This window comes from Mytilus trossulus, chromosome 9 (assembly GCF_036588685.1).
Source record: "Mytilus trossulus isolate FHL-02 chromosome 9, PNRI_Mtr1.1.1.hap1, whole genome shotgun sequence".
NCBI classification, from domain to species: domain Eukaryota; kingdom Metazoa; phylum Mollusca; class Bivalvia; order Mytilida; family Mytilidae; genus Mytilus; species Mytilus trossulus.
The window spans coordinates 5,375,051-5,447,139 of record NC_086381.1 but is presented as its reverse complement, the minus strand read 5'-3'; the positions used below and the strand labels follow the sequence as shown (position 1 = coordinate 5,447,139).

The window sequence follows — 72,089 nt, the reverse complement described above, 5'->3', positions numbered from 1 at the left end:
AATAACAGAAACGATTAAAGTAAAGTGTAATACATGTACATGTTTCTGGTATAAACATATATACTAGCAGTATACCTGACACTCACTGATACCTTATAATGAAGTATTGATTTAACATTACATTTGAATTCGTTTAAAAAAGAACACAACTTCAAGGATAACTCCTGGTTTCTATCTTTACAACATGTTTACTAGCCAAAGGTTACGGTCCAGTCCCCTCATAGGAGGAGACAGCAACCTTCCGCTAGCGAGGATGGGCTATATAACTATATCATAACTTTCTACATAGAAATAGGAAGATGTGGTGTGAGTGCCAATGAGACAACTCTCCATCCGAAAAACAATTTAAAAAGTAAACCATTATAGGTTAAAGTACGGCCTTCAACACGGAGCCTTGGCTAACACCGAACAACAAGCTATAAAGGGCCCCAAAATTACTAGTGTAAAACCATTCAAACGGGAAAACCAACGGTCTAATCTATATAAACAAAACGAGAAACGAGAAACACGTATATATTACATAAACAAACGACAACTACTGTACATCAGATTCCTGACTTAGGACAGGTGCAAACATTTGCAGCGGGATTAAACGTTTTAATGGTTCCAAACCTTCTCCCTTTTTCTGAAACAATAGCATAACATCACAACATAGCAAAACATACGATAAAATATCGATTGGCAGACTTAACTCAATCAAAAAACGTATGATTACACAATGAACGAATAAATTTGATACATGTACAGAAACACAATAGTGATCGCTCGCTCCTAGGAAGGGATCGCAACCTTTGGCTAGCGAAGATTGGCTCTATAACTTTATCATACAGTTTAACATCGTAACTTTCTAAACAGAAACATAATAGTGATCGCTCCCTCCTATGAAGGGATCGCAACTTTTGGCTAGCGAAGATTGGCTCTACACAAAGAAGGCCGTTAGTTTTATCATTTGAATTGTTTTACATTGTCATTTCGGGGCCTTTTATAACCGACTATGTGGTATCCATGGCTTTGCTGATTGTTGAAGCCGGCCATACGGTGACCTATAGTTGTTAAGTTCTGCGTCATTTTGGTCTCTTGTGGAGAGTTGTCTCATTGGCAATCATACCACATCTTCTTGTTTTATATCTACAACTGTATCATTTAGTATAACATCGGAACTTACTTTCTACACAGAAACAAAATAGCGATCGCGCTACTCCATCAGATAGTTTAGAGAGTGCGAGTTCTAGCGAATAGTAGCAATCGTCCTTTTATTTTCATACCAAAGAAATTATTCTGCTTGGGTTGAAATCGCTTCATATTTTCGATTATGACTTTTTACAACATAAATACATGATATAAAATTGAGAATGAAAATGGGGAATGTGTCAAAGAGACAACAACCCGACCAAATAAAAAAAACAACAGCAGAAGGACACCTACAGGTCTTCTATGTAGCGAGACATTCCCGTACCCGGAGGCGTCCTTCAGCTGGTCCCTAAACAAATATATACTAGTTCAGTGATAATGAACGCCATACTAATTTCCAAATTGTATACAAGAAACTAAAATTAAAATAATACAAGACTAACAAAGGCCAGAGGCTCCAGACTTGGGACATGCGCAACAATGCGGTGGGGTTAAACATGTTTGTGAGATCTCAACCCTCCCCCTATAACTCTAACCAATGTAGAAAAGTAAACGCATAACAATACGCACATTGAAATTCAGTTCAAGAGAAGTCCGAGTCTGATGTCAGAAGATGTAACCAAAGAAAATAAACAAAATGACAATAGTACATAAATAACATCAGACTACTAGCAGTTAACTGACATGCCAGCTCCAGACTTCAATTAAACTGACTGAAAGATAATGATTTCATCATATGAACATCAGGCACAATCTTTCCCGTTAGGGGTTTAGTTTTATATCATCATAACATATATAAGAAGAAAATAACCCGTGTCATGCCAACAACTGTTTTTAGAATAAATGTGTTTAGTTCCGATGCAAAGACCTTATCAGTGACTCAATATTAACGCCAAAACATGCAATCTTTAATGACTTTATTTGACGCAATTATATCCCTTCTTAATTAATAAGTCTATTCAAATGTTTTGTTAGTTTCTGAGGTGAATACTGACACCTTTGTGCTTTATAAAGAATATTTCCATCAAAAATTGAATGTGAAATACCTGAACGTATAAGAAGTCTGCATGTTGAGCTATATTTACGAATGATGTCCTTATACCGATGACAACATTTAGTAAATGTTTTGACTAGTTTGTGATATCGAAAAAAAACCTGGTGTAATAATTTTTCAGTAATACATAAATTTCCCTAGTTAAAATCTAAAACATTGAGCGAATCGTACAAGCTGAGATATATAAACACCATAAGATGGTGACAAGGGAACGTAACCATCTAAAAATGGATAATTAACGATAGGAAATGAAACATCATCCCTTTTATCATAAATTTTAGTATTCAGCTTTCCGTTAGTGATATACATATCAAGATCGAGGAAAGGGCAGTGGTCATTGTTAGTATTAGCTTTATTTAAAGTAAGTTCAATATATATACAGGATAAATTTCATTAATATACATACTGAAGTCGTCATTATTGAGAGCCAAAATATCATCAAAATATCTAAAAGTATTATTAAATTTGTTTATCAGATGTTGTTTAGAAGGATCTTTGCTTATTTTTGTCATAAATTGTAACTCATAACAATACAAAAACAGGTCCGCAATAAGTGGTGCACAGTTAGTCCCCATTGGAATTCCGATAATCTGACGATATACGGAATCCTCAAAGCGAACAAAAATGTTTTAGTTTCTTCTGGTAAAATTAACATTTTGAATTCCATTATATCTGTAAGTTTAATGGTACTGGACTATCAATTTATGTTAATCTTTGGAATCTAAACAAATCAGTCAAAAAATGAAAAATGAGAAATATAATACAAATAAATTAAGTTTTCAAAACGCTTTTTCGGATAACATAATGTTTATTTTGGACACCTTTGATTTCAGCTTGTATGCAAACTTTAATTATTTGAAATAATGATTAACAAAAAAACAGCTATTTACATCAAAAGATCATCTCGTAGTTTATTTGAAATTCAATGAAACATACGGAACATTTTTATGAAATAACTTTGTATAATTTACTGTTCACCAGCTGATTCTAATTATCTAATTGTTTATAAATCATTATTTAACATTGTATACAGATTGTGTAACTTCCTCACACATAAGTGTTATCTATGAGACCGGATTTGTTTTTGTTACGTGATTATATATAAACAATGTACCTGTAATGTGTTATTACATACAGCAGATGCATCAATTTTACCTTTTTTACACTGCAGGTGATTAATGCACATGTTATACAAATAGGTTGAAAAGTTACATGTTTAATCTATGTGTCTCCCGTCATTAACATAGGATGCTACATCTATTAATTAAACAAATGTATACTACAAAGATCCTCCAACGGTAATGTTTATCACTTAATTTTTTAAATCATCAAGTGGATGGTTTGATGAAAATTGTACAGGACGGACATAAATCAGACTCAGATCGCAAATAGTTTAATAAAATTGAGAATAGAAATACAAAATGTGCAAAATAAACACAACCCGACCAAAGAGCCAGAAATGAAACAAATCTGAACCAATTGGGTTTCAACCCAGCGAGAAAATTTCGCAACCGAAAGGCTGGCTTCAGCTGGCCCCTAAACAAAAATACGTACCTACAATACATTCTTAAACCTGTTACTCAGTGTGTCGCTGGTCGTTGTCTGGCATATTTGTTCTTCGTTAATTGTTTTGTGCATACATGAGGACAGTTGTTTTGTCTTGTCCATGTCATTTATAGCTCACAATATGGTATGAGTTTGCCCATTGTATAGTTGCTTGCATATACCTCCTAGAATCTCTGGTTGCTGGTAGGGTATTTGGTCATCACACCACATATGTTATATTATATATATAAACATGTTCCTCCTCATAATTTCATCACTTCATTATTTGTAACGTATATATAGGCGGGTATTTAATTTTGACATAAGAAACGTCCTGGATTTTCTTTATGAAACCCATAACATTATATGTTAAGGTGGACTTGCTAATAGAACTGTTTATTGTAATGTGAATGAAACGTGTCTGGAATGTCATTCGTCCTCGTACAAACGAAAAGCAGGGAGAAGGAACGGTAGCCAGAAAAATTGCGATAGCCATTAACAAGTGTAAATTTATTTGTCTGTATATATATATACTCTGTGCGAAGCCCAGCAGACTTTCCTTAACAACTGACGGAAGAGGTTGATATTGATAAATATTATAACAAAATAACATTCACCTGTAATTCACATATGAAAAATCGGCGGAACAAAGAATCAAATCGGCGAAAATGAAAGATAAAATCTTTTATCAAATCTGCGCATATGTCATACGCCCAGTTAAAACATAATTATGTTCAAGAATATTTAGAATTTCATCTAAAGATCACAAACCTCAAAGCTGCAGCAGAATTGAGTTCTAAACTTTAACGTACAAATCTAAAATCATGGTAAAATTAAATTAAGTTCAAGAATTTCATGTCCAGAAAACAAACCTCAAAGTTGAAACAGGATAAAGGTCTTTGACCTCGATTTACAATGTTTGATGTCAAATGATTTATTTTTCTTTAAAGATTTATCAGTTTAATTACAAAATTCCACCCCTTTTTACAACCTATCAAAGTCATGTAACACTCTGTTTACGTTTGAAATCAATAATATTGTTTCTGTTAAAGTTACGTACTTTAGATGTACCTGTTTATTTTGATAGAAATCCTATACTGTTTATTTGTACAAATACTTTTAAGATTAAGACGTTACAAATGGGACATTTGTTTTGACATCAAACACAATTTGTCTAAAATTTAATTAAAATAGCGCGAATTTATTGGGTCACTTCGGTAAATAACCTCCACAAAACGTAAAAATATACGGATTTCAGACAGGTGTATATTTAAAAAGGATGTCAGACACAAAATGACTGTTACACATGCTATTTCAGTGGTTGTTTGAAGTTAGACGCCTGTCACGGCTCTGGTATTTTTGCAACGTTGAGAATTGATTGTTGGAACTTAAAACCTAAATGCAGTTATTGAGTATCTCTATACCATTGTAATTTGGTTTTTTGAGAAATAAATGAAGATATATGCTTGAAAGAGTAAATCGATTTTTACATGTGACAATCGATTTTTCGTCCCTAACGAAGATAAAACTTTTGATACATCTTGAACAAAGTTTGGGGAGAGTTGAAAACTCGAACCTTTAGTCTACAAATTGCACATTTATAATTGACAAAATCTGTTTGTATACTCTATTTTTTTAACAGTTTGATCCACTTCAACGCAGGTCCTAAATGTAATGGGGTCACTACAACCTACTTAATGAGATAAATATCTATCAGACCGGAAACTGACCTTGACCGTCAGGTGGTGAATTGACAAGCTGGTCATCAGCACACGACATTAATTCTCGTTACATAACCAGTTTAATGTGTTAATGTTTGTCAGTATATTACGTGAGCTTTTGACGTCCTCAAGGATAACAAAACTATAATCGTAAAGATAGCCAGTATTCACTAATTCTATCAAAATAGAGCTTTGTATTCAACTTGTTTTTCGTGTCTCTAATAGTTGAGTCATTTTAAAATTTCTTTAATTAACAGAAGATGTAAATTGTATTAGATAAACAACTAAATATACTTATTGGTTGTCCCCAAATATTCATGTATCTGTTTATATTTTTTTACAATTTATTAAATAATTATATAGGACCTATAATAGTCACATTCCGGCGTCCTCATAACGAAGATTTCTGGAATAGTTTACGTGCATTAGGTTTGACACCATACCCACAAGTTTTGAATAAATTTTTTTTTTTTTGGGGGGGGGCAGGGGGCACGGGTCCCCCCTTTTTGGGAAAAAAATTGGTTGCTTAGGGAACCACTGAAGCGTGACTGGAGCGGGGCCCCCTCTTAGGTCAGTCAGTGGGCCCCCACTTATGAAAATTTATGGATCTGCCACTGGACAGAACAAGAAAAAGGCAAACACAGAAGAACACAAAGCCCAACAAAAACAGGGAATTCAAAATAGTTCATGGTCAGCTTTGGCAAAAATATTTATAAGATATTTTACATCGTGTAGATCTGTTTCTTCTTTTCTCTTCGGAAATATCTAAATACCACGTTATGAGAGAATCCTGTATAATATATAAAGGGCAGTCATATCGTCTTCTTGTTGACGTTATGTAAATATTTGATGTCCGAATGATCAAGTACTTGTGAATTTACGTTCGATCTATAGTAAATATTTATTTTCAAATAAATAGCCTCAAATAGCTATGTATAATAAATTAGTACTTTCAAAACTTGTATAACATGCTTTAAGATATGCAATTCCGAGGTAAATGAGGTCATGAAATATTGTTCTATATTTGCTCACCTATTTATATCATTTTTTATTCCTTCTTTTAGCTATAGATCAGTTATTTACTTGTTAAAATTAAATAAGACGCTATCTTTTCTCTAACTCGATTTTGAAACCAGTGGATCCTAAACGGTCTTTATATCAGAAGGTGGAGCAGAATACGTTCAGACCCATGTACAGTATTTGTATTTACATCACATTGCTAAAATTTTGTTTATTTTGTTGATGCCCCACTTACGTTAGTAGAGGGGAGTTATGTTTTCTGGTCTGTGCGTCCGTTTGTTCGTTCATCCATACGTCTGTCCTGCTCCAGGTTCAAGTTTTTGGTCATGGTATTTTTTTCATGAAATTGAAGTCCTTAACAACTTGAAACTTAGATACACATGTTCCCTTTGATATTGAACTTTTTAATCATTTTAAATGCTAAATAAGAGTTTGCATGTATTCGATTTTTATGGTCCTTTGTAAATAGAAAATGATGAGTTGGGCATCCGTGTATTACGGACACATTCTTGTTTCTTTAAATTTCTTTTACCATAATGTTGTCAAACTTTTTTCCTGACCCCCAACCCTTGATATATTTTTTAGAATATATATATAGTTGGTGTGGTATGTGTGCTAAAGATACATAGACATAGGCCTTGTTTCTATAACAAGATTACTTATATTGAATATGTCAAAGCTATACAAAAAAAAGTCAAATAACGATGATATGGGCTAAATAGGCATCTCTCATAGGCCTTGTTTCTATAACAAGATTACTTATATTGAATATGACAAAGCTATACAACAAAAGCCAAATAACAAGAAAGTCAGCATCTATCGTTACCGTTGTCTACACAATGTTAATGTTTGGTAAGACGTCCATCCGTGGTCAGTTTGTGGTGTTTTAATGTTTGTACAGACGACCATCAGTGGTCATTTCGTGTTGTACATTAGCCCACTTGATGTCAAAGTCATAAGTGAAGAGTCAACAAAGAAACCAATAGATTAACTAATCCATGAATAACAAATGGTCAAACTTCAATAAAGATGCGCTGGACAGTACATATTAAGTAGCCGGTAAATGTTGACCAGTAAATACACAATAACATCAAAATCAACAGGAATTAGTAACGGTCAAACTTTCACACAACTTTAACAAATATTTAAATTGGAGGACATTTATCTTTAAACTGGTCAGCATATCTGACAGATTAAAGTAGTTTATTAACTTTGTGAAGGTTGTGTTGATAATTGTAAGATCACATTCCAATCTAAAGAAGTTCAGCTAGGATTTTCTTTTGAACTAATGAATGCTGTATTTTAGCATTATGACAACAGGATACTGACAAACACTTTCATTTTCCCAAAAGGGCATTGCATTAGGTGACTTAAGGTGAATTAAGCGATTGCGGTCCCACAAGTTAACGAATATTACAAGTAACTGTTTTTTTTAATAAAAAATTATAGGGTTTACCAGCAACTCTTCAGATGAAGGTTAGCAACATTCACTGTAAGATTATTACTGTCAATAAATATTATAATGTTTATAATTTTTCATATGATTCAGAATATGGATTACTGAGTGGTAACAGAGTCTCCGGTGGTACACATGGACAAATAATAAAGCTTATGCATAACTCCAGGAACCGTTCAATTAACAAGGGTTTTGAAGAAAACAAACCAGAGACATAATTGGTTAAAGAGTATAAGGCAGTTACAAATGTTCGGGAAGTACTGTCTACGAATGTGAAGTCACGTTTAATAAACTTTGGTTGACATTTACCTCAAACATAAGAAGTTAAGGAAAAAAGGAACATTCCTACATCATTTTATTGGGTATCGTAAAAATACGACACATGTCGCAATGTCCTTAGATCTCAGACATTCGACGTGACCTATATATCAATAAATCAATTCATCTTTTCCACATACCACATTAAAGAAGTAACGGGTTAGATTTGTGGTATAGATGTTGACAAACCAGCTGGGTTATTAAAATCATGAGGATACCCGCTGTACAAATCCAATTTGTTAGCACATCAAGTCCTAAAGTTAACATACATGCCGATAAAAACGTGATTTCTGGTATTCGTGGGTAGGCATTCCTCTTTTTGAATTATAATTAAGTTTTCCAAAAGGATAATTTATAATTTCAAATATTTCAATCATTGTGAAAGGTTAATTTTTCTATAGATTTATTGACCAAATGGTGTTTATCCTACGATGGCCGAAGTAAGCCGACAAAACTACAATTAAAACTTTGTATAGTACTGTACAGAAAGTTTGTACATAGTACTTTCTTGTTGTTTTACTTCCGGGTAAAAAGATAGTAGTACTCTGTACAGAAATTTGGTACAGTGTACTATCTTTTTATGGGATCAGACAGTACAAGAGCAGAGTTTGTGGAGACTAGCTATTTGATTTATCGACCTATTTTTATCTGGTTCTTTCATCATGTTCATTGACTTTCATGATAAATTGAAAGGGAATGCTTGATATAAATTATAATTAAATGCGATTCCTTCAACCAACATACCGTCGCTGTTATGCAAAAACCTCGTATCTAAGGTTTTGATAATTTTACACCAGGCAGTAAAAACTGAAATCTTTTAATCGATTTTTTAGAATTAAATATGTATGTTCCACTGTATGCGACAATAACTGATCTTCTAACCAATCAATTACCAAGAGGAGCAAATATTTCTGCACCTATGTTGTTTTTTCAAAGCTTTTCATTATTTCAAAGCTATATTAGCTTTGAGAACCTAAAATTGTACCTGTTATAATGTCAGCTGCCGTGCCATGTGTTTTTCTTTTGAGATACGATATTTTCGCACAAGAAAATGTCTCACCAATCCGACTTCACTTTTTCGTCACATGTCAGAACTCAAGTTAATGATTGGTTAGAAGATCAGATATTTTCGCATACAGTGGATCATACATATTTAATCCTAAATAATCGATAAAAAGATTTCCGTAAAAAATTGAGATACGAGGTTTTTGCATAACAGCGACGATACGTAATAAATCTCAAGACTTTACACCGTTTTTTTTTAATTTCATTTAATGAAAGTTTGTTGCATATAATTAAAATTATAACTAACAGTGTTTCGGGATTTTTTGCTTATACAATTAAAGCATGGGTCCCTTTTCAAAAGTCTCCCAACTATTTCCTTGATTTAGCAAGGTATTCTTTGATATTTTTGTTACGTTTATGCGCTATGATAGGCACCTGGGTGAAGATTTCACTACATTGTTAGTCTTTTTGCAGATTGCTCCAATGTTTTCTTATAACCATACTAAGGTTTTTTACCATTGGATTATATTTAGTAATGAGAGTGAGTGGGACATTCTTTGTCCTATCGGGCTACAAAAAAGGTTGTTTTTTCTGCTTGTTGTATTTTTAACGTTTCTTATAACATTCTCTGTTTTATTTTACAGTATTCTCTTTAAACTAACTTATCTTGTTAGTTAGTTAAATTTCTGTCTAACTCATTGATGTCACTATTATTTCTAATATGACATATAGATTCACACACTGTAATACTTGTGAATGTGTGTTTCGGATGTCACTAGTGATTGGTAAATATTGATACGTTTCACTTTTTAACCGGATTTTTGGGACAAAAATGTCGGTTATTGATTTGGGGATGTACGGCGGGCGACCGGGTGGCAATCAAATGTTGTCCGTGCATTAATTCATGAACCGTTCAACCAAAGCTTCCCAAATTTTAATATGTTGTTACTGATGACAAAATGGAGATCAAGTTCAATAATGACGATTTTGACTTTTACCGTTCAGGAGTTATGGTTCTTGAACTATTTGACCATCTCGAAATGCCTCATTTACTATTTCTAGATTGATTTTATGTATTTTTGGTGTTTAAAAAATGTATAACACTTTTTATCAGAGTGTTTTCTGTTTTATGCAGCTTATCCAGAAACAAATAGCATATGTATGAATGTTATTTATCACTTTTCGAAGAAAAAACATTGACTTTTTTCAATTTATACATATTTAGTCCAATTACACATATCATTTCTTTTTTTTTGTTAATAATAAATCAATGATTTGTGTTTCATTCATAAAAAAAACCAATGATAACTAGGAACACAAACTTTCTGTAAAGTTCAAGACATTTGTAAAAGGAAGTTCAACAAATGTAAAAATGGTGGTTATGTACTTCTTGATTCCATAAAAAGATAGTACACTGTACAAACTTGTCTGTACAGAGTACTATCTTTTTACCCGGAAGTAAACACGAGATAGTACTATGTACCAACTTTCTGTACAGAGTACTATCTTTTTACCCGGAAGTAAAACACGAGATAGTACTATGTACCAACTTTCTGTACAGAGTACTATCTTTTTACCCGGAAGTAAAACAACAAGATAGTACGATGTACCAACTTTCTGTACAGAGTACTATCTTTTAACCAGGAAGTGACACAACAAGAAAGTACTATGTACAAATTTTCTGTACAGTACTATATAAAGTTTGAATAGTATTTTTGTCGGCTTACTTCGGCCATCGTATTACCCCTTTAGATTACAAATCTATAGATTTACTTTGCTCCGCACAGTCGCATCAGATTCCATTATAATGGCAACGATGTGTGAACAATACAAACAGACCTAATATATAGGTACAAATGTCAAAATAGTGGTACAGCAGTCTACATTGCGTATAATCTTAATCACTATAAAAACAAACAAATATGAAACACAAACTAATATGCTTGGGCAAAATAACAGTTACATGTAGGTACATTTCTTACAAATGCACAAAATATCGTCAAATCATGATTTTATAGTTTATATTCAGCGGAAATGTAAGCTATAGCCGAAAAAGTATTTTAAGGAACAGTTATTACCCTTCTGGAGCACCTGAGATCACCCCCAGTATGGTGGGGTTCGTGTTGCTTATTGTCTTTGGATTTCTATGCTGTGTCTTTTGTATACTATTATCTATTTGTCTTTTAATTTTTAGCCATGGCGTTGTCATTTTATTTTCTATCTATGAGTTTGACTCTCCCTTTGGTATCTTTCGTCCTTTTTTTTTTTATAGTAAGGCAAATCAATAATTTAACTTCAAAACCAAAAGAAATTCTAAATTTGTTGTTCCTAAAATGTTGGTTTGGTCGCACAGTTAATATCGAGGTGCTGTGTATGCTATCTGATATGGATAGATATCATATTGGCCACTGTTGCTACTATAACGGGGCTTTATTCTGATCGTTTCAGGACTTTACATTATTTCGGATCTTTGTATCCGGGATCTTTATCCATCTAGCCCGCTAAAATAGGGAACTATAGCTATTGCATATATTGCACCATAAGCTCACTGTATGTACAACGAAGTCTGTATAATGTGTACAAGTTTATTCCTATAGATATTCATATAGCAGTACATGTATGATATAAATATATAGGTTCACGATATAATTTCCAACTTAACTTCTTACTTTATTTTCATCTATATCACAACTTGATACTTCAAGCTTAAATTAGGTTAAACATTGCTTTATGGTCTTATGCAGTATTTGAATAAACTTCTAAATGTTATTGTAATTCTGTGCAACCCATGTACCATATAAACTGTCACATTAATAAAGATGACAGATCATTAAACTGATTAAGTATTAACCATCAAATCTTTGATATAATTGACCACGCCACACTACCTTGCTATCTGGTTTGTCCATATTTTTCATTCGTCAACGATTTTGGAGAATATTTCTTTACTACCTTCGTTCTTGATATGCAGGTACTGAATATTTCCCCCCTAAACTGACTGGCCCCTTAACAAATATATACTAGTTCAGTGATAATGAACGCCATACTAATTTCCAAATAGTACACAAGAAACTAAAATTAAAATAATACAAGACTAACAAAGACAAGATACTCCTGACTTGGGACAGGCGCAAAAATGCGGCGGGGTTAAACATGTTAATGAGATCTCAACCCTCCCCCTATACCTCTAGTCAATGTAGAAAAGTAAACGCATAACAATACGTACATTTAAAACTCAATTTAAGAGAAGTCCGAGTCTGATATCAGAAGATGTAACCAAGAAAATCTATCTACATATATGATTAAATCAAAGACTTGTTACATGTTCCAATCCTAATGTTCCATAGTTCCTTCACCCTTTTTCATTATCCTGTATTCGCTTTTTTTTTAAATCGAGAACATCTAATGATATTATACTTTGTTATTGCAGTTGTAATTATATCGATTTTGTAATAAAATCCGTGTTTACAATGTTAGATGTTTTGAATATATGGTGTTGTACTGATGACCTAACTGTTAACTTAGAAAAATCTAAAATAGTACATTTTAGAACACAGTCTGTATCTAAATCAAATTTTTCATTTTTGTTTAATGGTAACAATGTAGATATTGTTTCCCAATACACATATTTAGGTTTATTGTTTACTGAGCATTTAAGCTATGATAATATGGCAAAAGCAGTTGCTAAAGCCGCCAGTAGATCGTTGGGTCTGTTAATATCCAAATGTAAAGCTAATGGTGGATTTCAATATTGTACATTTACAAAATTATTTGATACACTTGTATGGTCTGTAATAGATTATGGTGCCTCTATATGGGGAACACGTGATTTTTCATGTATAAATAGTATTAAAAATAGAGCCATGCGTTTTTTCATGGGTGTAGGAAAATACACGCCTAATATGTCTTTGTGTGGTGACATGGGCTGGATGCCATGTAAAATCAAACAGTGGACTAGTGTTTTTAGAAACTGGACACGTTTCAATAAAATGAATGATGATAGAGTAAATAAAAAAGTGTTTATATGGGGTAACACATGTAAAAAAGTCTAAAATTGGCATTTTAGAGTAAAAAATAAGTTTAAAGAACTTAATATGGAATATTTGTGCAATGGTGCTATTTTGAACAAGGATTTAGTTAAGAATATTGAAAATGTATGTTTTGAAAAATTTAAGGGAGAATGGTATGACAAGATTATGTCAGATGATAAAAATAAATTACGTACATATAGAATGTTTAAAAATGTATATGGCGTAGAAAATTATTTAATTTTTAATATACCAGGTAGATACAGGAGTGCTTTAGCAAAATTTAGATGCGGTTTAGCACCCATCAGAATTGAAACTGGTCGTTATGAGAATATTGATATTGAAAATAGATTATGTTTCAACTGTACTGATGACGTTGAAGATGAAAAACATGTTTTGTTAAACTGTCCTGTATATTCAGAGATTCGTAATGTTATTTTTAACCGTGCTAGTATTGTTGATGAGAATATTTTACATATGTCTGATAATGAGTCAGTTATATTTCTTTTTACAAATGAAAATATGGTATTTTATATTGCCAAAATCTGCTATGAAATTTTAATAAAGCGAAAATGTATTTTATATTCGTGATAGTTGACTTAAGTTGTATTTGTATTATAATTTAAAAAAAAAATGTGTAAGTCTCTCATAACTCTTTATAGAGTGGCTCTTGTTGTTAATTTGTGTTTTAAAAAGCTGTATATTTTATATGTAACACGTGGTGAGACTTTAATAAAGTATTTGTCTTGTCTTGTCTACAATAATCGCCGAATTAACTCTTCACAATTTTCAAATTTACATATTCAGTTATTAATCATAGGAAAATGTTTTTTTTTCATTTACGTTTATTAAATGGGACTATTAAATATCACTGTTGTCAAAGAGAAAACTTTTTCTCTTCGTTTAAAACTTTTGAATTCTGATGGTTATCGATGAAACGTACGATGTGCACATTAAATTATTCAAAATAAATACTATACATGTAAATTTTTACAAAGCCCATTAAGTATAACTGAGCAAATAAAAGTTGCATTATTCATTTTAGTAGTAAAAAAAACATTCAAATATGGGGCGTTTCATGATCATTACATAAACTTCTCTTTAACGAAGCCGACAGATTAGATAAAGATCAAGATTTCTGTTGAAATTAATGACGTAACAAAGTAATATCAATTGTCACCGTGGCCATACTGTCACCTAATAACAAAAGGGTCAAGGGTTAAAAGTCTCGTAAAGTAAATGAATTATATATACTATCAGATGTAGACACGAAGTATACATAATATATAAAAGGATTCACTGATTGGGAATGATATAATTTACCTTTAATTGAATAATATAATTTATGTTAATTTGGATAACAGATGTATGCTAGATAGAAAGTAAAATAATAAAGCATGAAAGTGGCGGAAAGATTAGAAAGTTGATGAACACATTGCTTTATTGTACGCCATATACAATGTATGACCGTTGTCGTGTTACATTCTGTCAAAGACGAATTCACTTTTCACATTTATGAAAACAAATACGGATGAAATGGTAGATATTAATCTATGTAACTTGTTTTGTGCAAACTCTCATGATTCTTTTTGTCGTATTATTTAGACCACCAACATGTCCAACAGAATAACATTTGACGCATGTAATTGAAATTAATTGTGTTTTTAACAATCAACAGCAAATATTTCAGCCATGCACAGAACAAAAACATTTGTATATATAACATTTAAATACTGAGGACTGTAAAATATGGAAACATGTGTTAGGGCTAGAAATTTGGTGTGGGCTGATCTATACTTCATAATTTCTGTGTCATTTGATCTCTCGTAGAGTGTTCTCTCAATTATACCACATCTTCTTTTTCATATCTACATGTTTTTGACGTAAACATATATGTAACATATCATATTGTATTTTTTCTCATCATGAATCCCCTTCCGCATTTTTGATGATATTTGTAATATATCTGTTGCGTGTATTTTTTCAATCACCTATATTTACACAGGAACTTTCATATTAAGCATAAAAAATGAAGATTTAATTATAGAATAAATATGCAATGAACTGTTTAATTTGTTGCATCTGCTTCCGCTCGGATTACTGAATTATGTCTATATCTTAGTCAGGACAGCAATTACATTTGCAAGTTTTAATATATTTTACGAGTTATACATACACTTTAATAAATCTGCATGCAGGGCATTTAGTACTAACTATATATCTTGGTTCGTTTTATTTATAAATTGTCGGAGCAATTCAGTATGGGTGGGGTTTAGAATAAAACATCATACAATTGTAACAATGTATGAAAGCGAGAAAATATCATTATCGATTGAAAAATAAACAAGAAGACAAAATATTCTCGCACAAAACACTATACACAGAGAACTCAAGATTCCGAAACCAAACTAGAATTCAAACAGAATGTCATCCATTACTGTTTATGTTGTCCCATATATTGTAAATGCCTTAAGATAGATTTACTTTTTAATTGAGATTGCTGAAACTCGAATAATATAAATATTTTGTTGATATCCCCTAATATTCGGGTTCGTAACAAGCTGTATGCTTACAGACATGTCATGATGATAGTTTTGGATCGATAATTCTGTATGCTTATACAGTTATGAAATAAATTTGTTTTGGCTCAAAAGAAGCTGTATGCTTACAGGCAGAACATTATGATAGTTTAGGATAGATAAAAGCTGCTTGCTTACAGGCATGACATTGTGATAGGTTTTTGCTCGTAAGAAGTTGTATGCTTACAAGTATGACATAATGATAGTTTTGACTCGTAAAAAGTTGTGTGCTTACAGGTATGACATGATGATAGTGTTGGCTCGTAAATAACTGTATGCTTACAGGCATGGCACTATGATAGGTTTGGCTCGTAAAAAGTTGTATGCCTATAGGCATGACATAATGATAGTGTTTGGCTCCTAAGAAGCTGTATGCTTACAGGCATGACATAATGATAGTGTTTGCTCGTAAGAAGCTGTATGCCTACAGGCATGACATAATGATAGTGTTTGGCTCCTAAGAAGCTGTATGCTTACAGCCATGACATAATGATAGTTTTTGCTCGTAAGAAGCTGTATGCTTACAGGCATGACATAATGATAGTTTAGGATCGATAAAAGCTGCATGGTTACAGCCATGACATAATGATAGTTTTGCTCGTAAGAAGCTGTATGCTTACAGGCATTTCATGATGATAGTTTAGGATCGACAAAAGCTGTATGCTTGTGCAGGTATGAAATAGTGATAGTTTTTGGCTCGTCAGAAGCTGTATGATTACAGGCATAACATGCTGATAGTTTTGGCTCGTAAGAAGCTGTATGCCTACAAGAAGCTGTATGATTACAGGCATAACGAACATGCTGATAGTTTTGGCTCGTAAGAAGCTGTATGCCTACAGGCATGATATAATGACAGTTTTGGCTTGATAGAAACTGTATGCTTACAGGCATGATTTAATGATAGATTTTGGCTCGAAAGACGCTGTATGCTTACAGGAATGACATAATGGTAGTGTTAGCTCGTAAGAAGCTGTAGGCATGACATAATAATATTTTTAAATGTAAAACTATGAACATTCAAACATTTTTATCTTTTAATTTCGGAAAATAATTTCTAATTCAAATCTCGAGTTGTAACAAACAAAAGCAAATCTGGATCTCGAACCCATGAAAAAAAATAAGCCACGTTGCAAATGTTGCTAAACCCGTTCATAATGTAACTGATAGTGTCACGCTTTTTAAGACTTTAAAGGCGTATGAAAGAAAATATGACAAAGATAGAATAAACCACCAAGTAAAGCCCAACTATAATTATGTTCTTTAAAAGGCAAAGGATAACGCGTGTCTCAAGGCTGGTAATGTTTGGTGAGTTCCTTTTATATATGTAACATACGTACATGATCAACGTCCTGACTTCGTGAAATAACAGGAAATTTATCTGTTTACATCATCACATATTCAAACAGATACCATCGAAACCCACTTAAAATATGATACTATCGAAACCCACTTAAAATATGATACTATCGAACCCCACTTAAAATCTGATACTATGGAAACCCACTTAAAATCTTTCGTCATTTCCAAACATCCATATGTTTAAGAGGAACATTTTGTAACTACTAACTTTCTTTAATCAAAAGTTTACACTTTTTGTAGTTGTATAGCAGAAATATAGAAAGCTGCTTGGAAATATTATAGACATGTAATGTATAGTCCCGTCTGATATAAGATTCCTGTGTGTTAGAATTGTTATACAGTAAATATACTGGGAAATACAGGTATAGTCCCGACTGATATAAGATTCCTGTGTGTTAGAATTGTTATACAGTAAATATACTGGGAAATACAGGTATAGTCCCGACTGATATCAGAATCCTGTGTGTTAGAATTGTTATACAGTAAATATACTGGGAAATACAGGTATAGTCCCGTCTGATATAAGATTCCTGTAGTTTAGAATTGTTATACAGTAAATATACTGGGAAATACAGGTATAGTCCCGACTGATATAAGATTCCTGTGTGTTAGAATTGTTATACAGTAAATATACTGGGAAATACAGGTATAGTCCCGACTGTTATAAGAATCCTGTGTGTTAGAATTGTTATACAGTAAATATACTGGGAAATACAGGTATAGTCCCGACTGATATAAGAATCCTGTGTGTTAGAATTGTTATACAGTAAATATACTGGGAAATACAGGTATAGTCCCGTCTGATATAAGATTCCTGTGTGTTAGAATTGTTATACAGTAAATATACTTGGAAATACAGGTATAGTCCCGACTGATATAAGATTCCTGTGTGTTAGAATTGTTATACAGTAAATATACTGGGAAATACAGGTATAGTCCCGTCTGATATAAGAATCCTGTGTGTTAGAATTGTTATACAGTAAATATACTGGGAAATACAGGTATAGTCCCGACTGATATAAGATTCCTGTGTGTTAGAATTGTTATAAAGTAAATATACTGGGAAATACAGGTATAGTCCCGACTGATATAAGAATCCTGTGTGTGAGAATTGTTATACAGTAAATATACTGGGAAATACAGGTATAGTCCCGACTGATATAAGAATCCTGTGTGTTAGAATTGTTATACAGTAAATATACTGGGAAATACAGGTATAGTCCCGTCTGATATAAGATTCCTGTGTGTTAGAATTGTTATACAGTAAATATACTGGGAAATACAGGTATAGTCCCGACTGATATAAGAAGCCTGTGTGTTAGAATTGTTATACAGTAAATATACTGGGAAATACAGGTATAGTCCCGACTGATATAAGAATCCTGTGTGTTAGAATTGTTATACAGTAAATATACTGGGAAATACAGGTATAGTCCCGACTGATATAAGATTCCTGTGTGTTAGAATTGTTATACAGTAAATATACTGGGAAATACAGGTATAGTCCCGACTGATATAAGATTCCTGTGTGTTAGAATTGTTATACAGTAAATATACTGGGAAATACAGGTATAGTCCCGACTGATATAAGATTCCTGTGTGTTAGAATTGTTATACAGTAAATATACTGGGAAATACAGGTATAGTCCCGACTGATATAAGAATCCTGTGTGTTAGAATTGTTATACAGTAAATATACTGGGAAATACAGGTATAGTCCCGACTGATATAAGAATCCTGTGTGTTAGAATTGTTATACAGTAAATATACTGGGAAATACAGGTATAGTCCCGACTGATATAAGATTCCTGTGTGTTAGAATTGTTATACAGTAAATATACTGGGAAATACAGGTATAGTCCCGTCTGATATAAGATTCCTGTGTGTTAGAATTGTTATACAGTAAATATACTGGGAAATACAGGTATAGTCCCGACTGATATAAGAATCCTGTGTGTTAGAATTGTTATACAGTAAATATACTGGGAAATACAGGTATAGTCCCGACTGATATAAGAATCCTGTGTGTTAGAATTGTTATACAGTAAATATACTGGGAAATACAGGTATAGTCCCGACTGATATAAGAATCCTGTGTGTTGGAATTGTTATACAGTAAATATACTGGGAAATACAGGTAGTAAATATACTGGGAAATACAGGTATAGTCCCGACTGATATAAGATTCCTGTGTGTTAGAATTGTTATACAGTAAATATACTGGGAAATACAGGTATAGTCCCGACTGATATAAGATTCCTGTGTGTTAGAATTGTTATACAGTAAATATACTGGGAAATTCAGGTATAGTCCCGACTGATATAAGATTCCTGTGTGTTAGAATTGTTATACAGTAAATATACTGGGAAATACAGGTATAGTCCCGACTGATATAAGATTCCTGTGTGTTAGAATTGTTATACAGTAAATATACTGGGAAATACAGGTATAGTCCCGTCTGATATAAGATTCCTGTGTGTTAGAATTGTTATACAGTAAATATACTGGGAAATACAGGTATAGTCCCGACTGATATAAGAATCCTGTGTGTTAGAATTGTTATACAGTAAATATACTGGGAAATACAGGTATAGTCCCGACTGATATAAGAATCCTGTGTGTTAGAATTGTTATACAGTAAATATACTGGGAAATTCAGGTATAGTCCCGACTGATATAAGATTCCTGTGTGTTAGAATTGTTATACAGTAAATATACTGGGAAATACAGGTATAGTCCCGACTGATATAAGAATCCTGTGTGTTAGAATTGTTATACAGTAAACATACTGGGAAATACAGGTATAGTCCCGACTGATATAAGATTCCTGTGTGTTAGAATTGTTATACAGTAAACATACTGGGAAATACAGGTATAGTCCCGACTGATATAAGAATCCTGTGTGTTAGAATTGTTATACAGTAAATATACTGGGAAATACAGGTATAGTCCCGACTGATATAAGAATCCTGTGTGTTAGAATTGTTATACAGTAAATATACTGGGAAATACAGGTATAGTCCCGTCTGATATAAGATTCCTGTGTGTTAGAATTGTTATACAGTAAATATACTGGGAAATACAGGTATAGTCCCGTCTGATATAAGATTCCTGTGTGTTAGAATTGTTATACAGTAAATATACTGGGAAATACAGGTATAGTCCCGACTGATATAAGAATCCTGTGTGTTAGAATTGTTATACAGTAAATATACTGGGAAATACAGGTATAGTCCCGACTGATATAAGATTCCTGTGTGTTAGAATTGTTATACAGTAAATATACTGGGAAATACAGGTATAGTCCCGTCTGATATAAGATTCCTGTGTGTTGGAATTGTTATACAGTGAAATATATGTATAGATGAACATTGAACTCTTGTCAGAATAGGGACGTTAGATTCGATCATTGTCCCTTATTGAAAGCCAAATATTTACGTTCCTTTTCAAAATTGCTTCAAACATTAAAAAAGGGGGCCCTGATCGAAGTATGTGATATCCCAATAAACACGCCATCATTTTCCCAATGTTTGATAGTAATTGACTCATATTTTATTATTTGAACTCTTTATACTAAAACGTTTAAATATGAACTGTATCATTCCAAAATAAAACAGTACCCGGGATAGGAAATTTTAAACTACAAACTATTTTGTTTACCACTATAAGTGTAAAATTAACGACATCTAGATTCAGATTAGTATCTGTAATGTTAAACACTTCCCTTTAAAAATAAAGTTATATTTTGACTTAATTTTGTTGATTGTATCTGATAATTTGGTAACATGTAATGTTAACCCGTCCCGTTCAATAAAGTATTTCTCATTTCTCAAAACTAAGGTGTGAAGGGAACTTGTGAATGGTTGTAGCGGATCTTGGTTAATGAGATACGTTTCCTAGAACATTACGAATTTATAACATTTATTTTTGAATTGCAATCGAATATGCTGTAATATGATATTCTTCAATGTAAAATTAGATCTGATAAAAATTTCGGTAAAAACCCGTTTCTTTTACGTATTGTGTTTATTTCTATTTAGACCACTCTGACTTAGTTAAAATACATGAAATAAGAACTTATGTTTTTAGCTCGTCTTTTTTAAGGTTTAAACACTGTAATGATAATTTGTAATTTTCTTTAACCAAATAATCTACTCTTTCTGAAGACTATTCGTTTTATATTCATTTTACTTGTATATGAGTACAAGGGAAAATGTTATGGTTATCTCTGGTCGATTTAATGTGTGGTGACAAAATGTATTAAAATTTATAATAATATTAATACAATGTTTATATTGTGACATTTGAAGACTTCAGGGGCGTAGCTACCCGGAGGCACGACAGCACGTGCATCCACGTCGTTTTCACAAAAAAAAATGAAGAGAGAGAGAGAAATGAGTTGTCAATCGGAATCGGACAGCGACGCGTGATGCATGTACTATCTTAGACTATTATGATTATAATATTTGTTTAACGTCGGAGACTGTTGGTGTCCCGGATATTAGTTTGACAACCTATAGTTACAAGTGTTGATGAAGCTGTTCGAGTCATGCAGAAAAAGATCGTGGCTCCATATACACTTACACGCAGTTGCGTGTACATTGATTCGGCATGCAAAAAAGAAATGGCAAAATCAAAATTTATGAATTGAATGTTTAAGGAAACAACTATGTTGTCACCTTTTTAATTAATGAAATATCATTAAATAACGACATTTGGTTTCAAAATTAAAAAAAATGACAAGATCAGGAGGTAATCTAATAAAAGATTTGAATTTATATTCAGTCTAAGACATGTAGTTTTGGAGAATATTTCACAGTGTACAGTTCATCAGTTTGGAATGAGATGTACCAATCGGCATTAGAATTATTAGATCCCTTCGATATCGTTGAAAATATGCCGAGGCGAAGTGGTCCACAGACTACCGGAGCCAATCACCCTGCAACCACGCCAAAACAGTATTGTAAATTCTTATTATTTTTTGCGTTTTTAGACCATATGATAAGGGAACTGGAAAGTGGAGTCGCTTCAAGTATTATCTTCTTTGCGCTGTATCTGCTTCATCATGATGTAGGAAAAATCACAAATCTCAATATTGTCTGAGACATACGAAACTGACCTGTCATGTAATTTTTTACGAATTCAATTGGGAAGGTCGCTCGATGCCGGACACGTACGCTGGTTTATAACATCTCGCGAGTGCTACCATACCATGATGGAGATCTTTCAGTCACGGTACTACATATGTAATTGAAAACAAATGTACGATCAACAATGAACAACGACAGTTACATAGCATTACTGCATATTCATCGGGATTTCAGTGTGAATATTAACAAATAAAGAGAAGTTTCTTTCTTCCAAGACCCAAAGAGCAGATTTTGAACAATTTTGAGTAAATTCTTATCAAAAATATGAGTTGTTTATTTGTTACTCTATTCAGAAGATTTATTAATAGTTTTACGTTCATAAATTTTTATCTACATATACATGTAGCTCCTCTTTTAGCCGTCCTATGACCACAAACCGAAAAAAAACCCATTTTTCTGCAAAATAGGGTCCCAAAAATTTTTCACCATTCATTATCAATTCATGTGACTTTGAAAAATACCTCAAGGTCAAATGTGTATGTTGACCATGACCTTTGACCTAACACCTTGTTATGGGATAATATCAGCAACCTTAATACTTTCAGAAGTGTTGTATAGTGGAAAATGTTTGGGTCATTAATGCGCAACTTTGTTTTATTTTGACCGAAGAGATTTTACCTTTTTGTAAGGGCATAACGCCTGTTTTAGGTTTCAAAAAAGAGAAAATCAGCTTTTACTATATGACCAAAGGTCCTAGACCCATGGGGTCTTCAGCAATGACATTTGGGACTAATGACCTTGACAAAGGTCAAAGGTCAAGGCCATAGGTCATGTCCCATATAGCGAATTATGTGTTTTGGACCTTATTTAAAGGATTTTCAGTGTGTTTTAAATCTTTTATAGGTTGACCTTTACCTTTTCAATACATTCTACGTCTATTGGAACATATATTTTACATTACAAAAGGAAAGACCTCTCAATTGTTCAAGAACAATTGACATTTTAATTTATATATTTATTTGTAAATGCATTCACTTATAGTATTCCAAAATATTTGCGTACATGATTATCATTTTATAATACTAAAATTGTTTCATATTCAAGATTAATTTTATTGTTTTCATTTCTTTCAGAACTGTATCAGAACTCGGTTAATCCTAATAAAAACAAACATCAAACGTTTTCTTTTGCAAAGAAAAGAATATTTGGAAGTATGAATTATCGATTTCAAAAGTGATACAACTTTTATTGCTGACTTGTGTGTGGGCTCATGATATCAAAAGTTCAACCATCCAAATCGGCTGCAAATATTCAACACCGAATCATAATTGACCAGCCCATATCACTTCCCATCTCTTCATGAACGATAATAAAAGAATAAACCTAGACCGGACAAGCTATTATTCTGTGAATCATGAGAAAAGTTTATGACTTCAAGGGTACTTGAAAATAATGAAGCCGTCAGTAAAGACAATATATACGATAGGTACAAGCTATATCTGTTAATTTTAGTCGTTAAATATCTATAATTATAATAAGATGAAACGACCTTACATGTACACGTGTCGAGTGGCGCCATTTCGACCTTGGAGGTCTCTAGCCGTAAATCAGTTTGTCTTCACCGGCGACTGACCACATGTCAACACTGTTTAAGCATGTCAGTTTCTTATATTTTGATCTAATAGTATTACAAATTTTACAATATTTCGTATTAATACTGTTATTATTTCGGTTCATCAAAATTGCTATACAGAATTCCAGCGAACCTATATAATCAGTATACAAGGATACAGTACACAAATAGAAAGAAACAGTGTAAGAACAATTCGACAATGTATTGAGACAATGGCAAAGTTGAGAAAGGTAATCTACAATGACTCCTAGTAAGGTTGGGAGAAACAAAAAATCACCACCAATATCCTTCGCCATAATGAGAAGCTGCTCTGTCACACAGTACCAGCCGAGAGTTGTAACTACCATAATCTTGAGCAGACGATTTTGTTTTACTCCACTGTTTTACTCACAAAAGGGAAGTTGACAATAAAGAAAATAAAGTATCATCGAGGTTGTATCGTCAATTTCAATGTAACAATACGAAGATTGTCATTTGAAGAAATGGTATTTTTTTTTAACATAATGCAATGTTCTGCTCATTTCTGACGACTAAATAAACCTAAAGTCTGATAGAGGCCAACATGGTATTTGACCGTCATCACATCGAAACTAAACCATATGTAAATCTATTAGTATTCGAAGTCTATTCTATGAAGTTTTAAGTCTAATAAGTGTTTGAAACATGGAAATCAGACCAAACAACAACAAAAATCGATAACAAAAAACGCTGACGACATTTCTTTACATGAACATGTGGCGGTTTACGTGAATATCGTTGTTACCAATATCGGTACTAGTTCTCCCTATTTTATTCTCGATAAGTGTAGGGGTGGTGTATAAGGTGGCACGGTAGTATTTGCTTTCCAGAATTTAGGTTGCTCTTTTGTGTACCCTACTTAGGTAAATGTATCTAAACAGTGTGATTGGACAAAAAATACAGTATCAACTGAACATATTTTCCCAAACTGAGTGATGAATCAGGTGTAGAAAAATATGAAATAATTTTATATACAGATGAAAATGAATTTTTGAGATTTTTTTTAAATTTTGCATTCACTACACCGTAAAAGACCTAAAAGTACTAGTGGCCTTAGGATTTTAAAAATAGCAAAAAAAGTAAACGGTCATGGTACATATCCAAATTCATTTCTGAATGGTAAAATGAAAGTTCTTCAGTTAACTGTGAATGTAGAATTTTTTGCAGTGTTAGAAAGTGGTGAAAATTCTAAAAAGGCCATCATTATCCCTTATGGCCAGGAAATACTACCGTGCCACCTTAAGGGGGATATTTATTTTTACACTAAATCAATAAAGGAACTTTTTTTACCTATGCAATTTGTAAGTTTATCAATACAAAGTTGATTAAGGGCAACTTTGATAAAAACAAGCCTTAAATTCCACCCCTGAGAGTAAAAATTGCTGATTCAGCAAATTTTGCCTGATCTGTAGGTAATAATGTAAAAATTTACCTAGAAAGTAGAAATTCATTATTTTTATGTAACTTGCACTACATTTTTAATTATAAATGCTCGCTTTGACTTTTCCCAGTGTCTGACACATGTGCAACCACTGAAATTTGAGACGCGTCATTCTTAGGTTGCATGTACATCCTATTATTTTCACCAAAACAAATAAATTGCATAATTTCTTATTTTTTTCAACACAATTACAGCTATACTAGTTTTCTTTAGGTTTAATTTGTAGTTCTGATGTAACATGACACCAGTTGGAGCTTTTGGGGAACTAGTAAGTGGTTAAGGGGTCCTTACTTATTCATTAAGCTCTCATGCTGGTCTGAAATAGAGATAGAAATAGGGGTTTCTTTACATTGAATAGACCTTATTTTTGACAAAGAATGTATTTATGATGTTATATCAGCAAGATTAAATGGTTTATTCATTTTCCATGCAAATACCATTAGTTGTTAAGATTTTCTGACAGTGAAAAGCACAATAAAGGCAAATTGATTATGTAAGGGGACATAATTTAACTTAATGCATACATGAGAAATAGACAAACAGTCAACTTAGAGATGTGTTCTAGTACATGTATTGTCAAACAGATTTTGGAATAATAGTTAACTGCAATCTAAAGACTCTTGTTGTACTATTCTCATAATCTGAAAATGTTTAAAGTAATATAAGGCATGCTGTAAAATGTGGAATGGACTTGAATACCAGTTTTCATGATTTGGTGCTAAAACTGTTTCTTTCAGTCAGATTAACCATAAACAGAGTTGGCAATCCACTAATTCCTCCTGAATCATCATGTTTGACTTCTGTGTTGATTTGAAACATCATATATTTGGGTTTTGTTCACTCCTTAAGTAAAAATGATAAGATGAAAAAAAAGTGAAAATCTGCCAGATGGGGTAGGGATGTAATGTTTCATTTTTTGGGGTAAGAAATGAGTGCAGACAAGTATTCTTTATTTTAATATGTTCCAAAATAAGAAGTCTTTGCATCATAGGTGTCATGACTGGTTTCAAGTTTGTTATGTCTTGGTTAAGGTGGCACGGTAGTATTTGCTTTCCAGAATTTAGGTTGCTCTTTTGTGTACCCTACTTAGGTAAATGTATCTAAACAGTGTGATTGGACAAAAAATACAGTATCAACTGAACATATTTTCCCAAACTGAGTGATGAATCAGGTGTAGAAAAATATGAAATAATTTTATATACAGATGAAAATGAATTTTTGAGATTTTTTTTAAATTTTGCATTCACTGCACCGTAAAAGACCTAAAAGTACTAGTGGCCTTAGGATTTTAAAAATAGCAAAAAAAGTAAACGGTCATGGTACATATCCAAATTCATTTCTGAATGGTAAAATGAAAGTTCTTCAGTTAACTGTGAATGTAGAATTTTTTGCAGTGTTAGAAAGTGGTGAAAATTCTAAAAAGGCCATCATTATCCCTTATGGCCAGGAAATACTACCGTGCCACCATAAAGCAGCAAAAACAAACGTTTAGGTCCGATATAGTTCCAATAGAGAGTAAGAAATAGGTAGAAGATACCAAAAGGACAATAAAAACTCTGAGTATACACGTAATTAAAAATGTGTGCGCTCAAAAACAAATGTTGTGCACTTTTCATGTCAGAACCTTTTATACCTTTTTATGTGTTATGTATTTTGCTTATTGTTAAAGGTTAATACGTTAATTTGTCTCTCATGAAAACTAATCTCAATGGAAATCATATTCAATCTCCTTGTTTTCACCACAATATTTTTTTTAATTTTAACCACAATATAAGCCTAAGATAAAGATGGACCGTATAATACAGGTGAAGCCATGACAAGTTGTAGGAGTTGAATACGCATCATTTGTATTTTATAATATTCATGCAAGATTATATATTATTAAATATTGTCGATGGATAAATGGGCATTTTCTTCAATAGAATGTAACAAATATACTTACAAGGAACAAATAAGACCTATCCCGTATTTATTTTTGATGTAATTATATATTTTACACCTTGGTGATAATGTGCTCGTGAATATATAATTTCTTTTTTATGATATTAAAAGGATATTTTTAACCACTAGTAATTGTACAATCTGTCAATTTTGAATCAGATCAACTGAAACAAGTTGAAGGGTATGTATAATAAGCCTTGTTCCGAGTAGTAAGGATGGTTTCCGAAGTATTTTATCAATGATATGACAAGTCAATACAATGTAAATCACTGTTCATATAAAGTTACTTTAAACGTGAGAGTTTCTTTATTATATATCATGATAGATAACCTCTTATGTCCTTAAAGCTCTTTATCTTTCATAATGTCTTTTTATACAAGTACCAAGAACGTCACAAATCAGGTCACAATATAACCCGACAGATGTAGTATCTTATCCGTACTCTGTTAGTTTGGAATCTATTTTATATAATCATTGCAGAGGCTTTCACCACGCCTGTTCTACCTTTCTTCTTGGTTGTGCTGCTTTTGAACTTTTTCTTGGTGTTGCTTTGTTATGGAATGTCTTCTGTAACTGCTTAATCTTCAAATTGGTTCAATCTTCAGCTGTGTTGATTTTCTGCTTTTATTTGATACTTTTCAGTATACCCGTTGTTATTTCGGTGATTTATATTAAAATCATTAGAATTGAGAATTAAATCAAAACTGACCTTCATTCGTTTAACATTTTCAGTAGTTGTCTTGACTTAAGCCTTTCGTGTTGTTCTTTTGTAAAATTGGTGCCCATTGTATATCTCGGTGATACAGCCAAATCTGCTTGAAATGCCACACATATACTAAGCTTGTGTTCACGCTGTATTAATACACATGCATTTGAAACCCAATTAAAAAGTCTCTGGTCCCAATGGTGACCGACTTTACATACATGTATGACTATAATTCAAAAGTCTCTGTTCCCAATGCTGACCGGCTTTACATACAGGTATGACTGTAATTCAAAAGTCTCTGGTCCCAATGGTGACCGGCTTTAAATACAGGTATGACTGTAATTCAAAAGTCTCTGGTCCCAATGCTGACCGGCTTTACATACAGGTATGACTGTAATTCAAAAGTCTCTGGTCCCAATGCTGACCGGCTTTACATACAGGTATGACTGTAATTCAAAAGTCTCTGGTCCCAATGCTGACCGGCTTTACATACAGGTATGACTGTAATTCAAAAGTCTCTGGTCCCAATGCTGACCGGCTTTACATACAGGTATGACTGTTATTCAAAAGTCTCTGGTCCCAATGCTGACCGGCTTTACATACAGTTAAGACTGTAATTCAAAAGTCTCTGGTCCCAATGGTGACCGGCTTCAAATACAGGTATGACTGTAATTCAAAAGTCTCTGGTCCCAATGCCGACCGGCTTTACATACAGGTATGACTGTAATTCAAAAGTCTCTGGTCCCAATGGTGACCGGCTTTACATACAGGTATGACTGTAATTCAAAAGTCTCTGGTCCCAATGCTGACCGGCTTTACATACAGGTATGACTGTAATTCAAAAGTCTCTGGTCCCAATGGTGACCGGCTTTACATACAGGTATGACTGTAATTCAAAAGTCTCTGGTCCCAATGCTGACCGGCTTTACATACAGGTATGACTGTAATTCAAAAGTCTCTGGTCCCAATGGTGACCGGCTTTACATACAGGTATGACTGTAATTCAAAAGTCTCTGGTCCCAATGGTGACCGGCTTTACATACAGGTATAACTGTAATTCAATACTATAATATGGACTCTTCAATGCATTTTGGTCTCTTGTGGACAGTTGTCTCATTGGCAATCATACCACATCTTCTTTTTTATATTGACAAGTCGTAATGATAGAGTTCAATCATAGTTGTACATGAAAAAATGTAAACCTTTAATTATTTGAATTTTGTTATTTTTTTGTTGCTGTCTACCCAATATCATTCGTTTTTAATTTAATAGATATAGGAAGATGTGGTATGAGTGCCAATGATACTACTCGCCATCTAAGTACCAATTTATAAAAGTGAACCATTATAGGTAAAGGTACGGACTTTAACGGCCATTAGGAACGTATAAAGTAAAATCATACTGTTGAAGATCTGCCATCCCCCCACACTTATATAAACAGATTATGTGGTATATAATTATGATGATTACCCATGAGAATCTCGCCACAATAGACAAAATGACACAGAAACCAACAGCTGTAGAAACTGTACGACCTTCAACAATGAGCACAGCGTATACTGCATATTCAACCACAAAAGGCCCCGAAATGACAAATGTAAAACGATACAAACTAGAAATATAACGGCCTAATGTATGTACAAAATAATGAACGAAAAACAAACATGCAACACAGCAACACACGATTACCTTAAATTCAGACTGCTGACTTCATGTTGCTTTCAATGTGAATTGCTAATAAAAGTATTTGAATCCATATATGATTTGTCAATTATAGCTGATTATAACAAATAAGCTGCCTGGGGAAAAACAGTAAAACCAATGGAGACAAGAACCATATGTTCGACCCTAGTGTCTTTATGTGCAAAAAAAGTGCATATAATTTGGAACTTGTTAGATGTGTTTATTTAAGTGCAGGATCATATCATTTATATGTGCATTTTTAAATTTTTTAGGCCAATCGTTTTTACACGCCAATCTATTTATTTTTTGTCACATCAGTCCTGAGCATCAGTCACGTATGACAAATTCCATATGTCGGTAGTATATTGTACCAATTTGAAAGACAATTTTATTTGTTTTCTTTCAAATATGACAATACATAATAATCTATGATTTATCAACTTTCCTGTTAGTTACTGAATTCATCCTTTAAATTCTTACGCAATTTAGATAACATTGTATTCTTAATCTTATACCCGATAAATTCGGTGATTTATAAGTTGGGACTTTAACAGCCCAACAAACTTTCATTGAAAAATAAAAAAAAATATTCTGCATAAATCACAAATGTCAACCCAGCGAATATTCATTCATGCTCTGGATTTGTAATGTGAACTGTGTGATATTGACGTATATTCTTTACGTCTACTTGTATACGTTAATGTAAGCACCAAAATATGAGTGCAGCCATTAATGTTTGCACTACTTTTATGTGAGCTTTAAAAAACAAATATTTAAACTAAGTTGATTATGTAGTCAATCTTTAAGTCCTATGATGCTTGAGTAAAAAAGTCTACACTTCTATCGTTATAAAATTAATTATAGTTTACAGCAATTATCGCAATGCTGTATTATTGAATATTTCCACACGCTTGTGCCCTTGAATCTCATATATACCTCTTACTTTGAATAGAGTTACTTGTCCTTGGCTCCTGTCTGCATGCAATACTTACAATACTGTCACATTTTAGAAATATGGTACAAATATACACATATACATGTAAGTGGTTTCATGGGCAATTTTGAGGATTTGAATGGGGAAAGACACTATTAATGTTTGTATATCATTTAATTGTACGCCCTATGCTTCTATTCTGTAAACCCACTCCTAGATTAAATTCTTATTTAAGCATGCTCTTGGGTAAACCATTTTACTGATTTAGGAGAAGGCATTGTAACATTGGGATTAATAGTGTTGACAAATATCATAGGTTCTTTAAAGGTGTATAAAATAAAGTAAATCTTTCAAGAAGGTGTGAAGTGTACGTCAATGCAATAGTCACAAAACAACAAAAACAAAGGACAATAAGAGGTCAACACACGGTCTTCAACAAAAGACAGTTGTCGTTCGACTAAGTTGTGCTGAAACTTTAACAGGAGTTTTTTTTTTTTGCGGAAGGACAATTCGTTTAAGCAGACGTTATACTAATCCTCGTCATGTTGTTGGCAAGATGAACTAATCATTGTCAGTTCGTACCAGGCCAGTGTATTTCTGTCGTCCCCTCCTCCATCCCGCAAAAAAAATGTCCATAATCGTGCATTATTTTAAGATCAAATAGTTCCCCTTAACCTGGGACAGTTTGTAACAGTAAAGATTAGAAAAAAAACTATAAAAAAATCAGTTGAAAAAGTCTTCACCCATTAGATGGATTTAAATAGAGAATTCGATCTTACAAAAAACGCAGAGTGGGAGTGGCAGAGAAATTGTACATATACACGTCGTATTCAAAATCCATTCTTTATTGTCACGTGCTAGATAACTTATAAACAAGATAATACAGTTCTTAAATTACAGGAAGTCTTCTTGTACATTACAGTATTTTAAACCAAATGGAAAAGATAAAGATATATATAGATTGAACACGTAGACGTTATCCCTGTCAATACATTGTAGACCAATATGTTCCCACTCAAGAGATTTAAGTATTATGTTTTTCATTTCAATTATCTCCACCCTACTTTCTCTTTTGTCATTACGGAAATTTCGAAATTACAGTTTCTAGATTTTTTTAAACGCAATTCGAAGTTTGTAAAAACGTGATCACAATTAACATATCTAGATATTATTAGAAGATGTAGTATATGAGTGCAAATGAGACAACTCTCTATCTAAGTCACAATTTGTAAAAGAAAAGCCATCATATGCAAGTACTGCCTTCGCACCGAACAGCAAGCTATGAAGGGTCTCAAAATCACTAGTGTAAAACCATTCAAACGGGAAAACCATGCAACGGTTTTGTAACACAGTATGTTCGACACTGTTCTATCCACAATCTGTTCGACACTGTTTTTTCCACAGTCTGTTTGACACTGTTCTATCCACAGTCTGCTCGACACTGTTCTATCCACAGTCTGTTCGACACTGTTCTATCCTCAGTCTGTTCGACACTGTTCTATCCACAATCTGTTTGACACTGTTCTATCAACAGTCTGTTCGACACTGTTCTATCCACAGTCTGTTCGACACTGTTCTATCCTCAGTCTGTTCGACACTGTTCTATCCACAGTCTGTTCGACACTGTTCTATCATCAGTCTGTTCGACACTGTTATATCCACAGTCTGTTCGACACTGTTCTATCCTCAGTCTGTTTGACACTGTTCTATCCACAGTCTGTTCGACACTGTTCTATCCTCAGTCTGTTCGACACTGTTCTATCAACAGTCTGTTCGACACTGTTCTATCCTCAGTCTGTTCGACACTATTCTATCCACAGTCTGTTCGACACTGTTCTATCCTCAGTCTGTTCGACACTGGTCTATCCTCAGTCTGTTCGACACTTTTCTATCCTCAGTCTGTTTGACACTGTTCTATCCACAGTCTTAGTCTGTTCGACACGGTTCTATCCTCAGTCTGTTCGACACTTTTCTATCCTCAGTCTGTTTGACACTGTTCTATCCACAGTCTTAGTCTGTTCGACACGGTTCTATCCTCAGTCTGTTCGACACTGTTCTATCCAGTTTGTTCGACTCTGTGCTATCCACAGTCTGTTTGACACTGTTCTATCCACAGTCTGTTCGACACTGTTCTATCCACAGTCTGTTCGACACTGTTCTATCCTCAGTCTGTTCGACACTGTTCTTCCCACAGTCTGTTCGACACTGTTCTATCCACAATCTGTTTGACACTGTTCCATCCAGTCTGTTCGACACTGTTCTATCCTCAGTCTGTTCGACACTGTTCTATCCACAGTTTGCTCGACACTATGCTATCCACAGTCTGTTTGACACTGTTCTATCCACAATCTGTTTGACACTGTTCTATCCACAGTCTGTTTGACACTGTGCTATCCACAGTCTGTTTGACACTGATCTATCCACAATCTGTTTGACACTTCTATCCACAATCTGTTTGACACTGTTCTTTACACAGTCTGTTCGACACTGTTCTATCCACAGTCTGTTCGATATTGTTCTATCCACAGTCTGTTCGACACTGTTCTATCCACAGTCTGTTCGACACTTCTATCCACAATCTGTTTGACACTGTTCTTTACACAGTCTGTTCGACACTGTTCTATCCACAGTCTGTTCTATACTGTTCTATCCACAGTCTGTTCGACACTGTTCTATCCACAGTCTGTTCGACACTGTTCTATCCACATTCTGTTTGACACTGTTCTATCCACAGTCTGTTCGACACTGTTCTATCCACAATCTGTTTGACACTGTTCTATCCACAGTCTGTTCGACGCTGTTCTATCATCAGTCTGTTCGACACTGTTCTATCCACAGTCTGTTCGACACTGCTCTATCCACAGTCTCTTCGACACTGTTCTATCCACAATCTGTTTGACACTGTTCTATCCACAGTCTGTTTGACACTGTTCCATCCACAGTCTGTTCGACATTGTTCTATCCTCAGTCTATTCGACACTGTTCTATCCACAGTTTGTTCGACACTATGCTATCCACAGTCTGTCCACTATTTGGATCTACACCTCTTGATTTGTTTACCTTGTTCGGTTCTAGTACTTACTACATTTTCTGTATCGTATTGAATGTAAGGACATACTGTCGTCTATAGTGTCATACTATCCTATTGTACAGGATGAAGTCTTGTGATACTTACCCATATAGTACTCAGCGACTGATTGGCATAAGATGATATGTAACAATTAGTATATAAAGCAGATTCGTAAAAAATAAATTAGAACTACATGTATTTGCATATAAATGCGTTTGTTGACACTTTTGTAGTTTGAATAAATAGAAGGCGTTGGTTGTTTCGTACTCGAATCAATATCAAAGCCTTTCTTCTTACTTCCTGTTCTTGTTCTTTTATAGCAGAAGAGGTGAGAAGACATCAGCTCTTTTGTTATTAGTCAGACAATATATGCTTAAAGATGCACTTATCGATACTTAAACATACAAATACATAGAATTAGATATACCAAAATGAAGATGTTTGACATGGATTAAGTGCTCGGGAATGGGTGTATCAGCGAAGAAGACGAATTTAATTCCATTTCCGATGTGAAGTTCACCTCCACATCTTATTGTGTTAAACTAATATACATATATTTATACTGATCATGAATATAAACTATTGTGTATGTAAATGGCATTGTAACACCGAAAAGTTAACAAAATGAGACGTGCGGCAAAGTCAATAAGAACGCTAAAAACGTTATAAAATCCATGACACATTACTATGCATATAAAAAAGAAGATTTGGCATGATTGTCAATGAGACAACTCCCAGTCTACAAGAGACCAAATGACAGAAATTAACTATTTGTCACCGTAAGGCCTTCAATAATGGACAAAGTCCATACCGTATAGTATGTTTACTGCTTCTCAAAATGAGTTTCGAAAGAGACAAGGCTTATGCAGTTTCAAGGCAGCACTAGCACCCGCAAAGTGGAAAGGGATTTAAATCAGTTGTCATATCTTGTTTCACAATCCGCTATATAGATAAATATGTTTAAACAATGCCAAAACACAGTTCTTAAGTAAAAACTTAAAATCAATCCACACTAAATAGAAGAAACTAAATAAGCCAAAAAAAGGGAAAATGGAAATCAAAATTCGTTTTACGTTATCATTAGAGTGTAATTGATCTTTTTTTCAGCTCATTGTATACAATACAGCCACAGACTGAATATTAATGAAACAAAAGGTAAACAACAATTTATCAAACAAAAGGAGAAATGTAGTTGTCATCAAATCGACAAATGACTGTGTAACAGACTTGATCAATTCGAGACTACACATGTAAACAATTCGAGACTACACATGTAAACAATTCGAGACTACACATGTAAACAATTCGAGACTTCACATGTAAACAATTCGAGACTACACATGTAAACAATTCGAGACTACACATGTAAACAATTCGAGACTACACATGTAAACAATTCGAGACTACACAGGTAAACAATTCGAGACTACACAGGTAAACAATTCGAGACTACACATGTAAACAATTCGAGACTACACATGTAAACAATTCGAGACTACACAGGTAAACAATTCGAGACTACACAGGTAAACAATTCGAGACTACACAGGTAAACAATTCGAGACTACACAGGTAAACAATTCGAGACTACACATGTAAACAATTCGAGACTTCACATGTAAACAATTCGAGACTACACAGGTAAACAATTCGAGACTACACAGGTAAACAATTCGAAACTACACAGGTAAACAATTCGAGACTACACATGTAAACAATTCGAGACTACACATGTAAACAATTCGAGACTACACAGGTAAACAATTCGAGACTACACATGTAAACAATTCGAGACTACACAGATAAACAATTCGAGACTACACATGTAAACAATTCGAGACTACACATGTAAACAATTCGAGACTACACATGTAAACAATTCGAGACTTCACATGTAAACAATTCGAGACTTCACAAATGCAGAATAAAACACAATGCTGTCCTAAGAAATTTCAACAATTCGATTTGGTAACAAATTAAATTATGACTTGTTCTTATACTCAGTGTGCACTTGGATTAATTTTTACAACGTAAACATTTTTATATATAATTTTCCTGGGATGTGTAGGTAATCTACCTTCAAAATAAAATGTGGTTTAGAATTGTCCATAAAAGGCTGATAACACTATATACATGTATCTTAGTACCCTTGATAAAACTAATGATTTATATGTTGAAAAATCTTCGTAAGCTTGTAAATCCCACTATAATAAACTGTTTACAAACCGTACTTCATTCATAAAATCTATGTAAAATACATTCAGAGAAAAAAAATATCGGTCATGTTTTAAATAAGATTGTGTTTGATCGTTTAAGTAAATATTAAGTTTCTCAATGTTACGGGATATTTACTCGTTTATTATCGACCACTAATTTCAATAAGGACACTTATATCTCGACCTATTTGATAAAAAATTATTTTAAATCTGCCGTGTTTTAAAAACTACACAGGTAAAAACATTGCAGATATATTTCATTAAATCTATGAATGAACTATACGAAGAGTAGTTGTCGCCTACGTTAGGTAAAATATATATACGGGACTCGATCAGGCGTGCGCTTGATAGTATGATTGACATTCGGAACAAGGTTCGCTTCCGATATATATGAGAGGGTCTAACTAGACAGAAATTAATGTTGTATTAACCTTCTCAGTGTCGATATGGGAAGATGTGTATACGTTATTGATAACATATAAATTATTTGTATATTAACTTGGAATTAAATTAGATGTAATTTATATTGTCTGCATTTTTCATGGACATAAATTTTAACTGTATATTTAAAATGGAATTACAACGTTGCATTTTAGCGCTAATTATACCTATCGTCTTTGGTTACAGTACCTACCCTAGACGCTATACCCGGGATAGCGACTGGGGGGACTGTCCTTCACAGTGTCAGTGTGTAACATTAAATTCTAGAGGCCCACGGGATTTGTTTTCAGACTGGGCAAGTGATGAACCCTGGTATACCAAGACGTCTTTAGATATAAATTATCAGCAGGATTCTGGTTCAGACACTACAGGACGTAGCATGATCTGTCAGGGTCTACGTCAGCTTCCAACACCACTTCCAAAAGGTAATATAAAATATAAATTTTATAATAATGTATTTTCTTGTCTTTTATTTAATTGAACTGCTTTACGTCGGTATACACTGCTGATATGCTTGTATGTGTTCCATAGTTGCCTTCCACGACTACCATTGATAGAAATAAGCCTGTTTGGTGTGTTCATTCTATTTCTGTAAAATTGTCTTTTTACGTCCTTATTGAAGTTAATCTGCGGGAAAAGCTAACGTTTTGTAAATTGTAGGTCTGTATAGTCACGTTTTTTTCCTTCTCAAAAACAACTTTAGTTTTTATTAGGAACCCATGCACAATGATTACGTACAATAGAACATAAAACAAAGTATAAGACAATCTCTTTGGTTATTACATAAAGTATGTTTATTAATATAAAGCATTTCTCTTACAGTGAATAGTTATTGAATAAAACATTGGTTTTTTTCTCTTTTTGTTTTATTCAATAGCTATTCACTGTGACTGTCATACATGTACGTACTACTTTATTACTATATTTAAAACAAAAATACAAAAAGATACCGATTACATTAAAGGATAAAGTTTATCATTTCTAAGAGTATAATTATTAACTCTTTTTATTGCAAATTTCCTTCAAGAGGAATTTCCCTAATCAAATGTCAGTGGACTGTATTTTAAGCCTTGTTACGTTCCTTTTGAAGAACTAAAAATGTGAATTAGCAAGCTACTGAGGAAAACAACAGCGCAGATTTGTTACATAGATATAAAAGAGCAGTTATATTATACAGTTTTGTCACTTATAATTATGACATCATTATATAACATACCTACAACATTTCATCATTATAATACTAACAATGCCAGTCTTTCTGGTTGTCCTATACAGAAGACATTCCCGTCAACGTTTACATTCTTATATTATCGCTAAATACACATTCCGAGGGGAGGGGGGTTTTATCAGAAAAATCAGAACGCAATAGTAAAATAACGAAATAAATGCAAAGACTTGCGTTGTAAATTTTTTTCCCTGGTTTAAAAAAGATTTCGTTATTCTTATAAAGCCAGTCTCCACTCGTCATTTTTACATTCTTATATTTAATTTTCCTTTGTCTATCATGACTAACATGACTTAGTGTTTATGACAACTCGTTAAAACCTTTTTATGTAAAATCAAATAATTCATTTTTTTTAATAAAGCTCTGCAACTACTTACATATATATCGTTACAAAGTATCTGCGATTCTAAAGAGTTACGTTCAGTCAGATAACTTGTTTGTTATTATTCAAAGTAATGAAATGATTTGACTTGATTAAACGACATGTAGCTAGCAACAAATCGAATCTGTGAAATGACAATTAAACAAAGTGGAACTTTTAACGTACAGTAAATCAAAGTCTCAACACTGCCAAAAATCTACATTCTTAAACAGCTATCTTGTAGCCCCGCAGTGTTCATTGGCAAATGGTGTTCGTGTACAAATCTTTTGTAACATTTCGTAATTGGTTGTCATTTTCATTGCATAAACAACATCATTTATTAGATCAAACAGTTAGGTCATGACCTTTATATGTTTATAGCCATTTATTGCAATTAAATTCATTCTAAATTACAGTATAATGTGCGCTGCCAATATATTCCATTGATCATTATTGTGTTTGGCTGGTCCAGTCATTTCCGACAATTATCTTGTTAAAATGAACTTTACTTTTGGAAAAAAATATGTAACTTTGTATCAATATTTAAATTTTGCTTTATGACATTTTTGATTTTTTTTCTCGAATATATTAGAAACAAAAGCCGACTAATCGTCTGTCCCTTTTATAATTGTAAAACACTATCGTTGTTAACGCAGATAAAAAATCATTGTGTCCTTTTAATTGTTAACCGAAATCAGCCATGATAATGCTACATAGGGTTAACAGTGATATTGTTGGATTTTTTCAAAACTACCTATACCGTTTTTTATTGGGAAAATATGCATAATTTTTATCAAATTGGGAAATTTATAATAAACCATGAATTTGACTGGAACTTCAATTTGCAGATCCCTTTTCAAGAGGTAAACCCTCATTTGAAATCAGACCTCTTATTATTAGTGATGATACATAAATAGACCCTCAAATCTGCGCATTTAGTCATTTAAGGCATGCAAAATGTTTAAATGCGTGTTTTTCGGTTTGTATTCATGCACAACTACTACTGAGACTGCACTGTTTGGGAAAAAAGTTGTCTTTTTGGGAATAATTTTAAGTCATTTTTTTCAAATAGGGTTTTTCTCGAGGGGGAAAAGCCTTTATTCTCCGATAATTAAAGGCAAACAATATCACTGGTTAAAGATGTTTTTTTCTTTCAATCCTCATCATGGGGTTGTGATCTAACAACCGTGACAGCATAACAAAAAAACTCAGTAAAAATCAGTTCCAAATGGATTTTACTCCTCATCGAAACGAAGCTTAAAATCAACGAACAAAAAGACAATAGCCACAACGAAAGGTCCTATGATAGAGTACTTACGGATACAAAGCAAGTTAAAAGCCAATTATAGACACATAAACAAATGCAACAATTATTATTCTAAGGACAATATACTTTAATCTTCAAGGGAGGTAATTTGTACTCGGAGATGAGGAAGTGCATCATTATTGATGATTAGTTTATGGTACTTTTATTTGATGGCATCAGGTTGTTTGTCAAGGCTAAGGAACGGTGCAGGTTCTCGGCAATCAGTAACTGTATCTTACAAATTATTCTACATCAATTATTGCAGAATCAATTGGTCTGAATCAATTATTGCAGACTAAGTTTTATAAACTTTATCATTCGAAAACACTTAATAAATTATTATAATGAACATCGACTTCAGAAAAATACGAGTGTTCATATAATAACTAGTGTAAAGTGGTTTTTAACATGAAACTGACATGATTATAACCAGGATAAAGTATTATCATTTTCAGTAAAAAAAAACATAGTGTCAACGTTAAAAAACCTACAACATTATGCATGAATCATTCTTTTTTATGACAATTTAATTCAAACTTCAATTATTGTACAAACATTTTATTGCATAATCGCATTGTAAATTGAACAACGGAGAGTAAAGTGTGATACATTTATCAGATAATCAGTGAGAAAACGTATCTAAATATGGCCCCCTGCCTAGGCTGTAAGCATAGACCTGCATGACAAATTAACAGTGACATCTAGTTTGTTTTCGTTTGTAAAATATAGGCTTCCGCTGTGTAAATAATAATTTGTGATTTTTTAGTGTGCATGGGGTCCGACATTTGGAAAGCTTCTTTCTTTTTGAATTGATATACACCATCGAATTATAAAAACTTGGTGTAAATATAGTCAATTAAAAGGGTCAGGTTTATTGTATAAAGGTTATCAATGGGGATTATCTGAAACTTAGGAAACTTCACACGATATGGAGTAGTCTGAAATAGCAAGTTGCTGCTTATAAAGAGGTTACCGTTAACACACTGTACTGTAATGTTGAAGGTTTGTCGTGTGTATAAAATTTAAGACACTGACTTTGATATGGCGTGACCGTAAAGAACTATATTTTTTCACGAATGAAGAAGATTTCCCACTTTACATTTGTTGGGGCATAACATATAGAGAGTAAAGTACCTCCATACGCTCGGTGCTATTTTACCATCTTGATAAAATTCGATCGTTCTTTTTTTTCGAATCTTTGAATAGCCACACATGTATACTCCTTGTAATCATATTACCACATGATTTAACCGCCTCAGACCGCATATCGAGGCTACATGTTGTAAACGCATATTGTGGCTTCATGTTGTAAACTACAGTACTAATAATCATTTGTGTAATCAGTGCGGTAATTTGTAAGATCTATGACATTAATTTTGTCAATTTAAGTGAATATAAAGCACCGCACTCTATGTGAGGCAAAGTCATCGATCATCCTTACTATAGTGTTGATTTTATAAAGTAACCGTACTTAAAACCACAAATTTATGTTAACCGCAGCGCACAACCGTGACAATTTCATTCTGGATTGATGAATTGTTTAGGGTAATATAAAGTTAAGGATAAGATTCACACAGAAAGCAGGGGGTTTCAACAGTTCAACGGGTAAACTGATATATACAAAGACCTTAATTCTTTAACATAAAAGTGTCATTTAAAGTCACCTACAAGTAATAAGTCAACGTGGTTTGGTATAAAATTACATTTCATTGGTCTCCTAAGGTCTACACGTAGATTTGATGGGTCAGTTCTTTGTTTTATATCAACTGACAGAATCCGTTTCAAACAATAAGCATGTCGTTAATTTGCACCTGTACAGGTAAGACACAATTAATCCCTGTCTACAGGTAAGAGAACTAAATCCATGTCTAAGTCCGTTGTTTGACGAATGTTTCCTTTTTATATCGTCTATAACCCAGACCTCTTGAAAGTGTAAATATCCTGTTATAACTACTTATACCAAGATCTTTTTAACCTATAATTATAAATTTATTAAGGAGATATATTGGAGCGTAGGCGTATGTGTAATTATAATAATTCACCATTTGCATAAATGAATCCTGATACATGTATGTAATGAAATGTTTTAGACAAAAATAAACTCAAATCAGACATCTTACATGTATTGGTATGCAAAGCAAGAAAGCATATCAATTTTAAAATGCTTCATATTAACAGATATTTTTGTAATGAATAACATATTAATTATACGTTGTAAGGTTCAGATTTAAATGTGGTATTTTACTGTCTTACATGTCTACAGAAACATTATCATTATTTTGGACGGATGCGTAAATCAACAAAGTTAGCCCGTCAAGTATTCATCCGTTTAGTTCAGTATAAAAAAGCTAAGTTGGTACCGTGCAACCCGCTTTGAAGCAGGAACTCACTAAATAAGACATGTAGGAGGAACACGTAAAATCGTTTCAGTACGTATACATCAGATGATTTTCTTTGTTAAAACACTTCTTAGGAAATGTATATATCTAACCAACTTCTTAGGAAATGTATATATCTAACCAACTTCTTAGGAAATGTATATATCTAACCAATTGTAACATTTCAACAATTCATACAGACACAAAATTGAAGTCTAAAATACCCGAACAGACAAAAATTGCCCTCTAAAATACCCATATCAATTCGACATCCTTTTATTACAATTCACTGTCACATAGTGAGTTGTCCAGTTTGAAGTACAGTATCTCTTTTAACCTCTTGTTGACCTTTAATTTGAATATTTGTCCATACATGAATCACTAGGTATTGTTCCGAAGTGTGTTGTTATTTTCAAAAGAGCACAAAACAAGAAGAACGACGTTGTGATGTCGCGGCAGTATCAACAGCTTGAAGGTCTCGGCGGTTAACTGTTTACGCAGCTTAGTCTTTCTATAAACAATACCACATTAAATGGAGAGTGGGCTTTGTTCCGTTCCCAACACGACATCTTAAATCTCACCAACCACTTGATCTTGACAATCTATATCATAAATATTATTCCTTTAATAGCTAAGGAATGAAAACTTGACCCTTTTAAACTGTAAATTAATGCCCCTTATAAATTAAATGATTTTTTTAATCACTAAAATTACAAAGAAAAAAATAATTTCATTTAATAAAGTAAAAGCTTGTAGATGAACAATCATTACCATTGGGAAAATATTGTATTAATGGCTAAGCAAATGAGCTGAATCAAATAATAGGTTTATAAGATTGTGAAATTAAAACGCCATTTTTATAATGAAACACAAACTTTAAGAAAAGTAGCGTCTGACCCGTCAGCATGCTGTAACAGCTAACGTCGATAATTGGTTATAATTATTACGGTAAACGGATTCATGGTCTTTAGGGAGGAGTTGGAATTTTATAAATGAAATAACTTATGTGACAAAAAGCGAAAATAAATAATCTGCCAAAAGTTATAGTATGATAGAATGAATATCCTGGCACCTAAAGTATAAATTATTCTAAATGAAACGAAGGGAAAATATTTCTTCCCAGTGTCATTGCCTTAGACAAACGAACTAAAATTATGACTTATATGATCTTGCCTTAATCAATAATGATCGTTCCTCGCAACAGCTCAATATCAATACTCGAAACAAAAAAACTCTCAAGTTTCTAATTAACTAGATAAAACAATTTTAATATAAAAGGATGCAATCAGACAGCATAGACCGCGCGAGGACAGACACAACTGTTGCTTAAAGACAAAGTTGTTATCAGAACAATAAGACAAATAGTTAGATTGAACGATATGATATGACTCTCATATAAAACCATCTGCTGTTCAATATTCTGGCCTTTATGTTACTTTAAAAACGATTGTGTTGTTACTTTGAAATTGGTAAATTTTTGGTGAAATTCGATGATAAGTAATAATGATGGAACGAAAGATAAAACTATCAGGGTTAATATATACGTATCAAGAAAGCCCGCACACAAAAGAAGCACACTATCAGGGTTAGTTTATACGTACCAAGAAAGCCCGCACACAAAAGGAGCACACTATCGGGGTTAGTTTATACGTACCAAGAAAGCCCGCACACAAAAGGAGCACACTATCAGGGTTAGTTTATACGTATCAAGAAAGCCCGCACACAAAAGGAATACACTATCAGGGTTAGTTTATACGTATCAAGAAAGCCCGCACACAAAAGGAATACACTATCAGGGTTAGTTTATACGTATCAAGAAAGCCCGCACACAAAAGGAATACACTATCAGGGTTAGTTTATACGTATCAAGAAAGCCCGCACACAAAAGGAATACACTATCAGGGTTAGTTTATACGTACCAAGAAAGCCCGCACACAAGGAATACACTATCAGGGTTAGTTTATACGTACCAAGAAAGCCCGCACAACGATTACATACATCGACACAACAAAATCAAAGTTGTAAGGAACCGGCATAAATTTATAGACTATTTAAAGGTAAAAATATTTTTGTTTTCAGATATATCTTCTATTTCAACTACAGAAAATTCATTGTTTTCTCAGTTTTGACTACAAGATGTCACAACTTTATTGTTTTACAAGGGACACATATATTGAATTTCTAAAAAGTGAACGTTTGGTTTGAATACATTGTACATGATAAGTTATATCAAGGAAACATTCAGTACATACGATGAATCACGGATTTGTATTTAGACTACAATACTAGACATAGGAAATAAAAGTCAACCTTCCCATGTAGAAAAATTTCAAAATATAACTTCTACGTAAAAGCAATTCGTTCCGATAAAACGTATACGAGGTATGACGACCTTGCTTGGGTTTCATTGAAATTTAGATCAGGTCACATGACATATATACCTTGAGGTTTAACATCTCGAGAGCCAACCCTTTTCTTGCGAGGTGTTGGTCGTAAACAAAAGATGTCAGTGCAGGGCTCAGTATGATTTTCACCAAATCTTTTCAACTAAAATCCTGCATTGTGTGTAGTAAGCCCCTCTGTGACACGTTTTACAATACAATGATTATACCCCTGTATTAACCGATTTAAAAAAGTAAATAAATGAAATATAACAACAAAAGAAAGAAAGTAAAAAATGAGGAGACGGGTAATTTGTCTTTTTGATTAAGGGAGCCATCTTTGATGCCACGACCAGACTGCGGTTTTCGGAACTTATCTTAATTATGTATGTTAACACCGAACATGGTATTTTAACTTATTTAGAAGTTTTAATTAGCAATATATTTTTTATTTTTTTAGTATTCTCATAATGATTTTAATCAACCTTACGATGGCTTTTAGATGTTTATTTATACAGTATATATTTAAAATTTGTATTTATGTAAGGAAGAAAAAGAGTTATATATATGTATATTTTAACATTTGTCTTTGGTAAATAGTAATCTTATAGGCAGCAATAACACATCCTCCCTTGTTTTAAGATTTGTAAAGGTGGATGTTATTAATTTTCATTGACAACTTATATAAACTGAGACGGAGTATAATTAGAATTCATAATAAAACGATAGACCAGTGTATACTACCGTAACCGTCATTTCATAAGTTGATATATAGGGTATCTAATGTAGATATGGAAATATATCTCATGTAAAACTTAAAACTATTGACTGTATGTCTGTAGGTTTACAGTCCACAACCTCACAATATAACGAAAGCAAAGATAATTATTATCTGTATAGTATAGTTTTCATTTGGGAGGCGGGATTACTAAAACATTAAAATCAAACGACTACAGTAAAATAGAAGTATCGACATCTTATTGATAGCAAGGAATCAATTTTATAAATAATATTTGCGCGGACTTTATGGATTTCAACACCTATGCTGACATCGTAAATTAATCCATTAGGATTAGTATTGTTGTCCCATTTAATAATTAATTAAAAATTATTTATCAGCCCCAAGTTAGATTTTAACTTAAGTTAGTATATTATTAAGATATATAAATTTCATCCGGGACTAATACATGATCATATACAAATTAAAACCAATACACCTCTGGTCAATGTTTTACACATATTTCAGATGGAATTACACGAGCACATAATAGAATTATTTGAAAATTAATTTAAATTATTCATATTAAGACAGACGGATTAATTAAATGACAGATTAAAGAGAAAGAAATACTTTAACCTTTAAGGGTTACTTTAGACATTTTGACTTTAACAATAGGATTAAGATGGCAGGTAGAAGGTTTACCTTACAGAAGCTGACACATTGAGCTGCCAGGGAGATTTGTGTCAGCTCTCATCTAAATGACAGTTAAACTGTAAAATATGAGGACACTATAACATGGAGAAAATTAATGTCCTGCGCATTCTCCATCCTCCATGCACTTAAGTAGTAAGCCTTTGACGAGCTTCCAAAAATATGCATAAACTGTCTGTATTTTATTTCTTTAGCTATAAAACTGGATATCATTTGACATGAATTGTTTTCTGAACTGGAGTGTTGCCTGTTAGGACTATAAAATACTCTTAAAATATAGACAAGGACATTTTTATGTCATTTTGAAATATGAGAAAAAATATTGAAATCACAGAAATGAAATTAATATTAGTAAAACTTATTTTTCTTTATATCCCAATAAAATGATAAGTATCCGACCATAAACCCTGGTTTAATTAAAGTTTTCTATCATTAAAAAATAATGTTCTCTCTAAAAGCAACATTAATAATGATATATGTTAGAACAAATTAAATCGTGAAATGGGATTTCGAATTCCATTTTGTTACTTATTACAAATCTACCCCTTTAATAGTTATCACGTATATCAATCTAAACGTACTTTGTCACACATATTGTACAAAAACTAATTTATGAATGAAAATTTACATACTATTGATATACATTTTTATGAATGAAACTACCGTATAAAAATTGTCATTCAAGCGATTATTTGGCCGTTATCGTTGTTGGTATCATGTTTCAGAAGCCTTGGTACTTAGACAGATCATGTTAATGCCGTTGATTGTTTGTGAAGCATGTTATGATTGGATGTTCCCACAAAGATATAACCGATTATAGAGCTTATTCATATCTATTTACTCTTATCATACAAAAAAGTTGACATCCTAAATAAAGGTGGCGATAAATATGACAAAACAATTTATTATAACGACACAAACAACTGAATAGAGTTCTGTACTTTAAAATCTCTATAAATGTACTTTAATTGTATCACTAAAATAGAAAAATATATATAATGCGAATACACCATAAAATGATTTTTAATTCAATTAACAGTATAATTTCATCGCATATTTTAGTAGAAAAATAACTGACAAGCCTTTTAAAATAAAGAACACCAATTAAGATATGTTCCCTGTAGTTGTATGTTAGTACGCTGAACTTTAGTTGATTCTTATTTTACTCATTGCGGAAGGTCGCATAGTCGGCTGTAAATTTTTAACATCCACTCCATATGACTCTAATGGATAGTTGTCTCATTGCCGATCATATTAGATATCCTTATTTTACACTACGTTAAACACATGCTGTCATGTATTTTTTTTATAGTGGTCACTAAATAAGCTTTCAGTGTATCAAACCCGGCTACTATATATTTGCTCCTTTTGTATTACATGCATCAATCCCTGTCTATAATATGTGTTACTTTTTGTTTCAGACGTCACTAAGATGGTCATCTACGGGGATAGCAGTCACGTGGCCGAGCAATCGAGACAGCGCGATTCCCCACAAGATCAGCACTCGAAGACGATATCAGATACCCAGCTCCGATATATCGACAGACATGCGTTCCGTGGAAATGCATTGCTTCGTGAATTGATCTTATCTGGCAACAATATTGGCGTTTTGTACCCATTTATTTTCCATGGATTGAGAAACCTGAATATATTATCCATTCAAAACAATAATGTTCAACATTTGTCAGCTGCCGTTTTTAACGGACTCAGTCAGCTACAGGAATTGAAACTAAGTGATAATAAGATCCGGTTCCTCCCGTCTACTGTCTTCACTTACCTTGTCGATATGAAGGCTCTGTATCTAAATGGAAATAAGCTCAGATCTGTACAAAAAGAGTTGTTTTCTTCTATGACAAAACTAGAAAAACTTGATCTGTCCAGGAATAATATATCTGATTTCTATGACGAGGTGTTCGACCAAAACATGGCTTTGAAAGAGCTGTTACTTGATGGCAATAGACTGTGGACGATCAGACCGAGGTGGTTTAAGAACTTATACGCCCTTCAGAGCTTGTCAATACGAGGTAACGAAATTACACAGTTATACCCGGACTCCTTCATGAACTTGATGAACTTACAGGACTTACTGTTATCTGCGAACCATATTAGTTTAATTCATGCAGGTGCGTTTAGAAATTTGCAGGATTTGAAGGTTTTAGATTTGTCAACAAATGATTTACCGGAAGTGTCGAAAGCAAATCTTCTTGACCTAAATGCACTAAGGGAATTATACCTTTCTTCGAATAGACTAACAAATCTTGGGAACAATACGTTTGAAAAGATTGAAACTCTTACACGGTTAGATGTTTCTAGGAACGACATAGGAGATATAGAACAAAGAGTCTTCGCATCCCTCCGACAACTTCAGTATCTAGACCTATCACATAACAAATTACAGCAGATCATAAAGGGGATATTTACAGGATTAAAGGAGATAAAAGAATTAAAAATAAATGACAATTTCGTCAGCGTTATAGAAAATGAGGCATTTAATTTCAATGAGAAAGATCATTTATCAAAACTCTCCTCACTTAACCTTGCTAACAACAATCTCAAGAGATTATCCGCACTTACTTTCCGAGGAATTCCGAACCTTAAAGTGTTAAATGTAGAAAATAACAAACTTAGACGAATGCATAGCATGGCATTTGTGGAATTCACAAAACTCGCCTCACTTTCTTTAAGGAAGAACAAGATTAAGAACCTGAATAATGGCATTTTCCATAACCTAAAACACTTAATAGATTTAGATATTTCAGAAAACAAAGTGAAACAAATAAGCGGCAACATGTTTATCGGACTTGACAATTTAGAAGAACTTGACATTGGTAAAAACCAAATTCGATCAATAGATAAAGATGCATTTAAAGGTTGTCCAAACGCCGTAGAAATTGACCTTCAACATAATATGCTGATAAGTTTTAATTTTACAATCCTGGAACATTTGCCTCAGATTACTACACTTGATTTGAGTAATAATCAAATCTTCTGGGTGGACGTGAAAGCTAACTTGTATTTAAGACTGAAAGACTTGGTTCTATCCCATAATAACCTGCAGACGATGAGTAAACGAATAGTGAACCTGCTGGGATCGTCATCCTTAATGTCCATCCAGGGGAATCCATGGAAATGTGATTGTAACCTTGGCTGGATAATGGACCCCTCCATCAACAAACGGGTCAAATTCGACATGTTAGACGAAGCCATGTGTAAGACTCCATCAAAACTCCATGGATGGAAGGTAAGCGTCGTTTTAATTATTATCACATTTTCAACATGCCGTGTTTTTTCTTCTTCTTTTGGTTCATTGACAGTATGTGCCAACAAATTATGGTCCATAGTAGACAAACTTAGTTGAACGTAATATATAAAACATTTCTAAAATTTATTAATTCCTGTCCTATGAATACGTTCTAACTAAATGAATTGATTTCTGAAGTTAACAACTATAACACACGTGCAAAATATCAAGATTTTGTTAATCCGTGTATTGAATTTCCAATTAAACTGTTTTCAGTAACGTTTTATGAATTTAGTATTACAGACAATTATTTTACAGATTTCAGATCTTACCACAAAAGATTTCACGTGTAAACAACATAGTAACGACAGAGAGCGAGTAGATGTCACGTGCAGTGACGGACCATTCAACAAAAAGACGTTCAATGATAAAAAGTAAGTTATTATTTAACATACAATAAAGCTACCACATTCCTCCTGTAATCCTAGGTAAAGCTGTTAGTTGCCTTGATGGACTGTTTATTTCTGTAGTTGTTGCATTGTTGTTTCATATTTCTTTTGTTTTTTAGTTGTTTCATTGGTGTTCTGTGTGGTACGGTTGTTGTTTCACTGTTGCATTGTTTGTTGCGGTTGTTGTATTGTTGTACTGTTTGTTGATGTTGTTGTTGCATTGTTGTATTGTTTGTTTCGGTTGTTGTTGCATTGTTGTACTGTTTATTTTGGTTGCTGTTTCATTTTTGTACTGTTTAATTGTTTTGTTGTTGATTTTGGTTGTTGTTTCATTGTTATACTGTTTGGTTTTGTTTTGTTCTTGTTTCATTGTTTTTTTTTTTCAATATACCATATTGATATTGGAATTTAAGTTGACAATCTGTTGATCCATGAAAATAAGTATACTACATTTAAGCTCCTTATAAGCCCACATATAACTATCCTTAGTAGTTTGTGTATTTAAGTTGTAATAGTTTAATGGCATATTATTATTTTCTGCTTCGGTGACACATTTAAGTTATGTTGTTTTCAGTTTGATAATTTGTTTGACCAAGAAAACTGTGACATACATTGTTTAAACAGCCGTTTACTTGTGATTAGGCCGATCCATTAAGTCCAATCAGTCTTTTGTAAGGTCACCGACCTGATCAGGCGTAAGACTGCAATTTTAATTTTCAAATAAGTACTTTTAACCTATTTACCTGTGAATTAAAATACAACCTTAAAACTCTATCTACTGGTAATCTTTTCACAAGAAGGTGGGTCGAACGCTATCGAAACAACTGACTAACTATCAGATCGATGTCCAAGGAGGCAGACTGAGCACCTGTCGGACAATCAAAATGAATATAGACAAACAAAACAAAAAACAATATATATATCAACAATCTACCTATATTTGAACATTTCAGTTTGGTCGAACTGCAAACGTAAACTAGACGTTATATTGTTATATATTTGTGGTATGCACTACCAGGACTACTAAGCTTAATCATTAAGTTTAATCATACTTTTGTAAGGTCACCGACCTGGTCAAGCGCAAGGCTGCATTTATAATAAGTACATTTAACCTATTTACCAGGGAATTAAAATACAACCTAAAAATTATAATTGTGATGTGGACAGCCTGGTCGATATTTACTCCATTCATTTCGTATTTTACACAATTTACTTTACTTTTGTTGGACTGATGTCTTCTTTCAATCACGTCTCAACAAATTTATATTAAAATATATTCAATTATATACTCTGAATATAACAGGAGACGGTTTTGAACAGCTGTTGGGATTTTTCTTCCAGCTTACATACACTAGCATGTGACTAGTAAATATTCGAATAAACAGTGTATTAAGGACAATTGTTAAACCGAAATGCATGCATTATAATTTGTTTCAAATTTTTAGGTAAAGAATTATTGTAGTATGTGATACAATTAATATCAGTCACTAGGACATCATACTGCACTTTAATGACTAATATTAAATATAGTTTGATATATGAAACCAAGTTCTATTTAAATTATGTTTTTTAACATTTCATTATAAGACCAATAGTACATTAAAGATCTAAAAATGTAAGACCGTCATTATTAAACCAAACGCTTGTAAGTTTGTAAAATGTTAAAATGACTGATGATATATATTTATGAACTGTTAAAGATTTCGAGTATTGTTATCTACATGTGTATTATCTGTCTATTAAGGAACATAGTTAAACCGTTTTCTGACTGTTTAAATAACTTTATTCAAATTTTTAATCAAATGATAAATTACCACTTCTAGTTTACTTCAACGGATATACATTGTCATCTTCCTTTATTAAGAAAATGGTTGCCTTGAATATGTCCTCACGGTTTCGGAACAAAATTGCTAGCCCTATCTAACATTCCCTCCATTCCTGTGGCAAATTTACATCTTTAACCCCGGTCAGCGTACCAGACAGAAAATACATATACAAATGGTTTTAATTGCTAATCTTTTTTTCTAAATATGCATCAAATGACTGCCCCTTGACATTTAGAAATTAAAAAAAATGAAAACAGAAATCAATCAATTCTTTATTTAGTTCCATACTCTGTATGCTATAAAGGGTTTCGTCTCGTTCGCCGTTTTAAATGTTTTTATATTATGTTAGTTATTCTTGAGGAAAATTCAAGTACTTGAAGTTACTCGGAGTCGATGTTCCCTTATCTTATGTGTCCTTCGCTATAGAAACGGTGAAACATTCAAGTTTAAAAACTTTAAAATATCAAAAACTAAATCTGACAAGAGTGTTTTCCCGTTCAAAATGATTTATTACTTTAAATCAAACTAACATTTTAAAACATAAGTTACAAACCTTTACATGATTTTAAGTAGTGTGACATTATTAAATTCACAGACGTTATATTTTTAGAACTAACCCATTCTTCTTATTTTATTTTTCAGAGCAATGAATCGAAAGTTGATAAATAAGCATGTGACCGTGTATGACTGGAGAAATGCTCCCGTTTCCAATGGAATTCTTGTAGCCGAAAACTGGGCGCTGGTTGCAGCAACAGCTCTAGATCATGTACCAGTCAATGAAATAATCGTAAAAATAGGCCATGGCAAACTTAAGGCAAAAGTAATGAGCGTAATCAAACACCCGTTGCTATCGCTGAAAATGCAGAATTACGACATTGCTTTACTGCAGTTGGGACCAGAAAAAATCAACGATTTTGATGGAACAATTCCGTGTTTTCTTACACAACGGCAATTCAAAACCATTACAAAAATAATTCCAAGATTTACTGTTACAGCACGAATAAGAAAAGGCGCCAAATCAAAACTTAAAATACGAAAAGGAAAGCTAGTACGGTCGTGTAAAGAAACAGATTATTTGTGTTCCTATTTAAAGAAACCAAAACAAAAAACAGATATGTTATTGAATGGATCACCTCTGTATGTTGGACATCAAAACAATTTACAATTAGCAGGTATAGGTTTACAACCATCATTGTCACATGACATGAATCAAGCTAAATTCATTCCGTTGTGGAAGATATCAGACTGGGTTAGTACTGTGATGCAGGAGTACAATAAAAAGTGTCATATTAACAAGAAAAATAAACTTGTATGTTCACAACTTAATCTACCACATGCTAATGATTTATACGCAAAAATGCAACACAAAGAAATCCACTGAGAAGTTCTGCATTGTAAACAGAGTTTGGTAATTATCAGACATTCCCATTCAAGCATACATTGAGCTACTTCAAAGTTGTACAAGGACATGGAAAGTCATTTTCTGATTGAACTCGCGTAGCATTTATCCATGCAATGCATTTGCTTGACAACGCGAGATGCAGTATCAGAAAGCATATGTGATAGTTAGTATACAATGTCACAGTGTAGTGCTATGCAAACCAATGACGATTTCAGCGACATCTACATTTATAGAACATTATGTGCAATGATTCATTTCAAAGCGTGAAAACGCATTTAACATAGTGAAAGCGAGTGCGAGACAAGTTCCCATTTTGTAAATACACGTATGCTCTTCGTCTCTATTTCTAATTTGGAAAGAGACGTGTTATTAATCAAAATACATATAATTGTCAATTCAATAAGCATGTGTACATATATCATCGCGGAAGACTATAATTTATTTTGTATATACAAGTGATGAATGTCAATATATATACCAGACAATGTTTAGGTTCTCTTAAATATTCTTTATTGCTTTTTCACAAATGACTACACCGAAAATAAACTTCTATATTCCAAATCGTGCAATCAAAACGTAAAAACACTCAAAAGGTGAAATTGGAAGTTTTGAATTTGGCAATAATACACCGAACTATATAAAAAAACCCACAAAAATATAAATCTCAACTAGGTACCCGGTTGTGACAACTTTCATTCTAAGATGCCCTTTTTTGACATTCAGATATGTACCCGGTTGTTGTGACAACTTACATTCTGAGATGCCCCTTTTTGACATTCTGTTATGATCTTTTTGTATGTATATTGTGATAGCGCTAGCATTGTTCTATTTTGTTGTCTCATTTGTTGTATTTTGTTACAATATTTTTATATGAAAAACAGTATTTGTAAATATTATTTTTTTTACATCTGTTAACATTCAAAATGAATGATTTATTTATTAAAATTAGAATTTATTTACATGTGTTTTCATTTTTACTTGTGAGTCACGAAGCATGTAGACTTGAATTTCGTCTGCGTGTTCTTCATCACTGTCATTATATTTATCGACTCGTACAAAGCCATTTCTGTTTCTGGTAATATCTTCAGTCAATTAAGGCAAACGTCCTGGAAACCACAGTTTTCTCTTTACTTTAACGAGATTGCTGTTCAGCGACACACACGAAAAAAAACCTCCCAAAATATATGAAAATGCCTGGGAAGCCTATTTAAGTTGAAGGCTGTACGGTGACCTGTAGCTGTGTACATATGCTATACCTTTAGGCCATTATTAAAGTATAAAAGTATTAACAAAAATACCAAACTTTAGTTCAGACAGGGAAAGTCCATAAAAAACTAACAAAAATTAAATTTAAAAAAACTTTATCAACCAACAGAACGAATTGAATAAATGTCATACTCCTGACTTGGTACGGACATTTCCTGGAGACAATGGTGGGTGAAATCTGGTTTTATAATTGGTTAAACCTCCCACTTGTATGGGAGTTGTATACAGTAACGTTTTAGTGATAAAATTTGGTGAGCAACCCAATTACTGGTTAATGTGACAAGCATTTGGAGAAAGCAGCTAAAATTGTGTAAAAATATCTTACAGACATACGACTCACGTCAACTAGTACATACAATATATTATCTTGATAACATACAAATGGGAAAAAAATATTAAAACAAGGGTAAACAAAAGGACATCAATATGTACCCACGTGCTCCAAGAACAAAAGTTTAAAAAAACTGATAGCTGGATGCATAAATACTAATTAAGACCAAAGTCATACGATCAAAAATATAATAGCACAAAGATAAATAAATGGTAAACTGTAAATTAATTAAAATTAAAAAGATACATAACTTCACCATCTATAATCTATGTCTCGTATATTCAAGTGAGACAGCAATACACCAACAAAACATATGATCAAAATACTAACAAAGATCTACCATCGACTCTAGGATTTCAGAAAGACACAACTGTTTGTCAACATCTACAATATATCGTTGTAAACAGTAACCGACAGGGTGATTGACTTGATGAATACATTTGAACATCTTACACTTCCCCTTAAAATCGATTAGTGGAATGTTTGATTGATTGGTGTTTAACACAACTTTCAGTATTATTGTGCTATTTGGTGGCGGTCAAGTTTTTTGTGAGTGGAGGAGAACTATCGAACTTCGGATTCAAAAATGACAATCCTATTCAATTAATATTGCAGTCGAGCGCATCTTCTATGTGCGGGATTCGAACTCACAACATCAGTGTTGACCGATTAGTAATGTAGTTTCGGTAGTTCGACTACTTAGACCACTCGGTTACAGAAGCCATAAGGAAATGACAAAAAGAACATTATCGGAAAAAAAAATAAAACAGGAAGAGAACTTGGTCTATGTATCAAAACAGTGTGGTTTAGTTGATAATAAACTGTAACATAAAACTTTTATTATAACAATATTTAAAAAAATTAACAGACAAGATGAAAAATCAACTGCTTGCATTACATAATACAATGCATATTCAAAAAGACGTTGTTTATCTGTGTTCCTCATCAATGAATTGTAGAATTTAATCTGTTTGAAATACAAATCCAATGTCAACACTCTACATACAAGTATTGCTTTCCATGTAAGCGAAGCCCTGATAAAAGATACATGTACTTTATAATCATATTGGGTTGTTCTATAAATCCGAAACAACAGATACTTATACATGTATGTATCCTGAATTTGAGAACTTGGCCTGGCTGTTCTCGACAATAGAAAACAATGATTGAGTTCATAATTGATATCGACATTGTTAGAAATTGACGAGAACGTTGTCTGTATGATATAATATAGAGATTGCGTGTCTGACTATGATTTCATGTAGACAACACGACGTACAAATAAGATTATTCAAAAACATTGGTTTTAAATGTCTTACAGCAAATTGTTGGGATGCTATTATATAAACTATTACAATTATTTTTGTCCCCTCTGTTTCCCTGGCGCCTAATATCGGCATATATTCCCATAGGTCTTTAGATTTCTCATATATAATGTCAAATGAGTTAAGACACGCTAGCTACATATAGGGTGTCTATTGTTTAGAAAAGAATTGATGATACAGGAGAACAATTATATTTCAGCTTGATGATAAATCATTTGATACAATATCTTCATTTTTTATAATCGTCCGTTAAAATAATAATAAGAAACAGTCAATCCAAGATGTATGCATTACCCTTATAATATAGGACGAATGTGTCAACAATTCGAAATTTTTCAATAACGTTTTGTACTATTAAAACACAAATTCCTACGTATTGGCGATTTTTCACAACACATAAACATATGTTTGTATAATTCGGTTATACCATATGTAACAGATATAACCATAGCCAATTAATATAAGATAAATGTATAACACCTTTCTCTTTCTATCCGTCAGATTAACTTTCAGTAAGCTTATTAATTACAATTTTTTCACTCCTAACTACAGATTTCCTGACCATAAGTTTCACGTTTATGTCTGGATTTGATCTCTAGCCAGTATATACGTACGTTGTGTTTCACGTTGCTTCGATGTATGTCATGTGGTTTTGGTCCCAAGCCAGTATGTACTTTTAACTGCTTTATCAAAGTAAGAATCTTAAATATGAATTATGATGACATAACAAGTACTTATTTATAATTATGACAATATTAATTGATAACAAGACGCGCACCTGTCTAAATTCTATAAGTGTGATCATATAGATAGAAGTCCAAAGTTTTTGTGAGATAATTTATTTGTTACATGCAAAACAACATGATTTATGCTTAATAGACAGATAATTTAAGAAGATGTAGTTGTCTTTATTTCGATACGCATGAATGTAAGAAAATTAGTTTACATCTATTTACCTTGTTTAATTGTGTACTAGACAAGTAATAGCAAGCTTTAAAAGTCTGTCTTTTACATGAATGGCAATGCTATGACTGTTTTAATTGGATTATACTTTTTTTGCATGTAAGATTTATATTAATTAATTGTGCTACTGCCATTGATATGTAGAGTATTGCCAGGTACGGAGATCCCTGCATAACACAATGACGAGGATAGCACTATAAATGTTATATAGTAGACACATACATACGAGTCATTAACCTTCTTATAAGAGAAAGTTACATATTATGACCTTCCAGTCAGAGAAAGTTAAGCGCGATAACCTTCTAGTCGGAGAAAGAAATATATGACAACCTTCTAGTCAGCGAAAGGTACATACAATAACCTTCTAGTCGGAGAAAGAAATATATGACAACCTTCTTCATAGATCTTTAATAAGTCGATTCCCCTATCTTGGCATTGCACAAGCCTATTTTTTTCTCAGACTGTTTATAACGTTTTTACACTAAATCTATTGGTTGTTGGATGTGGACTAATTGATAATTTAGATTATGTTTTACATACATGATTTTTTTTAATAAGTTGTTATTGGTTTTAAACTAGCTGTCAGTAACTGCGAATATCCTCAGATCTGTACGATGTGTCTTTTTGGTTTTTGGGATGTACAAGTATACCCGGCCACATCCAACCAGTGTTTATGTTACATGTATTTCTATTTGTATCATGCATCTGATGAGTTAAGACTTTTTCAACTATTTTTTATAGTTCGTTCTTTAGTTATGTTGTACTTTTACACCACTGTCCCAGGTTAGAGAGAGGGATGCCACTATCATGTTTAACCCCGCCACATTCTGTATGTATGTGCCTGCATGTCCCGAGTTAGGAGCCTGTATTTCAGTGGTTGTCTTTTGTTGCTGTATTTGTTTTTCGTTCATTTCTTTGTACATTAATTAAGCCGTAGGTTTTAGATTTATATATCGGGGCCTTCTAAGGATTTTCAAATCCCAGGAATAGATTATCTTAGCCGTATTTGGCACAACGTTTTGGAATTTGGGTCCTCAATGCTCTTCAGCGTTGTACTTGTTTGGATTTATAACTATTCTGATCTGAGCGTCATTGCATGGAGGTGTAAAATTTAAAAAAAATAGAGACAAAAGATACAAAAGGAACAACCAAACTCAAAAGTCGAATACAAACCGACACAGACATACATGTAGCGAACAACGAAAGCCGAAAAGAAGAACACTAACTTAACAAACGGAGAATGTATCCATATGGAACAGCATGCATATAATGCTATAAAGAGTCATTACATAAGAACGATAAAAGTGACGTCACCCAAATTCGCACTTGATCTGTGTTTCATGGTATTAAGCATTGTGTATACGTTTCATAGAATTTTGATTGAAGCTAAATAAAATTTGAGAGCGGAAACTAATTGTTGGGACGTACGTATACATGTCCGTACTTACGGACGGACAAGGGTACCATTTAATGCCCCTTCCGCTGCAGCGGGTGATATAAAAAAAATCAGACGCTTTATACTGAAATTGTGCATATCCCACCAATGCCCGACTATCCCTATGCCCCCTATTCGATCAAGTCGGTATGGTCTGGCCGAGATCAGGCTCAGATCGAGTATAGTTGATTTGGTCTAGCTATTCGAGTAAAGATCGTGTAGAGATCGTGAATTGGTAGGAATCATCGAATATGTATTCAAATAGTAGTCGTGTTGGAGTCGTGAAGGAGTCACCAAGGAGTCGTGAATAGTCGGGTTATGTTCGTGTACATTCGGGTAGCAGCCGCGTAAAATTCGTAAACAGGACCGACCAAGAATTTGATTACGCTTGATCTTTGGAATTTGGACAATCGGGATCATCTAGTTGATCTGATTGGCAGTGTGAACCTAGCAAAAACACTTATCTGTTACAAAAAAACAAACGCCAACATACCTGGAAACGGATTATTACCTGTAATTATAACTAAGTACCAAACTGACTTTGTACAGGACATTTTTAAAAGACAACATTGTTTTTGTTGAAGTCTTTATCACATTTTTTTCGAATGAAATTGATGATTTTATTTACTTCATCAAGGTTAAATATTTTGTTCAATCACTCCTTATGAAAATTTATACCAGGATAAGGAAACTCCAACTTCTTCATCCTCGTTCGTATTACATGTACTTCCGGCGGAAGTGTTTGCCACGCACCTGATTAATACATTCAATTAAATATAACCGATATTAACGGAAGATGTCATATACTTCAGAAGTCGTGATTAAAATCCAATTGTCTTATTTGTAGCACACATTAAATGTTGATGCTTCATAGTGTAACTATGTGTCACATTATACTTAAATCAAGTAAAGACACAGGAACTCGGTACAACTATGTTCACAATGTTAAATGTACCCGTAACAAATATTTTAAGATGTGTAATATCATGTATTCAGTACACTGTTAGTAAGAATATGAATACTTTTGTTTAAACATGATGTGACTACTAAAATACTACAAATACCTAAAAACATCGTCTCGTAAAACGACATTTTCTCACTTTACAGTTTTGACGATAACACACTGAACGTTTGTGAGTTAATTTTCCCATTTTAATACTAATCAGACTTCATTTTTTCATACTTTGAGGATGTTTTCGATGATTGAAATATTTTCAAAATTTAAAAGAAAAAATGTAAATGTCAATGTAAAATGGTGAAATGTTTGTTTCCAAATGATATACCACATAAATTGCAATGAAAAAGTATTTGAAAAACAGTAAATTAAAGGCAAATACATTTCTGTTGATGCATATATGTTCCACGACTTTTACTAAAAGTACTGAAAACATGAAGTGTGGTTATCCTTGCTTTGTTTTTGTGTTTGAGTGTCCGTTGTTTTTCTTGTTATTGGGGGCGTGTCATCGTTTTATTATGGGTGATGTGTGCGTGTTCATTTCTGTTTTTGGTGATTTATTTTCGATGCGTCTTTGAATGGTTTTCTAGTTTAGGCTCGATGTACGTGTCTGTAGGGGTTTATTTCCTTAATTTGTAATTGTAAGCCTTTGAATAGACGTTGGCTTTTTGTTTTTAAGACATTTATTTTTAGACTTTTTGAAAAATAACCGAGTTAAATGATTTCATTACTCACTTTTCAATGAGTATTGACTCCTTTGAAACTGATAGTCCCGATTATATTTTAACTCTTGAATTAAAATTGGACCTTTTAATAACCTTGCAAATCAAATTGACCTAGTATTAAAGGCTTAGCTACATGGTAACAACTGATGCACAAGTAATACATTGACTTTGTATCTGAGTTAAGAATAAACCATTCATGATCTTTTTTACAGTTCATTACTTAAATCGACTCTGCGGTTGTTAAATAACATTTATCATCTTCATAATAATTTGTTTTGTAACACAATAAGCTTAATAACTGAATGAAACCCGTCTTATTACATAACGTTTATATAGGGATAAAATAACGTATTATCATTACATCTTCAATCAGAAAACTATGCACTGGAAACCGCTTTAAATATAACACATGTACAATAATTGTTTCTTAGGAGATTTACAGCCGAATTAGGCACTAGTACCAATCTTAGATATCAGCGGTTCAACCAATACTATTGTCCAGTGTTGATTTATGTTTGGGAAGGTAACTCTAAGGTCGCAAAACAAACATTGTCCTGTAGATTGAAATGATACCAGGTTTTAAATTGCAATCACGTGTCAAATATATCGATTATCTTGTCAATCGGGTGGTTACGCTGCAATTGCAGAGGTCTACACAAACACTTGGTCGACACAGATTTTTATCTGGGTCATTGTCACATGACAAACGAGTTTCCGGTTTATTGATATTCGTTTTGTAGTAGTTGTCTAATTGATAAATTGGATTTCTATTGAAAATGTAGATGTTTTAACACTAATAACTTCATCTGTTTTGTTAATAAAATATATGTCGTATTGCTTAAACTTTTTAAAGGGCATGCCATGAAGTAATAAATGGAAATAATTTATCTTTCAAAAGGAAAGCTAATTAAACAAAATAGAAGTGTTGTATTATGAACACAGGTTTTAGATGTAATAAATTTGAGATGTCAACTAGGTCTGCTAACAAGAAACTGAAAAGATTAAAATTTTTAACAATTAGCTTCGGCAATAAAAAAAGACAGATTACATTATGGTCGAAAGAAATGACCAATCACAGTGGCAATAAAGTTCAGAAAACAAAAACGAAATGAACAATTTGATGTTCCATAAAGGTTCATGTAAGCATTTTCTATTCCATCTGAGATACACGATATGTTACTTATTTCAAGTATTATAAATTCAGAAATTATAACTTTATTTTACTAACGATTAACTGAGGTATTTTACTAACGATTAACTGAGGTATTTTACTAACGATTAACTGAGGTATTTTACTAACGATAAGTTTATTCTACTAACGATGACTTTACTAACGATAAATTTATTCTACTAACGATGACTTTACTAACGATAACTTTATCTTACTAACGATAACTTTATTTTCCTAACGATAACTTTATTTTACTTTTACTAACGATAACTTTATTTTCCTAACGATAACTTGATTTTACTAACGATAACACTAATTTATTAACGATAACTTTATTTTACTAACGATAACTTTATTTTACTAACGATAACTTTATTTTATTGACCATAACTTTATTTTACTAACGATAACTTTATTTCATTGACGATAACTTTATTTTACAAGCTCATGCACCCTATGGTGCAACAAGAACAATTATATAGACAATGGGCATGCGTTACCAAACATTAGCCTCAGCATCAATCCGTTATGAACATACACTTAATTCATGATGCTGGAGGAGTACTCTTCTCGCGAAGAGCTTTTATATTGATCATTTGGTATCTACAGCAATAAATATGTCGGTTTATTTTGTTTGTCGAAAGAGATTTCTGCTACCTTGCAAGTTATACATGATATAAATATTTGTTCTATTTTTACTCTTAGCTTGTCCCCACTTCCTATCTAATTGGTTGTTTTGTGTTATATTATTCTTTGAAATGCAGACTAAATTACACAAACGCGTCAAGTATTTTACAGTTACGATATATTCATTCATTAAAGATTAATGAGAAATAAATAGATTTTTTTTAGAAGCCTAGTAAATGCACATTTTTTTGTAATTGTAGCTCTTACAACACGTGTTTCCTAGTAAGCATTATATGATATCAGAAGATATGCAATAGCTCATTGCATTCATGTACGTCAATACGTTCAAAGGCAACTCCGCGTTATAGTAAATATACTTTCTTTTATATTTTAAACACTTTATATGGCCTATGCTTCTGTATGGCAAAATGAATATACCTCGTAGATATCTATTTATATTACCCAACATCATTTTATACACCTAGGCCACTACCCTATGGAATGCGAGGGGTCAACCCGTAGGTAAGAAAATCCCATACATCAAAATATATATAAAGCAAAAAAAAAAAAAAAAAAAAAAAAAAAAAACACAATTAATTTGACCTCCTGAACTTCAAGTTCAAACAACCGCAACACGAAAGACTAGTAATTTACTGCTATAGAAGTTCAAACCTGAGATGTAGAGGCAAACATGAAGAACACATGATGGGTGGGGAAGTCTTGTTAACATTATACTGGATCAATTACACTGAGTATCCATTGATCAGTGAAACAAGTGTATCTTCTAACAGATGTTTCAAGAAACTTTTCGGTGGTAAATTTAATAAGCAATCTGTTCAATATTATAAAGAATTCTGCAGGATGTTAGGAATTAACCTCTCATACGATGCATACATTGATGTCGTAAAATTAAAGACGACAGTTTTCCGTCTTTTAGCGACATGGTCCATCTAACGTTTAAATAGTGTCATTATTCCATGCATTGATACACAATAAAATAATTTAAACAGCTAAATTAAATTGTACAAAGGTAACGACAAACGACATGCACAGATTGTAATTCAATCATATTAATTATTGGAAATTATTTCTAAACGGATGATTGGTGATTTTTTACGCTGTACCAATCAAAAGGACTTCAAAGTCGTTAGTGACGTCCGCAGCGTCGTTTTCAAACAGCAATATCAACTGACCTACTTTGAAAAGATATTTAATTTAACTTTGATGTAGTTTATTGTTTATCAATATTAACTGTAGACTAATTATGATTTCTCATATCGATATGTTATATTCATTCTGCACTGAAATCAATGCAAATCTTCAAACATTTTATGTAAATAGTGTTTGAGTGTCAATATTTTGACGATATATATTAAACGAAAGGACTTTCAATTTTGATGTAATTAAAAAAAAAATAGAAAGAGGAAATTATAAAAAGAAATAGGTCTGGATTCATATTACATTTTTTTTCTGAAATGATACCGTTAAAAGAATAAATAGCGACAGACATAACCCGCAATGAGTAAAATTGTAATATGACAGTAGCTTATAAAAGTGACTTCAAACAGGCCTTAGTACAAATAACAACATTGGATTAAAACGACCAAACTTTAAGTCAGACGCACATGCGAGAAAAGTTACATAAATAAGGCCGTTAGTTTTCTCGTTTGTATTGTTTTACATTGTCTTATCGGGGACTTTTATAGCTGACTATGTGGTATGGGCTTTGCTCATTGTTGAAGGTCGTACGTTGACCTATAGTTGTTAATGTCTGTGTCATTTTGGTCTTTTGTGGATAGTTGTCTCATTGGCAATCATACCACATCTTCTTTTTTATGTAGTCAGACACTCGTGTGATAAAAGCGAGAACAGACAGATACACACGCAATACAAGAGAGCACAGGCAGACACACATGAGAAAAAATCAAGCACATCCAGACATGAATGAAAGTAAAAATAAATACTGACAGACAAAATAGTAGTAAATAATGTGACAAACATTGGCTAAACACAAACATTGGCATAAACACAAATAAGGCAGACACACTGCATGCTAAACATGACCTCATATGGATTGAAACAAGGATTATCAAGATGAGTTATGAATGGAAATGAAGAATGTGTCAAAGAGTAAACAACTCGATCAAATAGCGGAAAACAGCAGAGGGCCACCAATGGGCCCTCAATACAGCGATGAAATTCCGCACCGGAGGTGTGCTTCAGCTGGCCTCTTCACAACTATGTGAACTAGTTCAGTAAAAATGGACGGTCATACTAAACTCCGAAATACATAAGAAACTAAAATTAAAAATCATACAAGACTAACAAAGTCAAGAGGCTCATTTGAACAGGTGCAACATTGCAGTTGGATTAAACATGTTTTTTTTATATTTCACCCCACCCCCTCATAACACTTGCCAATGCCGAAGAAACAAACACACCGCAATACTGCAAAGGGCTGCTTGAATATGTTGTAAGTGGTTGCAAACCGAAATTCAGATAAATATACACATATATTTGGAAATTAAGAATAAGCAAATCTAATTGACACACAACGACAGAAAAAAACGTAGATTTACATGATTTGAGCAATACAAATCACCAAAATAAAACCTTTTTATATTTACTCATTTTTTTAATGACCCAAAGGATTATAAAAGAAAGGCGAAAGATATCTATTCAAAGTATGTCCCTTTTAAACTCATACGTCGAAAATAAACTGACAGGGAAATGGCAAAAAAAAAAGACAAAAGACAACATAGACAACTTAAGACTAAGCAACAAAAATCCAACCAAAAAGAGGGTGATCTCAGGTACTCCGACAGAGTAAGCAGATCCAGCTCCACATGTGACACACTCTGTGTTGCTCAAATCCGATGTTATCAACATTTGAATTATTAAGTGAGAGAACATCATATGACAGAAAGTGTAGTCAAAAGGTGGGTGCAACTTTCTGTTCTTTCTTCCTAAGATGCTCCTGAATGAAGTCAGCTTCATATGGACAAAGGACAGTTATTACATACTATGTGTTTACCCGAGCTGCATATCCCAAAGAAAGACCCGTACTACTTTCCAGGTATTAGCTGATAGCCATACGCTGTACGTTACATTGGTATATGTGTCACATACTGAATATTGGGATCGGAAACCAGTCTAAGTTGATGGTAGTTTTATGGTATAGGATGCATAAGTACGCAACAACGTCCGATCGGAATGAGGACGTCGAATGCTTTCCCTCCTGCTGAATGAGTGGTACGCTCTCAGTACATGTATAATAGAACCCGTACAATTGTGTGATCCGTAAGTTATATATTACAATGTAAACTATCTAACCTTATCAAACAGACTTTTTCAGTTGCAGTCCCAATTTCCCTACCTTCGGCTCGACCCATTTGTTTATCTAATTGATTCGTTTTGAATATTCTTTAATCTTGGAAATGCATGAAATCTTTTAACTGGACGTTAAGCAATCAAATGCCAATCTATCATTTCAAGAATTTATCAAGTCTATTGCAAACAGTACCTATAAAAATATAAGTCAAACAACAGTGAAAAACTTTTTATTTTGATAATAGAGTTTTTTTTTTTAATATTCTGTTTAACTTGGGGCATGCGTAATAAAAAGTTTGTAGTACCTGATGGTGCCAGTAATTAAAAGAAAGAAGTGAACTGCAACCAGAAACTTTATGTATATGATTAAAGGACGATAAATGGACTGCAACCAAACTCTTAATGGATTTTAATTTTAATTAGTTTAAATTTTAGTTAGTAATATAAAGTATAAATGTTTTCAATTATTATATTTTTTTAAATATCGATTGATTATGATCGCACCTGCAAACGACATAATCAGTTTTATTATTACTTACTTTAGTTGAGATAGACGTCAATTTTAATGGTTAATAAAATTACCCGTGAGAAAAAACCAAGACATTCGTCAATTTATGGTTTACAAATCCTGTAATATCTTAAAAAATTCTGGAATTTTTTTTTTCTTCTAAATTTGACATCTGCGGTATGATTGCTGTTATTGTATTGACCACAATAATAGATATTATAAAGGAGCACAATTAATGATTGCCTATTCATTGTAATATTTTTTTCATTCGAAACATTCCAGGTTTTATAACACCCCACTCTGGCATAAACATGTAGATGGCCTTCGTCGTCGGTATTTCGAACAATCGACGATTTCGGAATTTTTATTACTATGCCCTAAACAACGTTTTTGACTCGGCTTTCCAACTGTTTAGGTTCCAGTGACGAATCGTAGATGAAAAATTATAAGTCATTAAATTTCAGTCAATAAAAATCAAAGCTAAATATATATTTAGATATTCATTTGAACATTCATGTCGATACCTGTATATTGCCATCCACTACGAGTACAATCAGTCTCCAGATTTGTTCTTACTTTTTTGTTGTTGTGGGGATGTCTAAGTACCCTGCCACGTCCTCTCTATGTTAGCACCACACGTGAGCACCTCTTTTGGGCTATTTCGTGGCAGCCAATATTATTTGTGGAGAAAGCCGTAGTGCCTGGAGAAAACCACCAACCTTTGATAGAAAAACTGACAATTAAGATTGGAGTCGAATGCACTCGCAGTTGGAGTCGAACTCGCAACCTCAGTGCTGACTGGCTAGTGATTACAGTAGTAACTACTAGTACTTAGATCACTCGGCCATCGAGGCATTTGTATCAATATGATGGGTTATGCTTTTTTCGACTGTTTTAATATAGTATTTTTCAAGGTTGTACTGTTACACTACTGTGCCTTGTTAGATGAGATTTGGCGCAGTCAAACTCATTCAAACATCGCTTGACTTTGTGAACTGATTGCCTGTCCCAAGTTAGGAGCCAGTAAATCAGTGGTTGTCATTGTATATCACATTTGTTTATATAATTATCGTTTATCATTTTTGAACAGAAATCAGGCTTTTCTCTTTCTCTTTTGAATTGTTTGAGATTTGTCAATTCGAAACCTTTAATAACTGACTATGCGGTGTGGGTTTTACTCATTGTTGAAGACATATCTTCTTATTTCAGATATCTACTATTAAATCGTATGATGACAACACAATGGAGAGAAGAAAGGAAATAAAACTAGCTATTAAAAATGAAATATAAATAAAGAGTAGTACTATATTTAACGCGGTTGTCATAAACGTCTTTCAAACATTTGGAAAATCCTTTATTCGTCCTATTATTTTTGTTTCTTTTGTCGTTTCTGCATCAAATAACGTTAGAATCTGTTTTAAAAAAAAAACGGTCCCAAAGTAGTTGATGTACAATCATGCTGAACGGACGTGGCAGTTTATCTATACATCCCACACACGCAGACAGATTCTAAAACCGAGGGTTTTAGAATTGACGGAACAGGAGGTACATGTATCACAGTCAAACATTTGAGCACCAATTTTGTTAATACTGTACCACGAAGCTAATTAAATTTACTGCCTTTACAATTGCATTGTTATACCTTGCAATGAGTATAACATTAATTATTCGGCGATATATAAATGATACAAAAATAAGATGTGGCATGGTTGCCACTGTGACAGTTTTCCACCAGAGACCAGATAACATAGAATTTAATACTAGATGTCATCGTACGACCTTCAACAATGAGCAAATCCCAATATGTTTATATTGACCAAAGTTAGTACATACAGAATGAATGTCTGTGTTAAAGGTACACTGTCTCTGTAAGAATAGTAGTAAGAGGTAGGAACGGCAAAGTACATCCCCAATAATCAATTATAAGAAGTAAAATAAAGCCGCAGACATATTATATACTATTGACACTTATAAAACAAGATTCAATCTGCAACTTTTCAATTCAATTCAATTAAACTATTGGCAGGTTCAAAAAATAAATAGAAATTAATAAGTCGTTTTCACTTTTATTTCAATAGAGAAATTTCGGTTCTTAAGACAAGCTGGTACGAAATAATCATATAAAAACAATTTTGCGTGCTTTTTACCATTTAATTATGAATGATTGTATAAAAGTATGAAAGTGAACTTTATAAAATTTCACGTTAAAGGTCGTTTATAATAAAACTAATATATCCTAGTAAATTATCTACATGAAATTTTAACAAATTTTGCTGACGACTTGAAATAAAAATATCTGTATGTGTCATGTTTTGTTAAAAAAAAAGTAGCTTGTTCATTTGGTTAGAATTTTTTTTGTTATCAATATTAACGTTTTATAGAAATATTTCCCTGACAAATACAAATACAGAAATAAATACTATTTCAATTACAAGGTTTTAGAAATAAATGGTGAATTGTCATTCTTCATATCATATTTATGTTCTCTATCTGTTTCATAGTTCCATTGATGATATCTGGTGTATGAACAGAATGGTCGTAAGTATTCAAACCTCATGTAAGGAGAGTCACAGCCACTTGGCGTTAAAGACCAAACAGCCTATTCAATTCTACCAGTGATTTTTTCTTAAAATTTTGAGACAAGATATTTCATTACATTTGGAACAAAATAGGATAAAAAAAAATTGGGGTCACCGACTTCGTTTTGTCTCCATAGCGACCTCAATTGCATGGCTTTTGCCAAATTGTCGATTGTTTCGTTTCTTTTTCAAGTGGCAATTATTCAATTAATATCGAAGCTAAAACCAAAATTTTTTTTCCACACATACCAGAAGATTTGTATCTATCAATTAAATACACTACATCATATCATCTAGTTTGCTTTAGTTTCTTAAATCGGGTTTTATTTCATTCCCGCCAAAACATATATGCCAAAGTAAAATGTTTTTCCGTTGTAAAAAAATATCTACCAGTAGGTGGTCTGATGTAGGTAACACGTCTGCCGTTTATTCAACATACTATATATTTTTTCCAGGGACAATCCAAATTTCTATCACTAACTTTTGTCGACCCACTTTGCAGAACCTAATTGTATGTGTCGTTGAATTTTATCTAGCCATATATGGATGCACTACATATATTTGCCACTGAACTTATAGCAGCAAGCAATTATTCCATCAGTTTATACATTTTTGTTACACTTCAAGTGGATATCATTGGATAGAATCTTACACTATTAGTGTTTTCATTATAAATAAAGACATGTTTGGGTCTCACCATGCATGATGCAGTGTTTTAAGACGGACTTCTCATTGACAAAATAAACATTCAAAATCAATCTAAAAAAACTAGTTTACTTTTGTTTCATTTTTAGGACTATGCATTTATTTATTAGTCACAATAAACATGAAACGTATAATAGACTTTATTTTTGTATTTATGAGTCACTGTGAACATTGAAAGTTTTTTTTTCCAGTGAAAACATCCAATTTGGAAGAGAAAACCATGATCCCACGTTTTTATAACCTGTCACGTCGAGATAGATGTTAAACTAATGTGCTTAATTAGACATAACATATTTAAACGACCTCTGACCTCACTAAATGTCATACAATAATTACTATGTAGTCGTTTGACATTTGATTGCTTTTTCATTGCATAACGATGCACAAAATCAAATGTGAAAAAGGAGATCAAGTTGCAGTTTAATATGTACCCTATCTACAAATATCAAGAGACTTTAGTACGGTAGACTGGTCTGAACTTTACAAATGTATTTTCCCAGGTGCAAATTGGTATATTGGTTTACATTGTATTTTAGATTACTAAAACAGGGGTCATCAATAATGCAATTTAAGTAAAAAAATAAACCCGTAAACACGATTAAATATCAGTTCATCGTAAACAGTCCCCTGTTCGTTAATTTTCTTGAATACACAAATGGGGGAGTTTCTTGAATTGAGAAATAAGTATTATTATCTGTATTTTGCCAGAGTTTACCTGTCACAAAAATGCGCGCAAATGTAATCAAAAGCTGCGAGCAAACGTAATGAGTTTATGCGCGCAAATGTAATGGTAATGCGCACAAACGAAAGGCACTTTTTTTTCTTTTTTTTTTTCTTTGTTTTTACAGTAACACTTTGATCCTAAAGTATTTAGTACAGTACATTATCCTATGGGTTTGAAGTTACCATCCCGGGGTAAAGAAGTTGGTCACCTGTTTTGTGTCCGAGGTCTAAGACTCCTGATTTGGACTTATTTGGTGCATACAATATTTACAACAGAACGACTAGCAAGATAGTAAAAAGGCATCAACCAGTCAATCAACAACTGATTCTTTGCACTCTTTAGTATTCTATTAGATTTTTTTTTCAAACTTCTTTTTATGTTGGAAAAGCAGACCCAAAACTTGTTTTGATTCGCTAAGAATCCTTAATTAAGAAATTTGAATTTCCATATTGGCTATGGATATAAATTTGACCCAACAGTCTTTTTGACAGTTCGTGATTCTTTCATTTGAATTTTAAGTTCAAATTTGGTCGTCGTAAATTGAATTTGATGGCGTATCTTTAACACTTGTTTATAACATTTACTAAAATAGTTTTTGTTTAAAGATTTTGTATTTAAATATCGTTTAAGGACAAATCTAACAAATAAATCACAAGGAGTTAAATAACTTGATATGTCAAATTGTTTAAGGACACATCTAACCGTTATCAATGAGATGAAATATACGTTACACTGTATGATAAATCTATCTCAGGATTTTTAGTTTTTTTTTCATCAGTATTTTAGCCTTGAGACTAAAACAATAGTTAGAAATACAAGAGCATTACAAAATAATAAAACAGCTTTGAAAAAGCTAGAGAGTTGATAAATATTGTAGGAAAGTTAAAAATTGGAGAAACGCACATCCTTGAAGCACCAGTATTATCTTTCCCGTAGAAAATATAGGTGAAGCTTTGTCAATTTATTGCATTGGTTTTCTGTACTAAAATGCTACTTGACAGATATTGTGTATTACAATCGCTTTAGAATTAAAACTAGACAATAAATCACACTAGGAACTATATAATAGGGGATATTAAATAATAAATCATTCTTAACTAGGGTATATTATATTTTGTTTGCGTGATCCTAACGAACCGTCCCCTTAAGTTATTTCAAACTATATAATTTTTACATTTTTGATCCTATAATTACAGTTCTATAAAATTATGACACTTGCGAAATATTATATGAAATTGTGACCTCTAAATTTCCTAACATGCGACCTACACGAATTGGTTTTGATCACATTCAAACTGACTAAACTAATCACTCTGTCTTTCTAAAGTACAACAACGGGTTAACAATAAGCATAACAGTGTGAATTCTGAAAAGAACAAACTGATATTTCTTCATATTTTTATCGAACAGGGGATTAAATGATGGTGGTCGCTGTTTTGTTCGAGCTATTTAAGCTAGGCTAATCGTATCGACACTTTATATCATATCGTTCATTAACCTGCATGTAGATGTATGTGATGGCGAATCTCTCAATGGCGTTAAGAAACGATACCCGTAAAGAGAAACCAAACATTGCATGGTGCCGATTGGTCGAGTCAAGTTAATATTGACCTTATACTCTGAGGGAAAATATGAACTATTTTCATGAATATGATGGGTGCATCTCAATGAAAAGTAAAAAAATACAAAACAACTGAACTCCGATGAAAATTCAAAACCAGAAAGTCCCAAATCAAATGGCAAAACCATATGATGAATGAAACACAACAAACGAATGGACAACAACTGTCATATTTCTGACTTGGTTCAGACATTTTCAAATTTAGAAAATGCTGAATTAAACCTGGTTTTATAGCGCTAAACCTCTCATTTGTATGAACAGTCGCATCAAATTCAATTATATTTACAACGATGCGTGAACAAAATAGACGCAGTAGGTGGAATTGTCAAAAATAGAGGTACAGCAGCCATCACCGTGTCACCATCTCAATCAGATCAAAAACAAACAAATATTTAACAAAGTAGCACAACAAAAGCACATATCAAATTAAACACCCACATTCATTGCTGACTTATTTTTGTAACTTGAATCAACCCATAAAGTATTGAAATAGTTGAAGTCCTGTGACTGAATGGCTAGGTAGGTTCACATCAACTCTGGTGTAGAATCGCGTGTTTGACGTCAGAATGTAAACGTCATACAGATAGAGATATAAAATAAATTTGTCGTTCAAAGTATTTTCAAAATTATAATAGACCAAATTATATTATAATGGCATTATAATAGAACAATATCATAACGGCATTATAATAGAACAATACCATAGCAACATTATAATAGAACAATTAAATAATGGCGGGATGTTTCAAAGTACAGAACCACGTCATATGCATCAAAGAAACACAAAAAGACACACCAGCAAAAATGAAAGATAAAACAAACAACACATTGACGGGATGCATGAGTACCGAGCCACGTGAAATGAATAACCCTTAAAACAGACCAAACAGTAAAAGTAAGTTCGTTTGCATGATGGAGTTATTTTTCGAAGGAAAGTATGCTATTCTGATACCTGTATTGTCCCTGGTAAAAGAAATGCGAAATTTACAAAAGAGACATTCAAAATTATAATAATTATATATATATACAGACTGACAACGCCATTGCTAAAAATAAAAAAAAACAAAAACGGACAAACAATAGTACTCAAAACACAAGATACAAAACTAAAGACTGCAACAAAACCTTGGGTGACTTAAGGTGCTCCGGAAGGGTAATCAGATTTTGCTCCATATGTTGCGACCTTCGTGTTACTCATGTTAGTATAAACTTGGTAATAAGTCTAACTCGGAAACTCACATTCTGGAAAAAAAGTGACGGGATTGTAGTAACGACTTAAGAAACATATCCATTATGATCTGTGAAACGGATATTCCATAACGGTCAACTTGTGATGATGTCCATTAAACATACGGAGGGATAACTTTAATTTCAACACTTGGAACTTTTGGTTTAATAGTTTCCTTGTGAACAGCAACCCCCTGCTTCAGAGAA

At 32.9% G+C, this 72,089-nt stretch overlaps 1 protein-coding gene across 1 annotated transcript; it reads left to right on the top strand.

The window, feature by feature from the left end:
* The first annotated feature begins 36,300 nt into the window (after positions 1 to 36,300).
* On the top strand, positions 36,301 to 53,345 carry LOC134685017 (slit homolog 3 protein-like). Its single transcript, XM_063544364.1, has 4 exons — positions 36,301 to 36,814; positions 46,894 to 48,713; positions 49,032 to 49,147; positions 51,631 to 53,345. Exons 1-4 carry the CDS (start codon positions 36,490 to 36,492, stop codon positions 52,367 to 52,369), a joined length of 3,000 nt encoding a protein of 999 aa, XP_063400434.1. The 5' UTR covers positions 36,301 to 36,489; the 3' UTR covers positions 52,370 to 53,345.
* The last annotated feature ends 18,744 nt before the right edge of the window (positions 53,346 to 72,089 follow it).

Bases quoted from the DNA above. Each gene is read 5' to 3' on its own strand.
- LOC134685017 (XM_063544364.1), top strand. From the start codon at position 36,490: ATGGACATAAATTTTAACTGTATATTTAAAATGGAATTACAACGTTGC. The intron at 36,815-46,893 runs GTAATATAAAAT...TTTTTGTTTCAG, and splicing joins TCCAACACCACTTCCAAAAG to ACGTCACTAAGATGGTCATC. The intron at 48,714-49,031 runs GTAAGCGTCGTT...ATTATTTTACAG, and splicing joins CAAAACTCCATGGATGGAAG to ATTTCAGATCTTACCACAAA.